Source organism: Procambarus clarkii, chromosome 11, assembly GCF_040958095.1.
Source record: "Procambarus clarkii isolate CNS0578487 chromosome 11, FALCON_Pclarkii_2.0, whole genome shotgun sequence".
Lineage (NCBI taxonomy): Eukaryota > Metazoa > Arthropoda > Malacostraca > Decapoda > Cambaridae > Procambarus > Procambarus clarkii.
Window position 1 is genome coordinate 18,718,420 of NC_091160.1, and position 72,089 is coordinate 18,790,508.

Sequence of the window (72,089 nt, forward strand, 5' to 3'; positions counted from 1 at the left end):
AACAAAGGTAACTGCAGAAGGCCTATTGGCCCATACAAGGCAGCTCCTATTCTATAACCACCCAATCCCACTCATATACTTGTCCAACCCGTGCTTGAAACAATCGAGGGACCCCACCTCCACAATGTTACGCGGCAATTGGTTCCACAAATCAACAACCCTGTTACTGAACCAGTATTTACCCAAGTCTTTCCTAAATCTAAACTTATCCAATTTATATCCATTGTTTCGTGTTCTGTCCTGTGTTGATACTTTTAATACCCTATTAATATCCCCCCGGAAACTAAGACTAGGGAAAGGATAGGTCCATTAAAAACTGAGACAGGTCAAATAACAGATAGTGATGAAGAGATGAGTAGTATTTTTAATAAATATTTTGTATCTGTATTTACTAAAGAGGAACTTAACAATATGCCTTCAGCCGAACAAGTCTATGTGGGTGGGGACGAGGACAGGTTGACGAGTTTAGCAGTTACCAGGGAGGATGTTCTTAAACAAATAGTAAAACTCAAACCAAACAAATCCCCAGGGCCGGATGAAGTGTTTGCTAGGGTGCTTAAAGAATGCAAAGAGGAGCTTTGTGACCCACTGTCAACCATATTTAATAAATCAATAGAGTCAGGCAGAGTGCCAGAGTTTTGGAAAGTTGCTAATGTGATACCAGTTTTTAAAAAAGGAGATAGATCACTTGCGTCTAACTATCGACCAATTAGCCTAACGTCTATTGTGGGAAAGTTACTCGAATCTATAATAGCAAATAAAATTCGTCTTCATCTTGAAAAACATAAATTAATAATTGAGTCGCAACATGGTTTTATAAATGGCCGTTCATGTTTAACAAATTTGTTATCTTTTTATTCTAGCATTGTTGAGGCAGTTGATAGTGGTAAGGATTGCGATGTTGTATACCTTGACTTTAGCAAAGCTTTTGATACAGTGCCACATGAAAGACTGATTAAAAAAATAGAGTCTCATGGTATTGGGGGTGCTATATTAAGCTGGATTAGGGCATGGCTATACCAAAGGAAACAGAGAGTTAGTATAAATGGAATCAAGTCAGAGTGGGAAAATGTTGTAAGTGGAGTGCCTCAAGGCTCTGTCCTGGGACCTCTGTTGTTTATAATATATATAAATGATTTAGATTCAGGTTTGAGTAGCAACATTTGCAAATTTGCCGATGATACGAAAATCGGTAGGGAAATTAATTCGGAGGAGGACTCACTATCACTTCAAGTTGATCTAGATAGGGTTTTGAAATGGTCAAAGGATTGGCAGATGCAGTTTAATGCTGATAAATGTAAAGTTCTGAGGTTAGGTAATGATGATAGAGTTACAAGATACGAGCTAGATGGTGTTGTGATTGCGAAGTCGGATTGCGAAAGGGATCTGGGAGTTATGATTAGTAAGAATTTAAAACAAAAGGATCAATGCATAAATGTTCGTAATAAGGCAAATCGGACACTTGGATTTATTAATCGCAGCGTTAGTAACAAGACACCTGGTGTGGTTCTCAAGCTATATCTTGCTCTAGTTAGGCCCCATTTAGATTATGCAGTTCAGTTTTGGTCGCCATATTATAGAATGGATATAAATTCACTTGAACGTGTCCAGCGTAGGATGACTAAGTTAATTCCCCAAATTAGAAATCTTTCATATGAAGAAAGATTAACAAAGCTTAAGTTGCATTCACTGGAAAGGCGAAGAGTTAGGGGTGACATGATAGAGGTTTACAAGTGGATGAATGGACATAACCGGGGGGATATTAATAGGGTATTAAAAGTATCAACACAGGACAGAACACGAAACAATGGATATAAATTGGATAAGTTTAGATTTAGGAAAGACTTGGGTAAATACTGGTTCAGTAACAGGGTTGTTGATTTGTGGAACCAATTGCCGCGTAACATTGTGGAGGTGGGGTCCCTCGATTGTTTCAAGCACGGGTTGGACAAGTATATGAGTGGGATTGGGTGGTTATAGAATAGGAGCTGCCTCGTATGGGCCAATAGGCCTTCTGCAGTTACCTTTGTTCTTATGTTCTTATGTTCTTTCCTAAATCTAAACTTATCCAATTTATACCCATTGTTTCGTGTTCTGTCTTGTGTTGATACTTTTAATACCCTATTAATATCCCCTTTGTTATGTCCATTCACCCACTTGTAAACCTCTATCATGTCACCCCTAACTCTTCGCCTTTCCAGTGAATGCAACTTAAGCTTTGTTAATCTTTCTTCATATGAAAGATTTCTAATTTGGGGAATTAACTTAGTCATCCTACGCTGGACCATTTATATCCATTCTATATTATGGCGACCAAAACTGAACTGCATAATCTAAATGGGGCCTAACTAGAGCAAGATATAGCTTGAGAACCACACCAGGTGTCTTGTTACTAACGCTGCGATTAATAAATCCAAGTGTCCGATTTGCCTTATTACGAACATTTATGCATTGATCCTTTTGTTTTAAATTCTTACTAATCATAACTCCCAGATCATAACAGTTTGGCAGAAGATGCACTCTCTCTGTCGGGGTTCACCAATCTCCCAGTTGCATCTGTAACCTAGACGTAGTCTATATAACCTAACTGCTATTTCCCTGTGGATTCCTTTTGGGATATTTAACCTTTCTAATTTGATTGCCTGAAGATACCATGTTACAGATGGCGAACCTTCAGCTATTCTCTGGTGTAGGTAGGCTTTGTTGAGATGTGAGAGTTTTTTGGTGATGATGTTTTTTATGTTCTCTAGGCTGGGTTGAATTGTTTTATGTATCACTGGATGACGAGTTGCCAATTTAGCAATTTCATCAGCTTTTTCATTTAATGGGATTCCAATATGGGATGGGATCCAGTTTAAAGTTATGTTGTGTCCTTTGCCTTTAGCGACTGCTCCAAGATACAAAATGGTGGTAATTATTTCCACATTATCTTTCCACTGTTTTTGTCCTAGTATTAGAAGTGCAGCTTTTGAGTCTGTGTGTATGATTGCATTTTGAGTGTTTTGTGCAATCACATATGCGAATGCCTGTTGTATGGCAAACAGCTCAGTTTGGGTTGGTGATACTAGTCCTCCCAGTCTCCAATGTGCCTGTACGCTGGTCGTGCAAAGAGCAGCGCCAGCACTCTCATATTCTATGTCCACCGATCCGTCTGTGAAGATGTGGGTGGCTCCTGCTACTGCTGTGTACGGACACTTCGTTCTGAGTAGCTAAATCTGAAACAACAACAACATAGAGGGTTCCACCTCACCCAAACTTCAGGTGAACAGCAGGTAATATATGCATGAAAGGCGGATGTTGGTACCATATGATTGCCGTCTTCAGTACAAGCAGCAAGGATGAAGGTCCTCCTACTCTTGGTCCTGGTGGATGTCTGCTTCGCCTTCCCAGTTCACCAGGGAATCCAGAATTCCAGAATGTCTTCACTCCCTGACACCGCAGAGGCAGGGAGTGGGCTGCACATTTCGTCACAACCAATTGAACTAGAGCCTTACATGTCATGGCACCCAGCAGACCCAGAGTTCCAACTGACATCCCAACCATTCGTCTCAAAACTCAAGGAAAAGCATCAAGCAAAATTAGAGTACCTGAAGACGCCTCCAGCGCTCTTGATAAAGCTCCTTCGATTCACAAGGAGAATCCAGGATTCCGGAATGTCTCCACTCCTTCACGCCGCAGAGTCATTACAGACAAAAGTTCCAGAGCTGCACATTTCGTCGCAGCCTATTGCACTTGAGCCTTACATGTCGTGGCACCCAGCAGACCCCGAGTTCCAACTGACATCCCAACCAGTCGTCTCAAAACTCAAGGAAAAGCATCAAGCAATATTAGAGTACCTGAAGTCGCCTCTAGTGTTCTTGAAGTTCCTTCGACTCACAAAGAAATCTACCGAGGACAATGGGAATTCTAGGGATCTAGATATGGACACTGTCCAGCCAAGGAATTCGTGGAATCTCTTTGAGGTATCAGTCTCCAGCACTGAGCTCTAAGATAAATGCCTTAATATCATCCAGCGGACTTTAAATCTTGTATTTTGTATCTATTTTCTGAAAACAACAATAAATTTATTATATAATAAAGTTTATCTTGCATTATTATTATTATTTTGTGATCTGTCAGATTGCCAAATTCGAATCTTCGAATTTCCTAACCCGCTCCAACCATACGGTCTATGCAAGGAGGTTTTAAATCCCTGCCATGTAGGACGGTTCATATTACATGAAAACATTACAAACAGAAATCACAATAACATGATAATAGAACTTCGGTTTTAACTCTTTTGACCATGTCGTAGCTCAGTCGATTAAGGCTGCGTCTGGGATGCTTTTGGACGCAGGTTCGAATCCTCGTCACGGGCCTTGTGGATTTGTTTTACATGAAAACATAATCGTTAATCCTGCATTTTCCTAATGTTCTTTTGTATCTATATATGTTGTTTCGAGCGTTATAGTTTTAGATTTAGCTACTCATGAAGAGTTGCCCATATAGCCCGTAACTGAGTTAGGTTATTCACCTAGATAATCTTGTTACTGTGATATTAAGGTCAAAGTTTTAAATGGACGGGGTGTTTTCATCTTTTTCCCAGTTTCGTTTCCGCTTCTGTTTGAGCGGAAACAGAAGTCTTGTATTAAGAGCATTTTCGGAAATAGATGCACAATGTTTACAAGTGTCCTCAATCTTCTACTGTTGTTCTAATCATTGTAATCACTGTGGATTTGCATCTTATGCAGATGATCTCGTTAGATTGATGTTGAGTTTGATACGCAGGGTTTATTCACATTCCAGCATGTAATGCAATAGTTGCGCCTCTGCATCTGTTCCAATGATATGACACTCTACTACTATTTATTACCCTTTTACTACCCAGCAGCACTTGAAACCAAGTCTGTATGACTGCTACAATCTCTCTGGATATCTTTTTGCCAGGCTTGGAAGAGAAGTACCCAGTTTATACACTATTGCAGTGGATCATCCTTCCGCTACTTTGACACTGTGGTAAGTTTTGATTGTTGGGAGTATTTTCTTTTTTTATTATTCCTTAATCTGAAAAAATGTGGAGGTATTTGAACCTGTACAATAGGTAGGGCAGTGGCAGGTTTTGATTGTGAGTCTGCCTTTTCATCACCATCTAAGCCAATGTGACTTTGTATAAAATTTAATTTTATTGACAGACCTTGACTATTTTGCTTCTTTTCCTAAAGGTAGGATTTCTGTGATGAGTTGTATATTATCTTTGTGCACATTGTTTGCATGTAGGTCCCTCCTAACCACTCCACATACTTCGGTTATCTATAAGATTTTCTAGAATTAATTAACGATTGCTTTCTTACGCAACACATTAAGGAACCAACGCGGGAAAATAATATTTTAGATTTAGTGTTAACTAACAGCGAAACACAAATTAATGACATCGAAATAGGGAGTGAGTTAGGGAACAGTAATCACAAAGAAATCAGATTTAGCATAGAATGGAATAGACCTGTAGGAGAAAATTCTGTTAAAGTGCAAAATTTTCGAAAAGCTGATTTTAATAGCCTAAGAAATTTTTTGGGTCAAATAGATTGGAAAGTCTTGGGTATGGGGTGTGGGCCGGTCTTGGAGCAAGACAGGAACCCAGCGATGGGTGACGTAATAGGGGATTTCGATGTGGATTTAATATATAACTTATTTAAGAATATTATAAACAAAGCACAGGAACGAAGTATACCATATAAATTGAATAGATCGAATACTAATGACCCAAAGTGGGTAACAAAGAATTTGAAGAACCTTATAGGTAAAAAAAGAGCTTGGTACAAAAGGATTAAGAATGAGGAAGTCACTTTAGAACAGGAATTCATACAACTGGTTAGAAATGTTAAAACAGAGATTAGGAAAGCAAAAAGAAACTATGAAGTTCGCATAGCAGAGCAAGCAAAGTCAAATCCTAAAGGTTTTTTTCAGTTATATCGAAAGGATAGGTCCATTAAAAACTGAGACAGGTCAAATAACAGATAATAACAAGGAGATGAGTAGTAAGAACATAAGAACAAAGGCAACTGCAGAAGGCCTATTGGCCCATACGAGGCAGCTCATATTTATAACCACCCAATCCCACTCATATACATGTCCAACCCATGCTTGAAACAATCGAGGGACCCCACCTCCACAATGTTACGCGGCAATTGGTTCCACAAATCAACAACCCTGTTACTGAACCAGTATTTACCCAAGTCTTTCCTAAATCTAAACTTATCCAATTTATACCCATTGTTTCGTGTTCTGTCTTGTGTTGATACTTTTAATACCCTATTAATATCCCCTTTGTTATGTCCATTCACCCACTTGTAAACCTCTATCATGTCACCCCTAACTCTTCGCCTTTCCAGTGAATGCAACTTAAGCTTTGTTAATCTTTCTTCATATGAAAGATTTCTAATTTGGGGAATTAACTTAGTCATCCTACGCTGGACCATTTATATCCATTCTATATTATGGCGACCAAAACTGAACTGCATAATCTAAATGGGGCCTAACTAGAGCAAGATATAGCTTGAGAACCACACCAGGTGTCTTGTTACTAACGCTGCGATTAATAAATCCAAGTGTCCGATTTGCCTTATTACGAACATTTATGCATTGATCCTTTTGTTTTAAATTCTTACTAATCATAACTCCCAGATCATAACAGTTTGGCAGAAGATGCACTCTCTCTGTCGGGGTTCATCAATCTCCCAGTTGCATCTGTAACCTAGACGTAGTCTATATAACCTAACTGCTATTTCCCTGTGGATTCCTTTTGGGATATTTAACCTTTCTAATTTGATTGCCTGAAGATACCATGTTACAGATGGCGAACCTTCAGCTATTCTCTGGTGTAGGTAGGCTTTGTTGAGATGTGAGAGTTTTTTGGTGATGATGTTTTTTATGTTCTCTAGGCTGGGTTGAATTGTTTTATGTATCACTGGATGACGAGTTGCCAATTTAGCAATTTCATCAGCTTTTTCATTTAATGGGATTCCATTATGGGATGGGATCCAGTTTAAAGTTATGTTGAGTCTTTGCCTTTAGCGACTGCTCCAAGATACAAAATGGTGGTAATTATTTCCACATTATCTTTCCACTGTTTTTGTCCTAGTATTAGAAGTGCAGCTTTTGAGTCTGTGTGTATGATTGCATTTTGAGTGTTTTGTGCAATCACATATGCGAATGCCTGTTGTATGGCAAACAGCTCAGTTTGGGTTGGTGATACTAGTCCTCCCAGTCTCCAATGTGCCTGTACGCTGGTCGTGCAAAGAGCAGCGCCAGCACTCTCATATTCTATGTCCACCGATCCGTCTGTGAAGATGTGGGTGGCTCCTGCTACTGCTGTGTACGGACACTTCGTTCTGAGTAGCTAAATCTGAAACAACAACAACATAGAGGGTTCCACCTCACCCAAACTTCAGGTGAACAGCGGGTAATATATGCATGAAAGGCGGATGTTGGTACCATATGATTGCCGTCTTCAGTACAAGCAGCGAGGATGAAGGTCCTCCTACTCTTGGTCCTGGTGGATGTCTGCTTCGCCTTCCCAGTTCACCAGGGAATCCAGAATTCCAGAATGTCTTCACTCCCTGACACCGCAGAGGCAGGGAGTGGGCTGCACATTTCGTCACAACCAATTGAACTAGAGCCTTACATGTCGTGGCACCCAGCAGACCCAGAGTTCCAACTGACATCCCAACCATTCGTCTCAAAACTCAAGGAAAAGCATCAAGCAAAATTAGAGTACCTGAAGACGCCTCCAGCGCTCTTGATAAAGCTCCTTCGATTCACAAGGAGAATCCAGGATTCCGGAATGTCTTCACTCCTTCACGCCGCAGAGTCATTACAGACAAAAGTTCCAGAGCTGCACATTTCGTCGCAGCCTATTGCACTTGAGCCTTACATGTCGTGGCACCCAGCAGACCCCGAGTTCCAACTGACATCCCAACCAGTCGTCTCAAAACTCAAGGAAAAGCATCAAGCAATATTAGAGTACCTGAAGTCGCCTCTAGTGTTCTTGAAGTTCCTTCGACTCACAAAGAAATCTACCGAGGACAATGGGAATTCTAGGGATCTAGATATGGACACTGTCCAGCCAAGGAATTCGTGGAATCTCTTTGAGGTATCAGTCTCCAGCACTGAGCTCTAAGATAAATGCCTTAATATCATCCAGCGGACTTTAAATCTTGTATTTTGTATCTATTTTCTGAAAACAACAATAAATTTATTATATAATAAAGTTTATCTTGCATTATTATTATTATTTTGTGATCTGTCAGATTGCCAAATTCGAAGATTGTTTCGAATTTCCTAACCCGCTCCAACCATACGGTCTATGCAAGGAGGTTTTAAATCCCTGCCATGTAGGACGGTTCATATTACATGAAAACATTACAAACAGAAATCACAATAACATGATAATAGAACTTCGGTTTTAACTCTTTTGACCATGTCGTAGCTCAGTCGATTAAGGCTGCGTCTGGGATGCTTTTGGACGCAGGTTCGAATCCTCGTCACGGGCCTTGTGGATTTGTTTTACATGAAAACATAATCGTTAATCCTGCATTTTCCTAATGTTCTTTTGTATCTATATATGTTGTTTCGAGCGTTATAGTTTTAAATTTAGCTACTCATGACGAGTTGCCCATGTAGCCCGTAACTGAGTTAGGTTATTCACCTAGATAATCTTGTTACTGTGATATTAAGGTCAAAGTTTTAAATGGACGGGGTGTTTTCAACTTTTTCCCAGTTTCGTTTCCGCTTCTGTTTGAGCGGAAACAGAAGTCTTGTATTAAGAGCATTTTCGGAAATAGATGCACAATGTTTACAAGTGTCCTCAATCTTCTACTGTTGTTCTAATCATTGTAATCACTGTGGATTTGCATCTTATGCAGATGATCTCGTTAGATTGATGTTGAGTTTGATACGCAGGGTTTATTCACATTCCAGCATGTAATGCAATAGTTGCGCCTCTGCATCTGTTCCAGTGATATGACACTCTACTACTATTTATTACCCTTTTACTACCCAGCAGCACTTGAAACCAAGTCTGTATGACTACTACAATCTCTCTGGATATCTTTTTGCCAGGCTTGGAAGAGAAGTACCCAGTTTATACAATATTGCAGTGGATCATCCTTCCGCTACTTTGACACTGTGGTAAGTTTTGATTGTTGGGAGTATTTTTTTTTTATTTATTCCTTAATCTGAAAAAAATGTGGAGGTATTTGAACCTGTACAATAGGTAGAGCAGTGGGAGGTTTTGATAGTGAGTCTGCCTTTTCATCACCATCTAAGCCAATGTGACTTTGTATAAAATTTAATTTTATTGACAGACCTTGACTATTTTGCTTCTTTTCCTATAGGTAGGATTTCTGTGATGAGTTGTATATTATCTTTGTGCACATTGTTTGCATGTAGGTCCCTCCTAACCACTCCACATACTTCGGTTATCTATAAGATTTTCTAGAATTAATTAACGATTGCTTTCTTACGCAACACATTAAGGAACCAACACGGGAAAATAATATTTTAGATTTAGTGTTAACTAACAGCGAAACACAAATTAATGACATCGAAATAGGGAGTGAGTTAGGGAACAGTAGTCACAAAGAAATCAGATTTAGCATAGAATGGAATAGACCTGTAGGAGAAAATTCTGTTAAAGTGCAAAATTTTCGAAAAGCTGATTTTAATAGCCTAAGAAATTTTTTGGGTCAAATAGATTGGAAAGTCTTGGGTATGGGGTGTGGGCCGGTCTTGGAGCAAGACAGGAACCCAGCGATGGGTGACGTAATAGGGGATTTCGATGTGGATTTAATATATAACTTATTTAAGAATATTATAAACAAAGCACAGGAACGAAGTATACCATATAAATTGAATAGATCGAATGCTAATGACCCAAAGTGGGTAACAAAGAATTTGAAGAACCTTATAGGTAAAAAAAGAGCTTGGTACAAAAGGATTAAGAATGAGGAAGTCACTTTAGAACAGGAATTCATACAACTGGTTAGAAATGTTAAAACAGAGATTAGGAAAGCAAAAAGAAACTATGAAGTTCGCATAGCAGAGCAAGCAAAGTCAAATCCTAAAGGTTTTTTTCAGTTATATCGAAAGGATAGGTCCATTAAAAACTGAGACAGGTCAAATAACAGATAATAACAAGGAGATGAGTAGTAAGAACATAAGAACAAAGGCAACTGCAGAAGGCCTATTGGCCCATACGAGGCAGCTCCTATTTATAACCACCCAATCCCACTCATATACATGTCCAACCCATGCTTGAAACAATCGAGGGACCCCACCTCCACAATGTTACGCGGCAATTGGTTCCACAAATCAACAACCCTGTTACTGAACCAGTATTTACCCTAGTCTTGTTATATTATCATAGCAATATGGAAGTTGTAGTTAAGGACCTTGTGACTCTAGTGGGAGCCCTGAGGACAGAGTTGGACTCTCTGCGGGAGGAGGTGCGTCAGCTTAAAAAACAACGAGAAGTAACGAAGGAGGAGACCAGCAGTAAAGGGACCTCGTCTTGGAGAGTTGCGAAAGACAGGGGCCTTAAGAAGACTTTGATAAAGCCGCCTTCAAACGCCATAGCAACTTCAAATTCATTTGACGTTTTGGAGGACGAGTGCTGTGGAGAGACTGTGGATCGCGCAAAAGGGAAAGCAACGAAGAGAAAGGAAGCGCAGGCCCCTCAGAAAGTAAAGGAAGTACCTAAGCAAACATTAGTTGTGGGAGATTCCCAGATAAGGTATTTGGATAGAACGTTTTGTGCTAGAGATAGGGGGAACAGGTTAAGGGTTTGCTATCCCGGAGCTGGCATTGGTGATATTATAAACAACATGAATGATATTATGGCTGGTAATGGGAACAACCCCATTATTTGCATTAGCGTGGGAGGAAATGATGTTGGTCGAGTCAGGAGTGAGGAACTGATTCAGAGGTATAAAACAGCCATAGAGTTAGTTAGGAGCAAGGGAGGAATCCCGATCATATGTGGCATTCTTCCAAGAAAGGGAGTGGGAAATGAATGGATATCGAGGGCACTTGGTGTCAATTGCCGGCTGGAAAGATATTGCAAATCAAATGCAATATCTTTCATAGACAACTGGGAACACTTCTATGGAAGAAATGAAATGTATGCTCGTGATGGGGTGCATCTATCGAGAGCTGGGGTTGTTGCTGTTGTGAACTCGCTAGAAGAAGTGGTTAGAGGTGTTTGTTTGGGTTTAAACTGTTAGTAGATAGAGGTATGGGAATTGATTTGGAGGAAGGAGGTAATAAAAGTATGTGTTTGTGGGAGAAAGGAATTGGCAAAACGATCAGGGAAAGAGAAGGTCCGCAAAATAACAATTCACTTAGGGTATATTACACTAACAGTAGAAGTCTAAGAAATAAAATTAACGAATTAAATGCTCTTGTCTGCACAGAAAAAATAGATATTATTGCACTTACCGAAACGTGGATGAATGTAGAAAATAGAGAACTATTAGCTGAATATCAAATATATGGATTTAAACTATTTCACACAGATAGATATATTAGACGAGGAGGTGGAGTAGCCATATATGTTAGGGACAATTTGAAATGTAGTCTCAAAGAGGAAATCAAAACTGAGCCACACACAGAAACTATTTGGATTGAATTAAACGAAAAAGCTAATAATATTATAATAGGAGTAATATATAGGCCACCAAATTTAGACAGAATGGAAGCAAAGCATCTATGGGATGAAATATCTAGAGCATCTAGATCTAACAGTATTTATGTCATGGGTGACTTTAATTTTAGCGGAATAAACTGGTTGAACAAAACAGGGAATAGTGAAGCAGAAGATTTTCTAGAATTAATTGACGATTGCTTTCTTACGCAACACATTAAGGAACCAACACGGGAAAATAATATTTTAGATTTAGTGTTAACTAACAGGGAAACGCAAATTAATGACATCGAAATAGGGAGTGAGCTAGGGAGCAGTGATCACAAAGAAATCAGATTTAGCATAGAATGGAATAGACCAGTAGGAGAAAATTCTGTTAAAGTGCCAGATTTTCGAAAAGCTGATTTTAATAGCCTAAGAAATTTTTTGGGTCAAATTGATTGGAAAGGCTTGGGTATGGGGTGTGGGCCGGTCTTGGAGCGAGACATGAACCCAGCGATAGGTGACTTAAATGGGGATTTCGATGTGGATTCAATATATAACTTATTTAAGAATATTCTAAACAAAGCACAGGAACGTAGTATACCATACAAATTGAATAATTCGTATACTAATGACCCAAAGTGGATAACAAAGAATTTGAAGAACCTTATAGGTAAAAAGAGAGCTTGGTACAAAAGGATTAAAAATGGGGAGGTCACTTTAGAACAGGAATTCGTACAACTGGTTAGAAATGTTAAAAAAGAGATAAGGAAAGCAAAAAGAAACTATGAAGTTCGCATAGCAGGGCAAGCAAACACAAATCCTAAAGGGTTTTTTCAGTTATATCATAAGAAGAACATAAGAACATAAGAACAAAGGTAACTGCAGAAGGCCTATTGGCCCATACGAGGCAGCTCCTATTCTATAACCACCCAATCCCACTCATATACTTGTCCAACCCGTGCTTGAAACAATCGAGGGACCCCACCTCCACAATGTTACGCGGCAATTGGTTCCACAAATCAACAACCCTGTTACTGAACCAGTATTTACCCAAGTCTTTCCTAAATCTAAACTTATCCAATTTATATCCATTGTTTCGTGTTCTGTCCTGTGTTGATACTTTTAATACCCTATTAATATCCCCCCGGAAACTAAGACTAGGGAAAGGATAGGTCCATTAAAAACTGAGACAGGTCAAATAACAGATAGTGATGAAGAGATGAGTAGTATTTTTAATAAATATTTTGTATCTGTATTTACTAAAGAGGAACTTAACAATATGCCTTCAGCCGAACAAGTCTATGTGGGTGGGGACGAGGACAGGTTGACGAGTTTAGCAGTTACCAGGGAGGATGTTCTTAAACAAATAGTAAAACTCAAACCAAACAAATCCCCAGGGCCGGATGAAGTGTTTGCTAGGGTGCTTAAAGAATGCAAAGAGGAGCTTTGTGACCCACTGTCAACCATATTTAATAAATCAATAGAGTCAGGCAGAGTGCCAGAGTTTTGGAAAGTTGCTAATGTGATACCAGTTTTTAAAAAAGGAGATAGATCACTTGCGTCTAACTATCGACCAATTAGCCTAACGTCTATTGTGGGAAAGTTACTCGAATCTATAATAGCAAATAAAATTCGTCTTCATCTTGAAAAACATAAATTAATAATTGAGTCGCAACATGGTTTTATAAATGGCCGTTCATGTTTAACAAATTTGTTATCTTTTTATTCTAGCATTGTTGAGGCAGTTGATAGTGGTAAGGATTGCGATGTTGTATACCTTGACTTTAGCAAAGCTTTTGATACAGTGCCACATGAAAGACTGATTAAAAAAATAGAGTCTCATGGTATTGGGGGTGCTATATTAAGCTGGATTAGGGCATGGCTATACCAAAGGAAACAGAGAGTTAGTATAAATGGAATCAAGTCAGAGTGGGAAAATGTTGTAAGTGGAGTGCCTCAAGGCTCTGTCCTGGGACCTCTGTTGTTTATAATATATATAAATGATTTAGATTCAGGTTTGAGTAGCAACATTTGCAAATTTGCCGATGATACGAAAATCGGTAGGGAAATTAATTCGGAGGAGGACTCACTATCACTTCAAGTTGATCTAGATAGGGTTTTGAAATGGTCAAAGGATTGGCAGATGCAGTTTAATGCTGATAAATGTAAAGTTCTGAGGTTAGGTAATGATGATAGAGTTACAAGATACGAGCTAGATGGTGTTGTGATTGCGAAGTCGGATTGCGAAAGGGATCTGGGAGTTATGATTAGTAAGAATTTAAAACAAAAGGATCAATGCATAAATGTTCGTAATAAGGCAAATCGGACACTTGGATTTATTAATCGCAGCGTTAGTAACAAGACACCTGGTGTGGTTCTCAAGCTATATCTTGCTCTAGTTAGGCCCCATTTAGATTATGCAGTTCAGTTTTGGTCGCCATATTATAGAATGGATATAAATTCACTTGAACGTGTCCAGCGTAGGATGACTAAGTTAATTCCCCAAATTAGAAATCTTTCATATGAAGAAAGATTAACAAAGCTTAAGTTGCATTCACTGGAAAGGCGAAGAGTTAGGGGTGACATGATAGAGGTTTACAAGTGGATGAATGGACATAACCGGGGGGATATTAATAGGGTATTAAAAGTATCAACACAGGACAGAACACGAAACAATGGATATAAATTGGATAAGTTTAGATTTAGGAAAGACTTGGGTAAATACTGGTTCAGTAACAGGGTTGTTGATTTGTGGAACCAATTGCCGCGTAACATTGTGGAGGTGGGGTCCCTCGATTGTTTCAAGCACGGGTTGGACAAGTATATGAGTGGGATTGGGTGGTTATAGAATAGGAGCTGCCTCGTATGGGCCAATAGGCCTTCTGCAGTTACCTTTGTTCTTATGTTCTTATGTTCTTTCCTAAATCTAAACTTATCCAATTTATACCCATTGTTTCGTGTTCTGTCTTGTGTTGATACTTTTAATACCCTATTAATATCCCCTTTGTTATGTCCATTCACCCACTTGTAAACCTCTATCATGTCACCCCTAACTCTTCGCCTTTCCAGTGAATGCAACTTAAGCTTTGTTAATCTTTCTTCATATGAAAGATTTCTAATTTGGGGAATTAACTTAGTCATCCTACGCTGGACCATTTATATCCATTCTATATTATGGCGACCAAAACTGAACTGCATAATCTAAATGGGGCCTAACTAGAGCAAGATATAGCTTGAGAACCACACCAGGTGTCTTGTTACTAACGCTGCGATTAATAAATCCAAGTGTCCGATTTGCCTTATTACGAACATTTATGCATTGATCCTTTTGTTTTAAATTCTTACTAATCATAACTCCCAGATCTCAGAAGATGCACTCTCTCTGTCGGGGTTCACCAATCTCCCAGTTGCATCTGTAACCTAGACGTAGTCTATATAACCTAACTGCTATTTCCCTGTGGATTCCTTTTGGGATATTTAACCTTTCTAATTTGATTGCCTGAAGATACCATGTTACAGATGGCGAACCTTCAGCTATTCTCTGGTGTAGGAAGGCTTTGTTGAGATGTGAGAGTTTTTTGGTGATGATGTTTTTTATGTTCTCTAGGCTGGGTTGAATTGTTTTATGTATCACTGGATGACGAGTTGCCAATTTAGCAATTTCATCAGCTTTTTCATTTAATGGGATTCCAATATGGGATGGGATCCAGTTTAAAGTTATGTTGTGTCCTTTGCCTTTAGCGACTGCTCCAAGATACAAAATGGTGGTAATTATTTCCACATTATCTTTCCACTGTTTTTGTCCTAGTATTAGAAGTGCAGCTTTTGAGTCTGTGTGTATGATTGCATTTTGAGTGTTTTGTGCAATCACATATGCGAATGCCTGTTGTATGGCAAACAGCTCAGTTTGGGTTGGTGATACTAGTCCTCCCAGTCTCCAATGTGCCTGTACGCTGGTCGTGCAAAGAGCAGCGCCAGCACTCTCATATTCTATGTCCACCGATCCGTCTGTGAAGATGTGGGTGGCTCCTGCTACTGCTGTGTACGGACACTTCGTTCTGAGTAGCTAAATCTGAAACAACAACAACATAGAGGGTTCCACCTCACCCAAACTTCAGGTGAACAGCAGGTAATATATGCATGAAAGGCGGATGTTGGTACCATATGATTGCCGTCTTCAGTACAAGCAGCAAGGATGAAGGTCCTCCTACTCTTGGTCCTGGTGGATGTCTGCTTCGCCTTCCCAGTTCACCAGGGAATCCAGAATTCCAGAATGTCTTCACTCCCTGACACCGCAGAGGCAGGGAGTGGGCTGCACATTTCGTCACAACCAATTGAACTAGAGCCTTACATGTCATGGCACCCAGCAGACCCAGAGTTCCAACTGACATCCCAACCATTCGTCTCAAAACTCAAGGAAAAGCATCAAGCAAAATCAGAGTACCTGAAGACGCCTCCAGCGCTCTTGATAAAGCTCCTTCGATTCACAAGGAGAATCCAGGATTCCGGAATGTCTCCACTCCTTCACGCCGCAGAGTCATTACAGACAAAAGTTCCAGAGCTGCACATTTCGTCGCAGCCTATTGCACTTGAGCCTTACATGTCGTGGCACCCAGCAGACCCCGAGTTCCAACTGACATCCCAACCAGTCGTCTCAAAACTCAAGGAAAAGCATCAAGCAATATTAGAGTACCTGAAGTCGCCTCTAGTGTTCTTGAAGTTCCTTCGACTCACAAAGAAATCTACCGAGGACAATGGGAATTCTAGGGATCTAGATATGGACACTGTCCAGCCAAGGAATTCGTGGAATCTCTTTGAGGTATCAGTCTCCAGCACTGAGCTCTAAGATAAATGCCTTAATATCATCCAGCGGACTTTAAATCTTGTATTTTGTATCTATTTTCTGAAAACAACAATAAATTTATTATATAATAAAGTTTATCTTGCATTATTATTATTATTTTGTGATCTGTCAGATTGCCAAATTCGAAGATTGTTTCGAATTTCCTAACCCGCTCCAACCATACGGTCTATGCAAGGAGGTTTTAAATCCCTGCCATGTAGGACGGTTCATATTACATGAAAACATTACAAACAGAAATCACAATAACATGATAATAGAACTTCGGTTTTAACTCTTTTGACCATGTCGTAGCTCAGTCGATTAAGGCTGCGTCTGGGATGCTTTTGGACGCAGGTTCGAATCCTCGTCACGGGCCTTGTGGATTTGTTTTACATGAAAACATAATCGTTAATCCTGCATTTTCCTAATGTTCTTTTGTATCTATATATGTTGTTTCGAGCGTTATAGTTTTAGATTTAGCTACTCATGAAGAGTTGCCCATATAGCCCGTAACTGAGTTAGGTTATTCACCTAGATAATCTTGTTACTGTGATATTAAGGTCAAAGTTTTAAATGGACGGGGTGTTTTCATCTTTTTCCCAGTTTCGTTTCCGCTTCTGTTTGAGCGGAAACAGAAGTCTTGTATTAAGAGCATTTTCGGAAATAGATGCACAATGTTTACAAGTGTCCTCAATCTTCTACTGTTGTTCTAATCATTGTAATCACTGTGGATTTGCATCTTATGCAGATGATCTCGTTAGATTGATGTTGAGTTTGATACGCAGGGTTTATTCACATTCCAGCATGTAATGCAATAGTTGCGCCTCTGCATCTGTTCCAATGATATGACACTCTACTACTATTTATTACCCTTTTACTACCCAGCAGCACTTGAAACCAAGTCTGTATGACTGCTACAATCTCTCTGGATATCTTTTTGCCAGGCTTGGAAGAGAAGTACCCAGTTTATACACTATTGCAGTGGATCATCCTTCCGCTACTTTGACACTGTGGTAAGTTTTGATTGTTGGGAGTATTTTCTTTTTGATTATTCCTTAATCTGAAAAAATGTGGAGGTATTTGAACCTGTACAATAGGTAGGGCAGTGGCAGGTTTTGATTGTGAGTCTGCCTTTTCATCACCATCTAAGCCAATGTGACTTTGTATAAAATTTAATTTTATTGACAGACCTTGACTATTTTGCTTCTTTTCCTAAAGGTAGGATTTCTGTGATGAGTTGTATATTATCTTTGTGCACATTGTTTGCATGTAGGTCCCTCCTAACCACTCCACATACTTCGGTTTTCTATAAGATTTTCTAGAATTAATTAACGATTGCTTTCTTACGCAACACATTAAGGAACCAACGCGGGAAAATAATATTTTAGATTTAGTGTTAACTAACAGCGAAACACAAATTAATGACATCGAAATAGGGAGTGAGTTAGGGAACAGTAATCACAAAGAAATCAGATTTAGCATAGAATGGAATAGACCTGTAGGAGAAAATTCTGTTAAAGTGCAAAATTTTCGAAAAGCTGATTTTAATAGCCTAAGAAATTTTTTGGGTCAAATAGATTGGAAAGTCTTGGGTATGGGGTGTGGGCCGGTCTTGGAGCAAGACAGGAACCCAGCGATGGGTGACGTAATAGGGGATTTCGATGTGGATTTAATATATAACTTATTTAAGAATATTATAAACAAAGCACAGGAACGAAGTATACCATATAAATTGAATAGATCGAATACTAATGACCCAAAGTGGGTAACAAAGAATTTGAAGAACCTTATAGGTAAAAAAAGAGCTTGGTACAAAAGGATTAAGAATGAGGAAGTCACTTTAGAACAGGAATTCATACAACTGGTTAGAAATGTTAAAACAGAGATTAGGAAAGCAAAAAGAAACTATGAAGTTCGCATAGCAGAGCAAGCAAAGTCAAATCCTAAAGTTTTTTTTCAGTTATATCGAAAGGATAGGTCCATTAAAAACTGAGACAGGTCAAATAACAGATAATAACAAGGAGATGAGTAGTAAGAACATAAGAACAAAGACAACTGCAGAAGGCCTATTGGCCCATACGAGGCAGCTCCTATTTATAACATAAGAACAAAGGTAACTGCAGAAGACCTATTGGCCCATACGAGGCAGCTCCTATTCTATAACCACCCAATCCCACTCATATACTTGTCCAACCCGTGCTTGAAACAATCGAGGGACCCCACCTCCACAATGTTACGCGGCAATTGGTTCCACAAATCAACAACCCTGTTACTGAACCAGTATTTACCCAAGTCTTTCCTAAATCTAAACTTATCCAATTTATACCCATTGTTTCGTGTTCTGTCTTGTGTTGATACTTTGAATACCCTATTAATATCCCCTTTGTTATGTCCATTCACCCACTTGTAAACCTCTATCATGTCACTCCTAACTCTTCGCCTTTCCAGTGAATGCAACTTAAGCTTAAGAACATAAGAACAAAGGCAACTGCAGAAGGCCTGTTGGCCCATACGAGGCAGCTCCTATTCTATAACCACCCAATCCCACTCATATACTTGTCCAACCCGTGCTTGAAACAATCGAGGGACCCCACCTCCACAATGTTACGCGGCAATTGGTTCCACAAATCAACAACCCTGTTACTGAACCAGTATTTACCCAAGTCTTTCCTAAATCTAAACTTATCCAATTTATATCCATTGTTTCGTGTTCTGTCCTGTGTTGATACTTTTAATACCCTATTAATATCCCCCCGGTTATGTCCATTCATCCACTTGTAAACCTCTATCATGTCACCCCTAACTCTTCGCCTTTCCAGTGAATGCAACTTAAGCTTTGTTAATCTTTCTTCATATGAAAGATTTCTAATTTGGGGAATTAACTTAGTCATCCTACGCTGGACACGTTCAAGTGAATTTATATCCATTCTATAATATGGCGACCAAAACTGAACTGCATAATCTAAATGGGGCCTAACTAGAGCAAGATATAGCTTGAGAACCACACCAGGTGTCTTGTTACTAACGCTGCGATTAATAAATCCAAGTGTCCGATTTGCCTTATTACGAACATTTATGCATTGATCCTTTTGTTTTAAATTCTTACTAATCATAACTCCCAGATCCCTTTCGCAATCACAACACCATCTAGCTCGTATCTTGTAACTCTATCATCATTACCTAACCTCAGAACTTTACATTTATCAGCATTAAACTGCATCTGCCAATCCTTTGACCATTTCAAAACCCTATCTAGATCAACTTGAAGTGATAGTGAGTCCTCCTCCGAATTAATTTCCCTACCGATTTTCGTATCATCGGCAAATTTGCAAATGTTGCTACTCAAACCTGAATCTAAATCATTTATATATATTATAAACAACAGAGGTCCCAGGACAGAGCCTTGAGGCACTCCACTTACAACATTTTCCAACCACCCAATCCCACTCATATACATGTCCAACCCATGCTTGAAACAATCGAGGGACCCCGCCTCCACAATGTTACGCGGCAATTGGTTCCACAAATCAACAACCCTGTTACTGAACCAGTATTTACCCAAGTCTTTCCTAAATCTAAACTTATTCAATTTATACCCATTGTTTCGTGTTCTGTCTTGTGTTGATACTTTTAATACCCTATTAATATCCCCTTTGTTATGTCCATTCACCCACTTGTAAACCTCTATCATGTCACCCCTAACTCTTCGCCTTTCCAGTGAATGCAACTTAAGCTTTGTTAATCTTTCTTCATATGAAAGATTTCTAATTTGGGGAATTAACTTAGTCATCCTACGCTGGACCATTTATATCCATTCTATAATATGGCGACCAAACCTGAACTGCATAATCTAAATGGGGCCTAACTAGAGCAAGATATAGCTTGAGAACCACACCAGGTGTCTTGTTACTAACGCTGCGATTAATAAATCCAAGTGTCCGATTTGCCTTATTACGAACATTTATGCATTGATCCTTTTGTTTTAAATTCTTACTAATCATAACTCCCAGATCATAACAGTTTGGCAGAAGATGCACTCTCTCTGTCGGGGTTCACCAATCTCCCAGTTGCATCTGTAACCTAGACGTAGTCTATATAACCTAACTGCTATTTCCCTGTGGATTCCTTTTGGGATATTTAACCTTTCTAATTTGATTGCCTGAAGATACCATGTTACAGATGGCGAACCTTCAGCTATTCTCTGGTGTAGGTAGGCTTTGTTGAGATGTGAGAGTTTTTTGGTGATGATGTTTTTTATGTTCTCTAGGCTGGGTTGAATTGTTTTATGTATCACTGGATGACGAGTTGCCAATTTAGCAATTTCATCAGCTTTTTCATTTAATGGGATTCCAATATGGGATGGGATCCAGTTTAAAGTTATGTTGTGTCCTTTGCCTTTAGCGACTGCTCCAAGATACAAAATGGTGGTAATTATTTCCACATTATCTTTCCACTGTTTTTGTCCTAGTATTAGAAGTGCAGCTTTTGAGTCTGTGTGTATGATTGCATTTTGAGTGTTTTGTGCAATCACATATGCGAATGCCTGTTGTATGGCAAACAGCTCAGTTTGGGTTGGTGATACTAGTCCTCCCAGTCTCCAATGTGCCTGTACGCTGGTCGTGCAAAGAGCAGCGCCAGCACTCTCATATTCTATGTCCACCGATCCGTCTGTGAAGATGTGGGTGGCTCCTGCTACTGCTGTGTACGGACACTTCGTTCTGAGTAGCTAAATCTGAAACAACAACAACATAGAGGGTTCCACCTCACCCAAACTTCAGGTGAACAGCAGGTAATATATGCATGAAAGGCGGATGTTGGTACCATATGATTGCCGTCTTCAGTACAAGCAGCAAGGATGAAGGTCCTCCTACTCTTGGTCCTGGTGGATGTCTGCTTCGCCTTCCCAGTTCACCAGGGAATCCAGAATTCCAGAATGTCTTCACTCCCTGACACCGCAGAGGCAGGGAGTGGGCTGCACATTTCGTCACAACCAATTGAACTAGAGCCTTACATGTCATGGCACCCAGCAGACCCAGAGTTCCAACTGACATCCCAACCATTCGTCTCAAAACTCAAGGAAAAGCATCAAGCAAAATTAGAGTACCTGAAGACGCCTCCAGCGCTCTTGATAAAGCTCCTTCGATTCACAAGGAGAATCCAGGATTCCGGAATGTCTCCACTCCTTCACGCCGCAGAGTCATTACAGACAAAAGTTCCAGAGCTGCACATTTCGTCGCAGCCTATTGCACTTGAGCCTTACATGTCGTGGCACCCAGCAGACCCCGAGTTCCAACTGACATCCCAACCAGTCGTCTCAAAACTCAAGGAAAAGCATCAAGCAATATTAGAGTACCTGAAGTCGCCTCTAGTGTTCTTGAAGTTCCTTCGACTCACAAAGAAATCTACCGAGGACAATGGGAATTCTAGGGATCTAGATATGGACACTGTCCAGCCAAGGAATTCGTGGAATCTCTTTGAGGTATCAGTCTCCAGCACTGAGCTCTAAGATAAATGCCTTAATATCATCCAGCGGACTTTAAATCTTGTATTTTGTATCTATTTTCTGAAAACAACAATAAATTTATTATATAATAAAGTTTATCTTGCATTATTATTATTATTTTGTGATCTGTCAGATGGCCAAATTCGAAGATTGTTTCGAATTTCCTAACCCGCTCCAACCATACGGTCTATGCAAGGAGGTTTTAAATCCCTGCCATGTAGGACGGTTCATATTACATGAAAACATTACAAACAGAAATCACAATAACATGATAATAGAACTTCGGTTTTAACTCTTTTGACCATGTCGTAGCTCAGTCGATTAAGGCTGCGTCTGGGATGCTTTTGGACGCAGGTTCGAATCCTCGTCACGGGCCTTGTGGATTTGTTTTACATGAAAACATAATCGTTAATCCTGCATTTTCCTAATGTTCTTTTGTATCTATATATGTTGTTTCGAGCGTTATAGTTTTAGATTTAGCTACTCATGAAGAGTTGCCCATATAGCCCGTAACTGAGTTATGTTATTCACCTAGATAATCTTGTTACTGTGATATTAAGGTCAAAGTTTTAAATGGACGGGGTGTTTTCATCTTTTTCCCAGTTTCGTTTCCGCTTCTGTTTGAGCGGAAACAGAAGTCTTGTATTAAGAGCATTTTCGGAAATAGATGCACAATGTTTACAAGTGTCCTCAATCTTCTACTGTTGTTCTAATCATTGTAATCACTGTGGATTTGCATCTTATGCAGATGATCTCGTTAGATTGATGTTGAGTTTGATACGCAGGGTTTATTCACATTCCAGCATGTAATGCAATAGTTGCGCCTCTGCATCTGTTCCAATGATATGACACTCTACTACTATTTATTACCCTTTTACTACCCAGCAGCACTTGAAACCAAGTCTGTATGACTGCTACAATCTCTCTGGATATCTTTTTGCCAGGCTTGGAAGAGAAGTACCCAGTTTATACACTATTGCAGTGGATCATCCTTCCGCTACTTTGACACTGTGGTAAGTTTTGATTGTTGGGAGTATTTTCTTTTTGATTATTCCTTAATCTGAAAAAATGTGGAGGTATTTGAACCTGTACAATAGGTAGGGCAGTGGCAGGTTTTGATTGTGAGTCTGCCTTTTCATCACCATCTAAGCCAATGTGACTTTGTATAAAATTTAATTTTATTGACAGACCTTGACTATTTTGCTTCTTTTCCTAAAGGTAGGATTTCTGTGATGAGTTGTATATTATCTTTGTGCACATTGTTTGCATGTAGGTCCCTCCTAACCACTCCACATACTTCGGTTATCTATAAGATTTTCTAGAATTAATTAACGATTGCTTTCTTACGCAACACATTAAGGAACCAACGCGGGAAAATAATATTTTAGATTTAGTGTTAACTAACAGCGAAACACAAATTAATGACATCGAAATAGGGAGTGAGTTAGGGAACAGTAATCACAAAGAAATCAGATTTAGCATAGAATGGAATAGACCTGTAGGAGAAAATTCTGTTAAAGTGCAAAATTTTCGAAAAGCTGATTTTAATAGCCTAAGAAATTTTTTGGGTCAAATAGATTGGAAAGTCTTGGGTATGGGGTGTGGGCCGGTCTTGGAGCAAGACAGGAACCCAGCGATGGGTGACGTAATAGGGGATTTCGATGTGGATTTAATATATAACTTATTTAAGAATATTATAAACAAAGCACAGGAACGAAGTATACCATATAAATTGAATAGATCGAATACTAATGACCCAAAGTGGGTAACAAAGAATTTGAAGAACCTTATAGGTAAAAAAAGAGCTTGGTACAAAAGGATTAAGAATGAGGAAGTCACTTTAGAACAGGAATTCATACAACTGGTTAGAAATGTTAAAACAGAGATTAGGAAAGCAAAAAGAAACTATGAAGTTCGCATAGCAGAGCAAGCAAAGTCAAATCCTAAAGTTTTTTTTCAGTTATATCGAAAGGATAGGTCCATTAAAAACTGAGACAGGTCAAATAACAGATAATAACAAGGAGATGAGTAGTAAGAACATAAGAACAAAGACAACTGCAGAAGGCCTATTGGCCCATACGAGGCAGCTCCTATTTATAACCACCCAATCCCACTCATATACATGTCCAACCCATGCTTGAAACAATCGAGGGACCCCGCCTCCACAATGTTACGCGGCAATTGGTTCCACAAATCAACAACCCTGTTACTGAACCAGTATTTACCCAAGTCTTTCCTAAATCTAAACTTATCCAATTTATACCCATTGTTTCGTGTTCTGTCTTGTGTTGATACTTTTAATACCCTATTAATATCCCCTTTGTTATGTCCATTCACCCACTTGTAAACCTCTATCATGTCACCCCTAACTCTTCGCCTTTCCAGTGAATGCAACTTAAGCTTTGTTAATCTTTCTTCATATGAAAGATTTCTAATTTGGGGAATTAACTTAGTCATCCTACGCTGGACCATTTATATCCATTCTATAATATGGCGACCAAACCTGAACTGCATAATCTAAATGGGGCCTAACTAGAGCAAGATATAGCTTGAGAACCACACCAGGTGTCTTGTTACTAACGCTGCGATTAATAAATCCAAGTGTCCGATTTGCCTTATTACGAACATTTATGCATTGATCCTTTTGTTTTAAATTCTTACTAATCATAACTCCCAGATCATAACAGTTTGGCAGAAGATGCACTCTCTCTGTCGGGGTTCACCAATCTCCCAGTTGCATCTGTAACCTAGACGTAGTCTATATAACCTAACTGCTATTTCCCTGTGGATTCCTTTTGGGATATTTAACCTTTCTAATTTGATTGCCTGAAGATACCATGTTACAGATGGCGAACCTTCAGCTATTCTCTGGTGTAGGTAGGCTTTGTTGAGATGTGAGAGTTTTTTGGTGATGATGTTTTTTATGTTCTCTAGGCTGGGTTGAATTGTTTTATGTATCACTGGATGACGAGTTGCCAATTTAGCAATTTCATCAGCTTTTTCATTTAATGGGATTCCAATATGGGATGGGATCCAGTTTAAAGTTATGTTGATGTCCTTTGCCTTTAGCGACTGCTCCAAGATACAAAATGGTGGTAATTATTTCCACATTATCTTTCCACTGTTTTTGTCCTAGTATTAGAAGTGCAGCTTTTGAGTCTGTGTGTATGATTGCATTTTGAGTGTTTTGTGCAATCACATATGCGAATGCCTGTTGTATGGCAAACAGCTCAGTTTGGGTTGGTGATACTAGTCCTCCCAGTCTCCAATGTGCCTGTACGCTGGTCGTGCAAAGAGCAGCGCCAGCACTCTCATATTCTATGTCCACCGATCCGTCTGTGAAGATGTGGGTGGCTCCTGCTAACTGCTGTGTACGGACACTTCGTTCTGAGTAGCTAAATCTGAAACAACAACAACATAGAGGGTTCCACCTCACCCAAACTTCAGGTGAACAGCGGGTAATATATGCATGAAAGGCGGATGTTGGTATCATATGATTGCCGTCTTCACTACAAGCAGCAAGGATGAAGGTCCTCCTACTCTTGGTCCTGGTGGATGTCTGCTTCGCCTTCCCAGTTCACCAGGGAATCCAGAATTCCAGAATGTCTTCACTCCCTGACACCGCAGAGGCAGGGAGTGGGCTGCACATTTCGTCACAACCAATTGAACTAGAGCCTTACATGTCGTGGCACCCAGCAGAACCAGAGTTCCAACTGACATCCCAACCATTCGTCTCAAAACTCAAGGAAAAGCATCAAGCAAAATTAGAGTACCTGAAGACGCCTCCAGCGCTCTTTATAAAGCTCCTTCGATTCACAAGGAGAATCCAGGATTCCGGAATGTCTTCACTCCTTCACGCCGCAGAGTCATTACAGACAAAAGTTCCAGAGCTGCACATTTCGTCGCAGCCTATTGCACTTGAGCCTTACATGTCGTGGCACCCAGCAGACCCCGAGTTCCAACTGACATCCCAACCAGTCGTCTCAAAACTCAAGGAAAAGCATCAAGCAATATTAGAGTACCTGAAGTCGCCTCTAGTGTTCTTGAAGTTCCTTCGACTCACAAAGAAATCTACCGAGGACAATGGGAATTCTAGGGATCTAGATATGGACACTGTCCAGCCAAGGAATTCGTGGAATCTCTTTGAGGTATCAGTCTCCAGCACTGAGCTCTAAGATAAATACCTTAATATCATCCAGCGGACTTTAAATCTTGTATTTTGTATCTATTTTCTGAAAACAACAATAAATTTATTATATAATAAAGTTTATCTTGCATTATTATTATTATTTTGTGATCTGTCAGATGGCCAAATTCGAAGATTGTTTCGAATTTCCTAACCCGCTCCAACCATACGGTCTATGCAAGGAGGTTTTAAATCCCTGCCATGTAGGACGGTTCATATTACATGAAAACATTACAAACAGAAATCACAATAACATGATAATAGAACTTCGGTTTTAACTCTTTTGACCATGTCGTAGCTCAGTCGATTAAGGCTGCGTCTGGGATGCTTTTGGACGCAGGTTCGAATCCTTGTCACGGGCCTTGTGGATTTGTTTTACATGAAAACATAATCGTTAATCCTGCATTTTCCTAATGTTCTTTTGTATCTATATATGTTGTTTCGAGCGTTATAGTTTTAGATTTAGCTACTCATGACGAGTTGCCCATATAGCCCGTAACTGAGTTAGGTTATTCACCTAGATAATCTTGTTACTGTGATATTAAGGTCAAAGTTTTAAATGGACGGGGTGTTTTCATCTTTTTCCCAGTTTCGTTTCCGCTTCTGTTTGAGCGGAAACAGAAGTCTTGTATTAAGAGCATTTTCGGAAATAGATGCACAATGTTTACAAGTGTCCTCAATCTTCTACTGTTGTTCTAATCATTGTAATCACTGTGGATTTGCATCTTATGCAGATGATCTCGTTAGATTGATGTTGAGTTTGATACGCAGGGTTTATTCACATTCCAGCATGTAATGCAATAGTTGCGCCTCTGCATCTGTTCCAATGATATGACACTCTACTACTATTTATTACCCTTTTACTACCCAGCAGCACTTGAAACCAAGTCTGTATGACTGCTACAATCTCTCTGGATATCTTTTTGCCAGGCTTGGAAGAGAAGTACCCAGTTTATACACTATTGCAGTGGATCATCCTTCCGCTACTTTGACACTGTGGTAAGTTTTGATTGTTGGGAGTATTTTCTTTTTGATTATTCCTTAATCTGAAAAAATGTGGAGGTATTTGAACCTGTACAATAGGTAGGGCAGTGGCAGGTTTTGATTGTGAGTCTGCCTTTTCATCACCATCTAAGCCAATGTGACTTTGTATAAAATTTAATTTTATTGACAGACCTTGACTATTTTGCTTCTTTTCCTAAAGGTAGGATTTCTGTGATGAGTTGTATATTATCTTTGTGCACATTGTTTGCATGTAGGTCCCTCCTAACCACTCCACATACTTCGGTTATCTATAAGATTTTCTAGAATTAATTAACGATTGCTTTCTTACGCAACACATTAAGGAACCAACGCGGGAAAATAATATTTTAGATTTAGTGTTAACTAACAGCGAAACACAAATTAATGACATCGAAATAGGGAGTGAGTTAGGGAACAGTAATCACAAAGAAATCAGATTTAGCATAGAATGGAATAGACCTGTAGGAGAAAATTCTGTTAAAGTGCAAAATTTTCGAAAAGCTGATTTTAATAGCCTAAGAAATTTTTTGGGTCAAATAGATTGGAAAGTCTTGGGTATGGGGTGTGGGCCGGTCTTGGAGCAAGACAGGAACCCAGCGATGGGTGACGTAATAGGGGATTTCGATGTGGATTTAATATATAACTTATTTAAGAATATTATAAACAAAGCACAGGAACGAAGTATACCATATAAATTGAATAGATCGAATACTAATGACCCAAAGTGGGTAACAAAGAATTTGAAGAACCTTATAGGTAAAAAAAGAGCTTGGTACAAAAGGATTAAGAATGAGGAAGTCACTTTAGAACAGGAATTCATACAACTGGTTAGAAATGTTAAAACAGAGATTAGGAAAGCAAAAAGAAACTATGAAGTTCGCATAGCAGAGCAAGCAAAGTCAAATCCTAAAGTTTTTTTTCAGTTATATCGAAAGGATAGGTCCATTAAAAACTGAGACAGGTCAAATAACAGATAATAACAAGGAGATGAGTAGTAAGAACATAAGAACAAAGACAACTGCAGAAGGCCTATTGGCCCATACGAGGCAGCTCCTATTTATAACCACCCAATCCCACTCATATACATGTCCAACCCATGCTTGAAACAATCGAGGGACCCCGCCTCCACAATGTTACGCGGCAATTGGTTCCACAAATCAACAACCCTGTTACTGAACCAGTATTTACCCAAGTCTTTCCTAAATCTAAACTTATCCAATTTATACCCATTGTTTCGTGTTCTGTCTTGTGTTGATACTTTTAATACCCTATTAATATCCCCTTTGTTATGTCCATTCACCCACTTGTAAACCTCTATCATGTCACCCCTAACTCTTCGCCTTTCCAGTGAATGCAACTTAAGCTTTGTTAATCTTTCTTCATATGAAAGATTTCTAATTTGGGGAATTAACTTAGTCATCCTACGCTGGACCATTTATATCCATTCTATAATATGGCGACCAAACCTGAACTGCATAATCTAAATGGGGCCTAACTAGAGCAAGATATAGCTTGAGAACCACACCAGGTGTCTTGTTACTAACGCTGCGATTAATAAATCCAAGTGTCCGATTTGCCTTATTACGAACATTTATGCATTGATCCTTTTGTTTTAAATTCTTACTAATCATAACTCCCAGATCATAACAGTTTGGCAGAAGATGCACTCTCTCTGTCGGGGTTCACCAATCTCCCAGTTGCATCTGTAACCTAGACGTAGTCTATATAACCTAACTGCTATTTCCCTGTGGATTCCTTTTGGGATATTTAACCTTTCTAATTTGATTGCCTGAAGATACCATGTTACAGATGGCGAACCTTCAGCTATTCTCTGGTGTAGGTAGGCTTTGTTGAGATGTGAGAGTTTTTTGGTGATGATGTTTTTTATGTTCTCTAGGCTGGGTTGAATTGTTTTATGTATCACTGGATGACGAGTTGCCAATTTAGCAATTTCATCAGCTTTTTCATTTAATGGGATTCCAATATGGGATGGGATCCAGTTTAAAGTTATGTTGTGTCCTTTGCCTTTAGCGACTGCTCCAAGATACAAAATGGTGGTAATTATTTCCACATTATCTTTCCACTGTTTTTGTCCTAGTATTAGAAGTGCAGCTTTTGAGTCTGTGTGTATGATTGCATTTTGAGTGTTTTGTGCAATCACATATGCGAATGCCTGTTGTATGGCAAACAGCTCAGTTTGGGTTGGTGATACTAGTCCTCCCAGTCTCCAATGTGCCTGTACGCTGGTCGTGCAAAGAGCAGCGCCAGCACTCTCATATTCTATGTCCACCGATCCGTCTGTGAAGATGTGGGTGGCTCCTGCAACTGCTGTGTACGGACACTTCGTTCTGAGTAGCTAAATCTGAAACAACAACAACATAGAGGGTTCCACCTCACCCAAACTTCAGGTGAACAGCGGGTAATATATGCATGAAAGGCGGATGTTGGTATCATATGATTGCCGTCTTCACTACAAGCAGCAAGGATGAAGGTCCTCCTACTCTTGGTCCTGGTGGATGTCTGCTTCGCCTTCCCAGTTCACCAGGGAATCCAGAATTCCAGAATGTCTTCACTCCCTGACACCGCAGAGGCAGGGAGTGGGCTGCACATTTCGTCACAACCAATTGAACTAGAGCCTTACATGTCGTGGCACCCAGCAGAACCAGAGTTCCAACTGACATCCCAACCATTCGTCTCAAAACTCAAGGAAAAGCATCAAGCAAAATTAGAGTACCTGAAGACGCCTCCAGCGCTCTTTATAAAGCTCCTTCGATTCACAAGGAGAATCCAGGATTCCGGAATGTCTTCACTCCTTCACGCCGCAGAGTCATTACAGACAAAAGTTCCAGAGCTGCACATTTCGTCGCAGCCTATTGCACTTGAGCCTTACATGTCGTGGCACCCAGCAGACCCCGAGTTCCAACTGACATCCCAACCAGTCGTCTCAAAACTCAAGGAAAAGCATCAAGCAATATTAGAGTACCTGAAGTCGCCTCTAGTGTTCTTGAAGTTCCTTCGACTCACAAAGAAATCTACCGAGGACAATGGGAATTCTAGGGATCTAGATATGGACACTGTCCAGCCAAGGAATTCGTGGAATCTCTTTGAGGTATCAGTCTCCAGCACTGAGCTCTAAGATAAATACCTTAATATCATCCAGCGGACTTTAAATCTTGTATTTTGTATCTATTTTCTGAAAACAACAATAAATTTATTATATAATAAAGTTTATCTTGCATTATTATTATTATTTTGTGATCTGTCAGATGGCCAAATTCGAAGATTGTTTCGAATTTCCTAACCCGCTCCAACCATACGGTCTATGCAAGGAGGTTTTAAATCCCTGCCATGTAGGACGGTTCATATTACATGAAAACATTACAAACAGAAATCACAATAACATGATAATAGAACTTCGGTTTTAACTCTTTTGACCATGTCGTAGCTCAGTCGATTAAGGCTGCGTCTGGGATGCTTTTGGACGCAGGTTCGAATCCTTGTCACGGGCCTTGTGGATTTGTTTTACATGAAAACATAATCGTTAATCCTGCATTTTCCTAATGTTCTTTTGTATCTATATATGTTGTTTCGAGCGTTATAGTTTTAGATTTAGCTACTCATGACGAGTTGCCCATATAGCCCGTAACTGAGTTAGGTTATTCACCTAGATAATCTTGTTACTGTGATATTAAGGTCAAAGTTTTAAATGGACGGGGTGTTTTCATCTTTTTCCCAGTTTCGTTTCCGCTTCTGTTTGAGCGGAAACAGAAGTCTTGAATTAAGAGCATTTTCGGAAATAGATGCACAATGTTTACAAGTGTCCTCAATCTTCTACTGTTGTTCTAATCATTGTAATCACTGTGGATTTGCATCTTATGCAGATGATCTCGTTAGATTGATGTTGAGTTTGATACGCAGGGTTTTTTCACATTCCAGCATGTAATGCAATAGTTGCGCCTCTGCATCTGTTCCAATGATATGACACTCTACTACTATTTATTACCCTTTTACTACCCAGCAGCACTTGAAACCAAGTCTGTATGACTACTACAATCTCTCTGGATATCTTTTTGCCAGGCTTGGAAGAGAAGTACCCAGTTTATACAATATTGCAGTGGATCATCCTTCCGCTACTTTGACACTGTGGTAAGTTTTGATTGTTGGGAGTATTTTCTTTTTGATTTATTCCTTAATCTGAAAAAATGTGGAGGTATTTGAACCTGTACAATAGGTAGAGCAGTGGCAGGTTTTGATAGTGAGTCTGCCTTTTCATCACCATCTAAGCCAATGTGACTTTGTATAAAATTTAATTTTATTGACAGACCTTGACTATTTTGCTTCTTTTCCTATAGGTAGGATTTCTGTGATGAGTTGTATATTATCTTTGTGCACATTGTTTGCATGTAGGTCCCTCCTAACCACTCCACATACTTCGGTTATCTATAAGATTTTCTAGAATTAATTAACGATTGCTTTCTTACGCAACACATTAAGGAACCAACACGGGAAAATAATATTTTAGATTTAGTGTTAACTAACAGCGAAACACAAATTAATGACATCGAAATAGGGAGTGAGTTAGGGAACAGTAATCACAAAGAAATCAGATTTAGCATAGAATGGAATAGACCTGTAGGAGAAAATTCTGTTAAAGTGCAAAATTTTCGAAAAGCTGATTTTAATAGCCTAAGAAATTTTTGGGGTCAAATAGATTGGAAAGTCTTGGGTATGGGGTGTGGGCCGGTCTTGGAGCAAGACAGGAACCCAGCGATGGGTGACGTAATAGGGGATTTCGATGTGGATTTAATATATAACATAAGAACATAAGAACAAAGGTAACTGCAGAAGGCCTATTGGCCCATACGAGGCAGCTCCTATTCTATAACCACCCAATCCCACTCATATACTTGTCCAACCCGTGCTTGAAACAATCGAGGGACCCCACCTCCACAATGTTACGCGGCAATTGGTTCCACAAATCAACAACCCTGTTACTGAACCAGTATTTACCCAAGTCTTTCCTAAATCTAAACTTATCCAATTTATATCCATTGTTTCGTGTTCTGTCCTGTGTTGATACTTTTAATACCCTATTAATATCCCCCCGGTTATGTCCATTCATCCACTTGTAAACCTCTATCATGTCACCCCTAACTCTTCGCCTTTCCAGTGAATGCAACTTAAGCTTTGTTAATCTTTCTTCATATGAAAGATTTCTAATTTGGGGAATTAACTTAGTCATCCTACGCTGGACACGTTCAAGTGAATTTATATCCATTCTATAATATGGCGACCAAAACTGAACTGCATAATCTAAATGGGGCCTAACTAGAGCAAGATATAGCTTGAGAACCACACCAGGTGTCTTGTTACTAACGCTGCGATTAATAAATCCAAGTGTCCGATTTGCCTTATTACGAACATTTATGCATTGATCCTTTTGTTTTAAATTCTTACTAATCATAACTCCCAGATCCCTTTCGCAATCCGACTTCGCAATCACAACACCATCTAGCTCGTATCTTGTAACTCTATCATCATAACTTATTTAAGAATATTATAAACAAAGCACAGGAACGAAGTATACCATATAAATTGAATAGATCGAATACTAATGACCCAAAGTGGGTAACAAAGAATTTGAAGAACCTTATAGGTAAAAAAAGAGCTTGGTACAAAAGGATTAAGAATGAGGAAGTCACTTTAGAACAGGAATTCATACAACTGGTTAGAAATGTTAAAACAGAGATTAGGAAAGCAAAAAGAAACTATGAAGTTCGCATAGCAGAGCAAGCAAAGTCAAATCCTAAAGGTTTTTTTCAGTTATATCGAAAGGATAGGTCCATTAAAAACTGAGACAGGTCAAATAACAGATAATAACAAGGAGATGAGTAGTAAGAACAAAGGCAACTGCAGAAGGCCTATTGGCCCATACGAGGCAGCTCCTATTTATAACCACCCAATCCCACTCATATACATGTCCAACACATGCTTGAAACAATCGAGGGACCCCGCCTCCACAATGTTACGCGGCAATTGGTTCCACAAATCAACAACCCTGTTACTGAACCAGTATTTACCCAAGTCTTTCCTAAATCTAAACTTATCCAATTTATACCCATTGTTTCGTGTTCTGTCTTGTGTTGATACTTTGAATACCCTATTAATATCCCCTTTGTTATGTCCATTCACCCACTTGTAAACCTCTATCATGTCACTCCTAACTCTTCGCCTTTCCAGTGAATGCAACTTAAGCTTAAGAACATAAGAACAAAGGCAACTGCAGAAGGCCTGTTGGCCCATACGAGGCAGCTCCTATTCTATAACCACCCAATCCCACTCATATACTTGTCCAACCCGTGCTTGAAACAATCGAGGGACCCCACCTCCACAATGTTACGCGGCAATTGGTTCCACAAATCAACAACCCTGTTACTGATCCAGTATTTACCCAAGTCTTTCCTAAATCTAAACTTATCCAATTTATACCCATTGTTTCGTGTTCTGTCCTGTGTTGATACTTTTAATACCCTATTAATATCCCCCCGGGTATGTCCATTCATCCACTTGTAAACCTCTATCATGTCACCCCTAACTCTTCGCCTTTCCAGTGAATGCAACTTAAGCTTTGTTAATCTTTCTTCATATGAAAGATTTCTAATTTGGGGAATTAACTTAGTCATCCTACGCTGGACACGTTCAAGTGAATTTATATCCATTCTATAATATGGCGACCAAAACTGAACTGCATAATCTAAATGGGGCCTAACTAGAGCAAGATATAGCTTGAGAACCACACCAGGTGTCTTGTTACTAACGCTGCGATTAATAAATCCAAGTGTCCGATTTGCCTTATTACGAACATTTATGCATTGATCCTTTTGTTTTAAATTCTTACTAATCATAACTCCCAGATCCCTTTCGCAATCACAACACCATCTAGCTCGTATCTTGTAACTCTATCATCATTACCTAACCTCAGAACTTTACATTTATCAGCATTAAACTGCATCTGCCAATCCTTCGACCACCTCAAAACCCTATCTAGATCAACTTGAAGTGATAGTGAGTCCTCCTCCGAATTAATTTCCCTACCGATTTTCGTATCATCGGCAAATTTGCAAATGTTGCTACTCAAACCTGAATCTAAATCATTTATATATATTATTAACAACAGAGGTCCCAGGACAGAGCCTTGAGGCACTCCACTTACAACATTTTCCCACTCTGACTTGATTCCATTTATACTAACTCTCTGTTTCCTTTGGTATAGCCATGCCCTAATCCAGCTTAATATAGCACCCCCAATACCATGAGACTCTATCTTTTTAATCAGTCTTTCATGTGGCACTGTATCAAAAGCTTTGCTAAAGTCAAGGTATACAACATCGCAATCCTTACCACTATCAACTGCCTCAACAATGCTAGAATAAAAAGATAACAAATTTGTTAAACATGAACGGCCATTTATAAAACCATGTTGCGACTCAATTATTAATATATGTTTTTCAAGATGAAGATGAATTTTATTTGCTATTATAGATTCGAGTAACTTTCCCACAATAGACGTTAGGCTAATTGGTCGATAGTTAGACGCAAGTGATCTATCTCCTTTCTTAAAAACTGGTATCACATTAGCAACTTTCCAAAACTCTGGCACTCTGCCTGTCTCTATTGATTTATTAAATATGGTTGACAGTGGGTCACAAAGCTCCTCTTTGCATTCTTTAAGCACCCTGGCAAACACTTCATCCGGCCCTGGGGATTTGTTTGGTTTGAGTTTTACTATTTGTTTAAGAACATCCTCCCTGGTAACTGCTAAACTCGTCAACCTGTCCTCGTCCCCACCCACATAGACTTGTTCGGCTGAAGGCATATTGTTAAGTTCCTCTTTAGTAAATACAGATACAAAATATTTATTAAAAATACTACTCATCTCTTCATCACTATCTGTTATTTGACCTGTCTCAGTTTTTAATGGACCTATCCTTTCCCTAGTCTTGGTACGATATAACTGAAAAAACCCTTTAGGATTTGTCTTTGCTTGCCCTGCTATGCGAACTTCATAGTTTCTTTTTGCTTTCCTTATCTCTTTTTTAACATTTCTAACCAGTTGTACGAATTCCTGTTCTAAAGTGACCTCCCCATTTTTAATCCTTTTGTACCAAGCTCTCTTTTTACCTATAAGGTTCTTCAAATTCTTTGTTATCCACTTTGGGTCATTAGTATTCGATCTATTCAATTTGTATGGTATACTACGTTCCTGTGCTTTGTTTAGAATATTCTTAAATAAGTTATATATTGAATCCACATCGAAATCCCCATTTAAGTCACCTATCGCTGGGTTCATGTCTCGCTCCAAGACCGGCCCCCACCCCATACCCAAGACTTTCCAATCAATTTGACCCAAAAAATTTCTTAGGCTATTAAAATCAGCTTTTCGAAAATCTGGCACTTTAACAGAATTTTCTCCTACTGGTCTATTCCATTCTATGCTAAATCTGATTTCTTTGTGATCACTGCTCCCTAGCTCACTCCCTATTTCGATGTCATTAATTTGCGTTTCCCTGTTAGTTAACACTAAATCTAAAATATTATTTTCCCGTGTTGGTTCCTTAATGTGTTGCGTAAGAAAGCAATCGTCAATTAATTCTAGAAAATCTTCTGCTTCACTATTCCCTGTTTTGTTCAACCAGTTTATTCCGCTAAAATTAAAGTCACCCATGACATAAATACTGTTAGATCTAGATGCTCTAGATATTTCATCCCATAGATGCTTTGCTTCCATTCTGTCTAAATTTGGTGGCCTATATATTACTCCTATTATAATATTATTAGCTTTTTCGTTTAATTCAATCCAAATAGTTTCTGTGTGTGGCTCTGTTTTGATTCCCTCTTTGAGACTACATTTCAAATTGTCCCTAACATATATGGCTACTCCACCTCCTCGTCTAATATATCTATCTGTGTGAAATAGTTTAAATCCATATATTTGATATTCAGCTAATAGTTCTCTATTTTCTACATTCATCCACGTTTCGGTAAGTGCAATAATATCTATTCTTTCTGTGCAGACAAGAGCATTTAATTCGTTAATTTTATTTCTTAGACTTCTACTGTTAGTGTAATATACCCTAAGTGAATTGTTATTTTGCGGACCTTCTCTTTCCCTGATCGTTTTGCTAATTCCTTTCTCCCACAAACACATACTTTTATTACCTCCTTCCTCCAAATCAATTCCCATACCTCTATCTACTAACAGTTTAAACCCAAACAAACACCTCTAACCACTTCTTCTAACGAGTTCGCAACAGCAACAACCCCAGCTCTCGATAGATGCACCCCATCACGAGCATACATTTCATTTCTTCCATAGAAGTGTTCCCAGTTGTCTATGAAAGATATTGCATTTGATTTGCAATATCTTTCCAGCCGGCAATTGACACCAAGTGCCCTCGATATCCATTCATTTCCCACTCCCTTTCTTGGAAGAATGCCACATATGATCGGGATTCCTCCCTTGCTCCTAACTAACTCTATGGCTGTTTTATACCTCTGAATCAGTTCCTCACTCCTAACTCGACCAACATCATTTCCTCCCACGCTAATGCAAATAATGGGATTGTTCCCATTACCAGCCATAATATCATTCATGTTGTTTATAATATCACCAATGCCAGCTCCGGGATAGCAAACCCTTAACCTGTTCCCCCTATCTCTAGCACAAAACGTTCTATCCAAATACCTTATCTGGGAATCTCCCACAACTAATGTTTGCTTAGGTACTTCCTTTACTTTCTGAGGGGCCTGCGCTTCCTTTCTCTTCGTTGCTTTCCCTTTTGCGCGATCCACAGTCTCTCCACAGCACTCGTCCTTCAAAACGTCAAATGAATTAGAAGTTGCTATGGCGTTTGAAGGCGGCTTTATCAAAGTCTTCTTAAGGCCCCTATCTTTCACAACTCTCCAAGACGAGGTCCCTTTACTACTGGTCTCCTCCTTCGTTACTTCTCGTTGTTCTTTCAGCTGACGCACCTCCTCCCGCAGAAAGTCCAACTCTGTCCTCAGGGCTCCCACTAGAGTCACCAGGTCCTTAACTACAACTTCCATATTGCCTTTGTTAATCTTTCTTCATATGAAAGATTTCTAATTTGGGGAATTAACTTAGTCATCCTACGCTGGACCATTTATATCCATTCTATAATATGGCGACCAAAACTGAACTGCATAATCTAAATGGGGCCTAACTAGAGCAAGATATAGCTTGAGAACCACACCAGGTGTCTTGTTACTTACGCCGCGATTAATAAATCCAAGTGTCCGATTTGCCTTATTACGAACATTTATGCATTGATCCTTTTGTTTTAAATTCTTACTAATCATAACTCCCAGATCATAACAGTTTGGCAGAAGATGCACTCTCTCTGTCGGGGTTCACCAATCTCCCAGTTGCATCTGTAACCTAGACGTAGTCTATATAACCTAACTGCTATTTCCCTGTGGATTCCTTTTGGGATATTTAACCTTTCTAATTTGATTGCCTGAAGATACCATGTTACAGATGGCGAACCTTCAGCTATTCTCTGGTGTAGGTAGGCTTTGTTGAGATGTGAGAGTTTTTTGGTGATGATGTTTTTTATGTTCTCTAGGCTGGGTTGAATTGTTTTATGTATCACTGGAGGACGAGTTGCCAATTTAGCAATTTCATCAGCTTTTTCATTTAATGGGATTCCAATATGGGATGGGATCCAGTTTAAAGTTATGTTGAGTCCTTTGCCTTTAGCGACTGCTCCAAGATACAAAATGGTGGTAATTATTTCCACATTATCTTTCCACTGTTTTTGTCCTAGTATTAGAAGTGCAGCTTTTGAGTCTGTGTATATGATTGCATTTTGAGTGTTTTGTGCAATCACATATGCGAATGCCTGTTGTATGGCAAACAGCTCAGTTTGGGTTGGTGATACTAGTCCTCCCAGTCTCCAATGTGCCTGTACGCTGGTCGTGCAAAGAGCAGCGCCAGCACTCTCATATTCTATATCCACCGATCCGTCTGTGAAGATGTGGGTGGCTCCTGCTACTGCTGTGTACGGACACTTCGTTCTGAGTAGCTAAATCTGAAACAACAACAACATAGAGGGTTCCACCTCACCCAAACGTCAGGTGAACAGCGGGTAATATATGCATGAAAGGCGGATGTTGGTACCATATGATTGCCGTCTTCACTACAAGCAGCAAGGATGAAGGTCCTTCTACTCTTGGTCCTGGTGGATGTCTGCTTCGCCTTCCCAGTTCACCAGGGAATCCAGAATTCCAGAATGTCTTCACTCCCTGACACCGCAGAGGCAGGGAGTGGGCTGCACATTTCGTCACAACCAATTGAACTAGAGCCTTACATGTCGTGGCACCCAGCAGACCCAGAGTTCCAACTGACATCCCAACCATTCGTCTCAAAACTCAAGGAAAAGCATCAAGCAAAATTAGAGTACCTGAAGACGCCTCCAGCGCTCTTGATAAAGCTCCTTCGATTCACAAGGAGAATCCAGGATTCCGGAATGTCTTCACTCCTTCACGCCGCAGTCATTACAGACAAAAGTTCCAGAGCTGCACATTTCGTCGCAGCCTATTGCACTTGAGCCTTACATGTCGTGGCACCCAGCAGACCCCGAGTTCCAACTGACATCCCAACCAGTCGTCTCAAAACTCAAGGAAAAGCATCAAGCAAAATTAGAGTACCTGAAGTCGCCTCTAGTGTTCTTGAAGTTCCTTCGACTCACAAAGAAATCTACCGAGGACAATGGGAATTCTAGGGATCTAGATATGGACACTGTCCAGCCAAGGAATTCGTGGAATTTCTTTGAGGTATCAGTCCCCAGCACTGAGCTCTAAGATAAATGCCTTAATATCATCCAGCGGACTTTAAATCTTGTATTTTGTATCTATTTTCTGAAAACAACAATAAATTTATTATATAATAAAGTTTATCTTGCATATTATTATTATTTTGTGATCTGTCAGATTGCCAAATTCGAAGATTGTTTCGAATTTCCTAACCCGCTCCAACCATACGGTCTATGCAAGGAGGTTTTAAATCCCTGCCATGTAGGACGGTTCATATTACATGAAAACATTACAAACAGAAATCACAATAACATGATAATAGAACTTCGGTTTTAACTCTTTTGACCATGTCGTAGCTCAGTCGATTAAGGCAGCGTCTGGGATGCTTTTGTATGCAGGTTCGAATCCTCGTCACGGGCCTTGTGGATTTGTTTTACATGAAAACATAATCGTTAATCCTGCATTTTCCTAATGTTCTTTTGTATCTATATATGTTGTTTCGAGCGTTATAGTTTTAGATTTAGCTACTCATGACGAGTTGCCCATATAGCCCGTAACTGAGTTAGGTTATTCACCTAGATAATCTTGTTACTGTGATATTAAGGTCAAAGTTTTAAATGGACGGGGTGTTTTCATCTTTTTCCCAGTTTCGTTTTCGCTTCTGTTTGAGCGGAAACAGAAGTCTTGTATTAAGAGCATTTTCGGAAATAGATGCACAATGTTTACAAGTGTCCTCAATCTTCTACTGTTGTTCTAATCATTGTAATCACTGTGGATTTACATCTTATGCAGATGATCTCGTTAGATTGATGTTGAGTTTGATACGCAGGGTTTATTCACATTCCAGCATGTAATGCAATAGTTGCGCCTCTGCATCTGTTCCAATGATATGACACGCTACTACTATTTATTACCCTTTTACTACCCAGCAGCACTTGAAACCAAGTCTGTATGACTACTACAATCTCTCTGGATATCTTTTTGCCAGGCTTGGAAGAGTAGTACCCAGTTTATACAATATTGCAGTGGATCATCCTTCCGCTACTTTGACACTGTGGTAAGTTTTGATTGTTGGGAGTATTTTTTTTATTTATTCCTTAATCTGAAAAAATGTGGAGGTATTTGAACCTGTACAATAGGTAGAGCACTGGCAGGTTTTGATAGGGAGTCTGCCTTTTTATCACCATCTAAGCCAATGTGACTTTATATAAAATTTAATTTTATTGACAGACCTTGACTATTTTGCTTCTTTTCCTATAGGTAGGATTTCTGTGATGAGTTGTATATTATCTTTGTGCACATTGTTTGCATGTAGGTCCCTCCTAACCACTCCACATACTTCGGTTATCTATAAGATTTTCTAGAATTAATTAACGATTGCTTTCTTACGCAACACTTTAAGGAACCAACACGGGAAAATAATATTTTAGATTTAGTGTTAACTAACAGCGAAACACAAATTAATGACATCGAAATAGGGAGTGAGTTAGGGAACAGTAATCACAAAGAAATCAGATTTAGCATAGAATGGAATAGACCTGTAGGAGAAAATTCTGTTAAAGTGCAAAATTTTCGAAAAGCTGATTTTAATAGCCTAAGAAATTTTTTGGGTCAAATAGATTGGAAAGTCTTGGGTATGGGGTGTGGGCCGGTCTTGGAGCAAGACAGGAACCCAGTGATGGGTGACGTAATAGGGGATTTCGATGTGGATTTAATATATAACTTATTTAAGAATATTATAAACAAAGTACAGGAACGAAGTATACCATATAAATTGAATAGATCGAATACTAATGACCCAAAGTGGGTAACAAAGAATTTGAAGAACCTTATAGGTAAAAAAAGAGCTTGGCACAAAAGGATTAAGAATGAGGAAGTCACTTTAGAACAGGAATTCATACAACTGGTTAGAAATGTTAAAACAGAGATTAGGAAAGCAAAAAGAAACTATGAAGTTCGCATAGCAGAGCAAGCAAAGTCAAATCCTAAAAGTTTTTTTCAGTTATATCGAAAGGATAGGTCCATTAAAAACTGAGACAGGTCAAATAACAGATAATAACAAGGAGATGAGTAGTAAGAACATAAGAACAAAGACAACTGCAGAAGGCCTATTGGCCCATACGAGGCAGCTCCTATTTATAACCACCCAATCCCACTCATATACATGTCCAACCCATGCTTGAAACAATCGAGGGACCCCACCTCCACAATGTTATGCGGCAATTGGTTCCACAAATCAACAACCCTGTTACTGAACCAGTATTTACCCAAGTCTTTCCTAAATCTAAACTTATCCAATTTATACACATTGTTTCGTGTTCTGTCTTGTGTTGATACTTTTAATACCCTATTAATATCCCCTTTGTTATGTCCATTCACCCACTTGTAAACCTCTATCATGTCACCCCTAACTCTTCGCCTTTCCAGTGAATGCAACTTAAGCTTTGTTAATCTTTCTTCATATGAAAGATTTCTAATTTGGGGAATTAACTTAATCATCCTACGCTGGATGCCATTCTATAATATGGCGACCAAAACTGAACTGCATAATCTAAATGGGGCCTAACTAGAACAAGAAATAGCTTGAGAACCACACCAGGTGTCTTGTTACTAACGCTGCGATTAATAAATCCAAGTGTCCGATTTGCCTTATTACGAACATTTATGCATTGATCCTGTGGGAACCGACCTGTGAGATTTATATTTATTTAATTTATATGAATTTATATTTACGTTAATTTATATACTTCGATAGCAATTTGTATAATGATAAGTGGACTGTATTTCTGCAATAATCTCATAATCTCACAAATCGATCCTCTACACATTAGGGGGGGTTTATATTCATTAAATATATATGCAGCCAATCAAACTACAGTATTAACTACATACATTGAAAAGGTTCCTTATGTTATAGTACAGCAGGTTAGTCCACCAGGTATAACTAGGGTGTAGACACCAAATTATCCTCTTTGAGGTAGCTTCCATCACCCAGTAACTGGTGCACAAAGTCTTCCTCGTCTTGACCTGTCAAAAGGGCGCTAGCTGTGAAGCCAGGTTCTATATATGACAAGCTATATCAGAGAAAACACTATACATGGAACAATAAAGACCTGGCTTAATTACCTTTAGTTTGAGGCGATTTCGTGATCTAACCGGATCACCCTACCCAATGACATTAATGGCCACTAATGATAGATAATGGGTTTCGGAAAGAACACTTAACTCGATTTGTAGACAGCGTGTTGGAGATGGTACACCTTTGGTTTCCATAACACTATGTCCAAGTAAAATTAACAGGAGCCGAATTTGCTCCCGTGTGAGCCTCTGGTCTAGTATAAACAACAATGGCTGCCCCTTCCTCCCTGACGCCTGGCTTACATTGTCCACATGACAGAAAGTGATAGAAGGGTCACATTTACTCTACTTTAATATTGATAATTAAGTTAATTTATATGAGATGTTTTTATAATGGTAAAGTCCAAAGACTAATGTATTTAAGAATAATTCCCAGCAGAATAGCTGGTGAATTATAATAGTATGTGGTGATGATATCCTGTTTTCTTTAGACGGTAATTCCACTACAAGTTACGTTTTCTATAGGTTACTTGTTGGTAATACAGCAGCAATTATTATCTGTCTGATTATTAAATGGTGTCGGATTTTCCGACATAATTCCCCAGGGGGCTGCTCACGGGTCGAAGTCCTACTTAGAACAGACGAACACCGATACTCCTCCTTCGAATTATTAGATTAATTTGATGTTAGTAGTTAGTAATCACACATTTGTGCGTCTGTTCGTACAGGACGGATGTCCCGTACTAGAGTTGCAGGGGTTAGAAGTCTAATGCGATTTCATTTCCCTGTCAACTCTTGAAAGGCTAATATTCAAGCCTAATTACATATTATTTAACCCAGAAGACTGAATGTGATCAAGTACTACAGTCAAGTATGATTCAGGGACTGCAGTGAGATCAGTGACATTAGATATAACTTGAAGTTTGTTCAGGTAACTGGTCACTGATATATAAACACTGAGGCCCATGGAATACATCTTGATTAAATAATAAATGTATCAAATCAGTCATCAGATTTATTGGGGTTTAATTTAGTTAATTGATTCAGAAGATTGAATAGCTCATCATTAAAGTAAAGTATGGTTCTGAGACTGCAGTGGGTTCAGTGACATTGGTCGCAGTGACTTGTAGCTGTTTTAGGCTACTGTTCACTGATTTGCCACTGAGGCCTCATGAACTCATCTTCAGCTTTAAATGATGATACTAACATCAACCTCTGTTGGTATAGTCAGCTGTAATCTCCTTAGTATAATGCTACTGGAGAAATATAATCAGCTGACAAATTCAGATTTCTATTGGTATTGTTTATCTGCAGTCATAGGTCTCCTCAGGCTTGATACTGGGCCTGAGAGTAATTTACCTCCTGCAGAGTTTAACATGGTTATACCCTGATATTTAGTAAGGCTACCGATGAATCGATGACAATAGTCTGTCCCTACAAGGAGACCGAAGTCGGTGAGGTGATCAGACTTAATATTATCTGCCAATTTTATTTATCAGGAATTTGGCTGTTGCTCTCAGACCATGAACTTGTAGGTCTACTGGTATTTTGTCCACCACAATGGCTTGTACTCGACAGACGTACCTGCCTAAGCGTACTGATGGTTGTACCACCTGGTAGACTTGAGGTCCTGCATCTGTTACAAACCCTGAGATGTTGAATGACATCTGGGCTACAGGCTTTAATTGTAGTTCATCTGCCAGCTTTTTAGTGATATATGTTCTCTGGGATCCTTGGTCAAACAACCCACGGGTATGGACCTTGGCCCTCTTATTCAGGATGGTAATTTGGGCAGTAGGCAAAGTCGTATTACCTTTAGACTTTGCCGATTGGACACACTTTGTTGCACCTTGCAGTACTGTACTGTGGTGGGAATGCTATCTTCCACCTTGGGGTTTGGAGACGTTGTTTTGGTGTCTCTGCACAATGCTGCATGGTGTTGACCTTTGTTACACCTATTACAGGTGTGTAATTGGGTATCACAGTCGTTGATGTTATGTTTCCTGAGGCACCTCGTGCAATGTTGCAAATCTTTGAGTCGCTCAACACGGGCGTCACTATCAGGAAAATTAGGGCAGTGGTACATTGAATGTTTCTCATTGCAGAACAAACATGTTCCATAGCTTCCAGTACCCTTTGGTGTCACGTTCTTGGGTGACACAGTAGCTATAGGCTTGGAGGGTCCCACTGCATATACGCCCACACTGCCACTGTTCCACTTTGGTGTTGAATTATATTGTCTAGATTGATTTGGAGTACCTTTGGTACTCTGTGGTTTACTATTATTGGTTTCTGAGGGTTTACTTGGTTTTAATTTGTCATGTGTTCGTAATTGATGAACTACTGACTTTAAACCTTCAGATATTTAATTCATAGATAAGATGCTTTTATTGTAATGAGCACTCATTTGTCTCAATATGTCCCTAGGTATTTTCTCCTGGACAATTATTTTCAAGACCCACTCAGCCCCGTTTGTATCTGCTGTCAGGCTGAGGGCATTGATCAGTGATTCTACCTCCAGCTTGAAGACTTGGAGTGAATCAGCTGAAGCCTCCGGTGGGGGTAAATGCAACAGCTCATGAACTAAATGTGATGTTCTTACTTCTGGATCAGCATAATTATCCTTGAGGAGTTTTACTGCCAGATCATAGCCGTCATTAGTTAATCTCAGATGGGATACTACTGTTTTAGCCTCACCTGATAATTGGCCTTGCAAATAAGAGAATTTACTACTCTTTGGTAAAGATTGTTTTGAGTCTACAAGGTTAACGAATTTGTTCCAAAATTCGTCCCAATCTTCCTCATATTTTCCTGAGAAAGTGGGTAAATTAACTGGAGGGAGTCGAGCTTCTGCTTGACTCGTATTAGATGCAACTGTTGTTGTTGTTGCTGTTGCCTTGTTCTGGGCAATTAATTTGACATAAGGCTGTAACGTGGCCTGAGTCTGATCTTCATAATTCGCAAGATCAACCATAATGTCGTCTATTTCTGTTTCTGATAAATTAGTGTTGGCAAGTTCAGCCACATATGTTGCTATTTGACATTTGATTTGCTCAAATTTACCTGCAGCTGCTTGATAATAGCTTTCCAGGTCAGCATAATCAACTTGAGATTGTTGTGACAAATCTTCACATTTCTTGATCTGTCTTGTTAAGTGGCCTTTAAGACCTGCAAGGGTTCTTCTCATTCTCCCTGCATTATCCATACTGGCTAGTTGGTGAAGCCTTGTGGGGCTTGTACTTGGGTCGCTCATAATACTGAACAAGCACTGATGGTAGCCTAGGGTAAATTCTGCACTCGCTAGGCTGTAATCCTACCTCTACTAGAGGTTAGCACTCAAAATTAATACACATTATATATATACAATCATACACACTAATGATTTGAGTGATAAACCAGTGTCGCTGGAAGTACCTTTAGGTTAGCTCTTCTATATCACCCTAGGATGGAAGAGACACTAATTAATCACTCAAAGGAATAATGATCATAAGTAAATTATTATATATACAACTCAACTCGAGTTGATAATAATTACACCCAAAATAGGGTCTGGACCATTCATTAATGGTGTTAGGTTATTTAATATAGTACAACTGACTATGGTAATAATGGGACTAGGATGAGCAATAATAGTTCAACTAGTCAATGGTAATATCCTACCCTGTTGTGGGTTGGCAATTAGTAAATATTATACTGTGATCACTAGTGCAATATATATTAAATGATTCTCTATTTTGGAGAAATAATATACACAATTATTGATAATAGCCTCTTAATTAGCCTCTATGAAACTTCTAATATTATCAAGAAGTATTAAATATTATTAGTGACCTCGCGAAATAAACTCCACAAAATTCGTGGATAATCTCTCGCGAAATTTAACACCACGAAATCCGTGAACAATCTTGCGAGGACACAGTCACTAATTTGGCTGGCTTCAATATTAGCGCTGTCATTTCACAGAATAACACGCCACCAAATCTGTAGGTGTACATGAAACCGCTGACGAAGCTGATCTGAACTCAGCGGGGCTCGTGAACTCGCACGAGTCAACGCCGCCATCATTGACTGCTGGCTTTGTTTAAATAACACTGCACTAGTATATTTAATGAATCCACTGGTTAACTGGTTCATCCAGTACTAAGATGACCAAATGTGGGTTCAAAGGATCAAATAATCCGTCATCCGGTTCGAAGATGACCAAATAATGTGGGAACCGACCTGTGAGATTTATATTTATTTAATTTATATGAATTTATATTTACGTTAATTTATATACTTCGATAGCAATTTGTATAATGATAAGTGGACTGTATTTCTGCAATAATCTCATAATCTCACAAATCGATCCTCTACACATTAGGGGGGGTTTATATTAATTAAATATATATGCAGCCAATCAAACTACAGTATTAACTAAATACATTGAAAAGGTTCCTTATCTTATAGTACAGCAGGTTAGTCCACCAGGTATAACTAGGGTGTAGACACCAAATTATCCTCTTTGAGGTAGCTTCCATCACCCAGTAACTGGTGCACAAAGTCTTCCTCGTCTTGACCTGTCAAAAGGGCGCTAGCTGTGAAGCCAGGTTCTATATATGACAAGCTATATCAGAGAAAACACTATACATGGAACAATAAAGACCTGGCTTAATTACCTTTAGTTTGAGGCGATTTCGTGATCTAACCGGATCACCCTACCCAATGACATTAATGGCCACTAATGATAGATAATGGGTTTCGGAAAGAACACTTAACTCGATTTGTAGACAGCGTGTTGGAGATGGTACACCTTTGGTTTCCATAACACTACGTCCAAGTAAAATTAACAGGAGCCGAATTTGCTCCCGTGTGAGCCTCTGGTCTAGTATAAACAACAATAACTGCCCCTTCCTCCCTGACGCCTGGCTTACATTGTCCACATGACAGAAAGTGATAGAAGGGTCACATTTACTCTACTTTAATATTGATAATTAAGTTAATTTATATGAGATGTTTTTATAATGGTAAAGTCCAAAGACTAATGTATTTAAGAATAATTCCCAGCAGAATAGCTGGTGAATTATACTAGTATGTGGTGATGATATCCCGTTTTCTTTAGACGGTAATTCCACTACAAGTTACGTTTTCTATAGGTTACTTGTTGGTAATACAGCAGCAATTATTATCTGTCTGATTATTAAATGGTGTCGGATTTTCCGACAGATCCTTTTGTTTTAAATTCTTACTAATCATAACTCCCAGATCATAACAGTTTGGCAGAAGATGCACTCTCTCTGTCGGGGTTCACCAATCTCCCAGTTGCATCTGTAACCTAGACGTAGTCTATATAACCTAACTGCTATTTCCCTGTGGATTCCTTTTGGGATATTTAACCTTTCTAATTTGATTGCCTGAAGATACCATGTTACAGATGGCGAACCTTCAGCTATTCTCTGGTGTAGGTAGGCTTTGTTGAGATGTGAGAGTTTTTTGGTGATGATGTTTTTTATGTTCTCTAGGCTGGGTTGAATTGTTTTATGTATCACTGGATGACGAGTTGCCAATTTAGCAATTTCATCAGCTTTTTCATTTAATGGGATTCCAATATGGGATGGGATCCAGTTTAAAGTTATGTTGAGTCCTTTGCCTTTAGCGACTGCTCCAAGATACAAAATGGTGGTAATTATTTCCACATTATCTTTCCACTGTTTTTGTCCTAGTATTAGAAGTGCAGCTTTTGAGTCTGTGTGTATGATTGCATTTTGAGTGTTTTGTGCAATCATATATGCGAATGCCTGTTGTATGGCAAACAGCTCAGTTTGGGTTGGTGATACTAGTCCTCCCAGTCTCCAATATGCCTGTACGCTGGTCGTGCAAAGAGCAGCGCCAGCACTCTCATATTCTATGTCCACCGATCCGTCTGTGAAGATGTGGGTGGCTCCTGCTACTGCTGTGTACGGACACTTCGTTCTGAGTAGCTAAATCTGAAACAACAACAACATAGAGGGTTCCACCTCACCCAAACGTCAGGTGAACAGCGGGTAATATATGCATGAAAGGCGGATGTTGGTACCATATGATAATTGATAATTCTGTGGTATCCATGGAGTCTGATGAACACGCCATGGAAGTTGCAATTGGTGTATAGGTTCTTAGTGGACCTGAAATTGACTCATCAATGTCGCTTTCCGACGAGCTGGACTCTATCTGCTTTTTATGGGGGTGTCTCCTGCCCTGCTGTCTTGACGGTGTGGATATTACATCTTCGAATTTTTTGAGCTTGTGCTCAATTGTTTTCCGAGTCTCTGTGGTTTGTTTGATTCCATGTGAAGACAGCAGACTTTCGATCAACTCAGTGACCAAAGTTTTGAGCATTGGCCAGAGAGCGTTCAGTTCAGTGGGAGCACTATTTAATGTTGTGCAGGTTTGGGGCCTAGTAGCTTTTAGACCCTTCTCGGTGGTAACTTTGGCACTGGAATTGCTACTCCTATTGGCCCCAGTGTGCTTGCTGGATGAAATGGGAGGCCGACTACTTTGAACATGATTCTTGTGTCCTCCATCTTTCTTTTTGTCCTGTACTGTCTTCTCACCCTTCACCATGGCCGATGGTGAAGGGCCGTGTGCCCCCTCTTCCTGAATGGGTAGACCCCACGCGGTTTTAGTGGGCATGGGAGCTGGTATTCGTTTTGGTGGGGGTTTCGGCTCCGCTGTGGGCGTGGTGGGGTTCGTTTGAAGCCTTTTGAGCCTTTCAGGGCATTTCAAGTTCCAGGCATGATGTGCCTTGGAACAATTTGGGCATTTTGCCTGAACAGGGTGGTTTGCCTTGAATTTATCAATACATGTTTTTGTATCATGGGGCTGGCTGCAGACTCTGCACCTTACTGGGCGTTGGCAGCCATCTTTGTGATGCCCAAATCTCTGACATCTAAAGCATCTTAGGGGTTCTAGGGTGTAAGGCCTGTGTTGGAACACGCCCCAGATTCCAAGGTCAAGTTTCTCCGGGATCCGTCCTCTTACTGTGAGAAGGGCTTGTCGAGTTTCCTGTTTTGTGGTTCGTACTTGGCATCTCTCTGCTGACACCACATAGTTCAGCTTTTCGAGATGGCCAAGGGCCATATGCAAGGGATAGTGGAGGACAATGATTTTACTTATTTTATCCTCTGGTTTCAGTTCCTCACATTTTGCGTATTTTTTAGAATCGTAGCAGCCGACTCGTCTTTAGGCCTCAGAATGTATTCTCCTTTGAGATTAGGTTTTGCTCTGACCTGGAGCTGGGGGTACTCTTTTTCCAGGTCCACTACAGTAGCGTAGGAAGACTTACCTTCCGTGTGCTGCACTTTGAAGATTGGAAGCGTAGATCTAGTCTGAGGCGCTGGGAGAGCTGGAGAAGCTGGAGAGATTAATGGGCGATGGGACGTCATGGAGTGGCTTGTCCTGTTAGCCTTATTCACGTGATGCCACTCGCCGTCACTTTCGGAACTAGTATCCATTATCGATGGTCTTTTCCTACACTGAGCAGCATTGCTGGATCGATTATAAGTCAATTGGAATTCCATGATGAAATTCAAATGATCACTTGTGGAGTGGTCTGGTGAGTGAAGGATGCTTGTGAAGCGGTTCGTGGCAGGAGTGAGCTGAACTGTGTATGGACAGTTTGATTGATTGATAAAGATTAAGTCACCCAAGAGGTGGCACGGGCATGAATAGCCCGTAAGTGGTGGCCCTTTTGAGCCATTACCAGTATCAAGAGCTGATACTGGAGATCTGTGGAGGTGCGACTGCACCCTGCGTGACGGGATATGTCTCCCTGTGACCAAGTGATTGATTGATAAAGATTAAGCCACCCAAGAGGTGGCACGGGCATGAATAGCCCATAAATGGTACAATTTTTTTCTCAGTATTCTGAGGTTGCATTTAACCATCAAGCTGTTATCGCGGGGGAGGATACTGCTTCACAGTCTTTATGAGGGTGTCCAGCTGCTGGACACCTTTGTTGACCAGGAGAGTGGCTGTGTTGATGGCTTCAGGGTGGCCACTGCATGATTCAGGAACTCTTAAAGCTCTTCTAAGGTCATTGGTTGCTTCACATTCCAGAAGATAGTGAAGTAATGGCTTTTCTGTGACAGTTTGGCAGAAGATGCACTCTCTCTGTCAGGGTTCACCAATCTCCCAGTTGCATCTGTAACGTAGACGTAGTCTATTTAACCAAACTGCTATTTCCCTGTGGATTCCTTTTGGGATATTTAACCTTTCTAATTTGATTGCCTGAAGATACCATGTTGCAGATGGCGAACCTTCAGCTAGTGAAGTAATGATTTAATTAGTAATAAGTAATGATTGAAGTAATCTACCTCTGGTGTAGGTAGGCTTTGTTGAGATGTGAGAGTTTTTTGGTGATGATGTTTTTTATGTTCTCTAGGCTGGGTTGAATTGTTTTATGTATCAATGGATGACGAGTTGCCAATTTAGCAATTTTATCAGCTTTTTCATTTAATGGGATTCCAATATGGGATGGGATCCAGTTTAAAGTTATGTTGAGTCCTTTGCCTTTAGCGACTGCTCCAAGATACAAAATGGTGGTAATTATTTCCACATTATCTTTCCACTGTTTTTGTCCTAGTATTTGAAGTGCAGCTTTTGAGTCTGTGTGTATGATTGCATTTTGAGTGTTTTGTGCAATCACATATGCGAATGCCTGTTGTATGGCAAACAGCTCAGTTTGGGTTGGTGATACTAGTCCTCCCAGTCTCCAATATGCCTGTACGCTGGTCGTGCAAAGAGCAGCGCCAGCACTCTCATATTCTATGTCCACCGATCCGTCTGTGAAGATGTGGGTGGCTCCTGCTACTGCTGTGTACGGACACTTCGTTCTGAGTAGCTAAATCTGAAACAACAACAACATGGAGGGTTCCACCTCACCCAAACGTCAGGTGAACAGCGGGTAATATATGCATGAAAGGCGGATGTTGGTACCATATGATTGCCGTCTTCACTACAAGCAGCAAGGATGAAGGTCCTCCTACTCTTGGTCCTGGTGGATGTATGCTTCGCCTTCCCAGCTCACCAGGGAATCCAGAATTCCAGAATGTCTTCACTCCCTGACACCGCAGAGTCAGGGAGTGGGCTACACATTTCGTCACAACCAATTGAACTAGAGCCTTACATGTCGTGGCACCCAGCAGACCCAGAGTTCCAACTGACATCCCAACCATTCGTCTCAAAACTCAAGGAAAAGCATCAAGCAAAATTAGAGTACCTGAAGTCGCCTCCAGTGTTCTTGAAGTTCCTTCGACTCACAAAGAAATCTACCGAGGACAATGGGAATTCTAGGGATCTAGATATGGACACTGTCCAGCCAAGGAATTCGTGGAATCTCTTTGAGGTATCAGTCCCCAGCACTGAGCTCTAAGATAAATGCCTTAATATCATCCAGCGGACTTTAAATCTTGTATTTTGTATCTATTTTCTGAAAACAACAATAAATTTATTATATAATAAAGTTTATCTTGCATTATTATTATTATTTTGTGATCTGTCAGATGGCCAAATTCGAAGATTGTTTCGAATTTCCTAACCCGCTCCAACCATACGGTCTATGCAAGGAGGTTTTAAATCCCTGCCATGTAGGACGGTTCATATTACATGAAAACATTACAAACAGAAATCACAATAACATGATAATAGAACTTCGGTTTTAACTCTTTTGACCATGTCGTAGCTCAGTCGATTAAGGCAGCGTCTGGGATGCTCTTGGACGCAGGTTCGAATCCTCGTCACGGGCCTTGTGGATTTGTTTTACATGAAAACATAATCGTTAATCCTGCATTTTCCTAATGTTCTTTTGTATCTATATATGTTGTTTCGAGCGTTATAGTTTTAGATTTAGCTACTCATAGCGAGTTGCCCATATAGCCCGTAACTGAGTTAGGTTATTCACCTAGATAATCTTGTTACTGTGATATTAAGGTCAAAGTTTTAAATGGACGGGGTGTTTTCATCTTTTTCCCGGTTTCGTTTCCGCTTCTGTTTGAGCGGAAACAGAAGTCTTGTATTAAGAGCATTTTCGGAAATAGATGCACAATGTTTACAAGTGTCCTCAATCTTCTACTGTTGTTCTAATCATTGTAATCACTGTGGATTTGCATCTTATGCAGATGCTCTCGTTAGATTGATGTTGAGTGTGATACGCAGGGTTTATTCACATTCCAGCATGTAATGCAATAGTTGCGCCTCTGCATCTGTTCCAATGATATGACACTCTACTAGTATTTATTACCTTTTTACTACCCAGCAGCACTTGAAACCAAGTCTGTATGACTACTACAATCTCTCTGGATATCTTTTTGCCAGGCTTGGAAGAGAAGTACCCAGTTTATACAATATTGCAGTGGATCATCCTTCCGCTACTTTGTCACTGTGGTAAGTTTTGATTGTTGGGAGTGATTTCTTTTTGATTTATTCCTTAATCTGAAAAAAATGTGAAGGTATATGAACCTGTACAACAGGTAGAGCAATGGCAGGTTTTGATACTGAGTCTGCCTTTTCATCACCATCTAAGCCAATGTGACTTTGTATAAAATTTGATTTTATTGACAGACGTTGACTGTTTTGCTTCTTTTCCTATAGGTAGGATATCTATGATGAGTTGTATATTATCTTTGTGCACATTGTTTGCATGTAGGCCCCTCCTAACCACTCCACATACTTCGGTTATCTATAAGATTTTCTAGAATTAATTAACGATTGCTTTCTTACGCAACACATTAAGGAACCAACACGGGAAAATAATATTTTAGATTTAGTGTTAACTAACAGCGAAACACAAATTAATGACATCGAAATAGGGAGTGAGCTAGGGAACAGTGATCACAAAGAAATCAGATTTAGCATAGAATGGAATAGACCTGTAGGAGAAAATTCTGTTAAAGTGCCAGATTTTCGAAAAGCTGATTTTAATAGCCAAAGAAATTTTTTGGGTCAAATAGATTGGAAAGTCTTGGGTATGGGGTGTGGGCCGGTCTTGGAGCAAGACAGGAACCCAGCGATAGGTGACGTAATAGGGGATTTCGATGTGGATTTAATATATAACTTATTTAAGAATATTATAAACAAAGCACAGGAACGAAGTATACCATATAAATTGAATAGATCGAATACTAATGACCCAAAGTGGGTAATAAAGAATTTGAAGAACCTTATAGGTAAAAAAAGAGCTTGATACAAAAGGATTAGGAATGGGGAAGTCAGTTTAGAACAGGAATTCATACAACTGGTTAGAAATGTTAAAAAAGAGATTAGGAAAGCAAAAAGAAACTATGAAGTTCGCATAGCAGAGCAAGCAAAGTCAAATCCTAAAGGTTTTTTTCAGTTATATCGAACTAAGACTAGGGAAAGGATAGGTCCATTAAAAACTAAGACAGGTCAAATAACAGATAATAACAAGGAGATGAGTAGTATTTTTAACAAATATTTTATACCTGTATTTACTAAAGAAGAACTTAACAATAAGCCTTCAGCCGAACAAGTCTATGTGGGTGGGGATGAGGACAGGTTGACTAGTTTAGCAGTTACCAGAGAGGATGTAATTAAACAATTAGTAAAACTAAAACCAAACAAATCCCCAGGGCCGGATGAAGTGTTTGCCAGGGTGCTTAAAGAATGCAAAGAGGAGCTTTCCGAGCCACTGTCTACCATATTTAATAAATCAATAGAGTTAGGCAGAGTGCCAGAGTCATGGAAGGTAGCTATTGTGGTACCAATTTTTAAGAAAGGAGATAGATCACTTGCGTCAAACTATCGGCCAATTAGCCTAACGTCTATTGTGGGAAAGTTACTTGAATCAATAATTGCAAATACAATTCGTCTTCATCTTGAAAAACATAAATTAATAAATGAGTCGCAACATGGTTTTACAAATGGCCGTTCATGTTTAACAAATTTGCTAACTTTTTATTCCAGCATAGTTGAGGCAGTTGATAGTGGTAAGGATTGTGATGTTGTGTACCTTGACTTTACCAAAGCTTTTGATACAGTGCCACATGAAAGACTAATTAAAAAAATAGAAGCTCATGGTATTGGGGGTGCTATATTAAGTTGGATTAGGGCATGGCTATTCCAAAGGAAACAGAGAGTTAGTATAAATGAGGTTAAGTCAGAGTGGAATATTGTTGTCAGTGGAGTACCTCAGGGCTCTGTCCTGGGACCTGTGTTGTTTATAATGTATATAAATGATTTAGATTCAGGTTTGAATAGCAACATCTGCAAATTTGCAGATGATACAAAAATCGGTAGGGAAATCAACACGAAAGAAAACTCGCTATCACTTAAAGTTGATCTAAATAGGGTTTTAAAATAATCAAAAGACTGGCAGATGCAGTTTAATGCTAATAAATGTAAAGTTTTGAGGCTAGGTAATGATGATAGAGTTACAAGATACAAGCTAGATGGTGTTGAGATTGCGAAAGGGATCTGGGAGTTATGATTAGTAAAAATTAAAAACAAAAGGATCAATGCATGAATGTTCGTAATAAGGCGAATAGGACACTGGGATTTATTAATCAAAGCATTAGTAACAAGACACCTGGTGTGGTTCTTCAGCTATATCTTGCTCTGGTTAGGCCCCATTTAGATTATGCAGTTCAGTTTTGGTCGCAGTACTATAAAATGAATATAAATTCACTTGAACGTGTCCAGTGTAGGATGACTAAGTTAATTCCCCAAATTAGAAATCTTTCATATGAAGAAAGATTAATAAAGCTTAAGTTGCATTCACTGGAAAGGCGAAGAGTTAGGTGTGACATGATAGAAGTTTACAAGTGGATGAATGGACATAACAAAGGGGATATTAATAGGGTATTAAAAGTATCAACTCAAGACAGAACACGTAACAATGGGTATAAATTGGATAAGTTTAGATTTAGGAATGGCTTGGGTAAATACTGGTTCAGTAACAGGGTTGTTGATTTGTGGAACCAATTGCCGCGTAATGTGGTGGAGATGGGGTCCCTCGATTGTTTCAAGCGCGGGTTGGAGTTGTATAAGAGTGGGATTGGGTGGTTATAGATAGGAGCTGCCTCGTATGGGCCAATAGGCCTTCTGCAGTTACCTTTGTTCTTATCTAATCTAAATGGGGCCTAACCAGAGCAAGATATAGCTGAAGAACCACACCAAGTGTCTTGTTACTAACGCTTCGATTAATAAATCCCAGTGTCCTATTCGCCATATTACGAACATTCATGCATTGATACTTTTGTTTTAAATTCTTACTAATCATAACTCCCAGATCCATTTCGCAATCCGACTTCGCAAACTCAACACCATCTAGCTCGTATCTTGTAACTCTATCATCATTACCTAGCCTCAAAACTTTACATTTATTAGCATTAAAGTGCAACTGCCAGTCTTTTGACCAATTTAAAACCCTATTTAGATCAACTTGAAGTGATAGCGAGTCTTCTTTCGTGTTAATTTCCCTACCGATATTTGTATCATCTGCAAATTTGCAGATTTTGCTACTCAAACCTAAATCTAAATCATTTATATATATATTATAAACAACAGAGGGCCCAGGACAGAGCCGTGAGGTACTCCACTAACAACATTATCTCACTCTGACTTAACCCCATTTATACTAACTCTCTGTTTCCTTTGGAATAGCAATGCCCTAATCCAACTTAATATAGCACCCCCAATACCAAGAGCTTCTATTTTTTTAATTAGTCTTTCATGTGGCACTGTATCAAAAGCTTTGCTAAAGTCAAGGTACACAACATCACAATCCTTACCACTATCAACTGCCACAACTATGCTGGAATAAAAAGTTAGCAAATTTGTTAAACATGAATGGCCATTTGTAAAACCATGTTGCGACTCATTTATTAATTTATGTTTTTCAATTTATTTTTTTCCGTTTTTTATTTATTTTCCGTTTTTTAATTATTTTTCTCCGTGTTAATTTCCCTGCCGATTTTTGTATCATCTGCAAATTTGCAAATGTTGCTACTCAAACCTGAATCTGAATCATTGATATATATTATAAACAACAGAGGTCCCAGGACAGAGCCCTGAGGCACTCCACTTACAACATTTTCCCACTCTGACTTAACCCCATTTTTACTAACTCTGTTTCCTTTGGAATAGCCATGCCCTAATCCAACTTAATATAGCACCCCAATACCATGAGCCTCTATTTTTTCAATCAGTCTTCACACATAGAGATCACACTAACGTGATGCATCAAATGAACAAATCCACAAGGGCCGTGACGAGGATTCGAACCTGCGTCCGGGAGCATCCCAGACACTGCCATAATCGACTGAGCTACGACAGGGCAAATGGGTTGAAACCGAAGTTCTACTGAACATACTGGATCCCGTAGCCTCTCTGAGGCACAAACCAGGCTTTTACACCCCCCCCCCCACCCGAGCTATGTCAATAGGCCGTTCTCCCTCTTCACCCTTACATCATCACACACAGAGATCACACGAACGTGATGCATCAAATGAACTGAACTGAATGTAAAACCGTGTTGCGACTCAATTATTAATTTGTGTTTTTAAAGATGAAGACGAATTTTATTTGCAGTTATAGATTCAAGTAACTTTCCCACAATAGACGTTAGGCTAATTGGTCGATAGTTTGACGCAAGTGATCTATCTCCTTTCTCTAAAATTGGTATCACATTAGCAACTTTCCATAACTCTGGCACTCTGCCTAACTCTATTGATTTATTAAATATGGTAGACAGTGGGTCGCAAAGCTCCTCTTTGCATTCTTTTAGCACCATGGCAAACACTTCTTCCGGCCCTGGCGATTTGTTTGGTTTGACTTTAACTATTTGTTTAATTACATCCTCCCTGGTAACTGCTAAACTAGTCAACCTGTCCTCGTCACCACCCACATAGACTTGTTCGGCTGAAGGCATATTGTTAAGTTCTTCTTTAGTAAATACAGGTATAAAATATTTATTAAAAATACTACTCATCTCTTCATCATTATCTGTTATTTGACCTGTATCAGTTTTTAATGGACCTATCCTTTCCCCAATCTTTGTCCTGTATAACTGGAAAACCCCTTTAGGATTTGTCTTTGCTTGCGCTGCTATGTGAACTTCATAGTTTCTTTTTGCTTTCCTAATCTCTTTTTTAGTATTTCTAACCAGTTGCACGAATTCCTGTTCTAAACTGACTTCCCCATTTTTAATCCTTTTGTACCACGCTCTCTTTTTACCTATAAGGTTCTTCAGATCCTTTGTTATCCACTTTGGATCATTAGTGTTCGATGTATTCAATTTATATGGTATACTACGTTCCTGGGCTTCGCTTCGAATATTTTTAAATAGGTTATATTTTGAGTCCACATCGAAAATCCCTTTACGTCACCTATCGCTGGGTTCACGTCTAGCTCCAAGACCGGCCCACACCCCATACCCAAGACTTTCCAATCTATTTGACCCAATAAATTTCTTAGGGGTTTGAAATTAGCTTTTCGAAAATCAGGCACTTTAACATAATTTTCTCCTACAGATCTATTCCATTCTATGTCACTTGGTGTCAATTGCAGGCTGGAAAGATATTGCAAATCTAATGCAATATCTTTCATAGACAAATGGGAAAACTTCTATGGAAGAAATGAAATGTATGCTCGGGATTGGGTGCATCAATCGAAGGCTGGGGTGGTTGCTGTTGCGATCTCGTTGGAACTAGTGGTTAGAGGTGTTTGTTTGGGTTTAAACTGTTAGTAGATAGTGGTATGGGAATTGATTTGGAGAAAGGAGATAATAAAAGTATGTGTTTGGAGGAGAAAGGAATTGGCAAAATGATCAGGGAAATTGAAGGGCCTCAAAATAACAATTCACTTAGGGTATATTACACTAACAGTAGAAGTCTAAGAAATAAAATAAACGAATTAATTGCTATTGTCTGCACAGAAAAAATAGATATTATCGCGTTTACCGAAACGTGGATGAATGTAGAAAATAGAGAACAATTAGCTGAATATCAAATAAATGGATTTAAACTATTTCACACAGATAGATATATTAGACGAGGAGGGGGAGTAGCCATATATGTTAGGGACAATTGGAAATGTAGTCTCGAAGAGGGAATCAAGTCTGAGTCACACACAGAAACTATTTGGATAGAATTAAACGAAAAAGCAAATAATATTATAATAGGAGTTATATATAGGCCACCAAATTTAGACAGAATGGCATCTATGGGATGAAATATCTAGAGCATCTAGGTCTAACAGTATTTATGTCATGGGTGACTTTAATTTTAGTGGAATAAACTGGTTGAACATAACAGGGAATAATGAAGCAGAAGCTTTTCTAGAATTAATTGACGATTGCTTTCTTACGCAACACATTAAGGAACCAACGCGGGAAAAATTTTTTTTAGATTTAGTGTTAACTAACAGGGAAACACAAATTAAGGACATCGAAATAGGGAGTGACCTAGGGCACAGTGATCACAAAGAAATCAGATTTAGCATAGAATGGAATAGATCTGTAGGAGAAAATTGTGTTCAAGTGCCTGATTTTCGAAAGGCTACTTTCAATAACCTAAGAAAGTTATTGGATCAAATAAATTGGAAAGTCTTGGGTATGGGGTGTGGGCCGGTCTTAGCGCTAGACGTGAACCCAGCGATAGGTGACGTAAAAGAGGTTTTCGATGTGGACTCAAAATATAACCTATTTAAAAATATTCTAAGCGAAGCCCAGGAATGTAGTATACCATATAAATTGAATAGATCGAATACTAATGATCCAAAGTGGATAACAAAGGATCTGAAGAACCTTATTGGTAAAAAGAGAGCGTGGTTCAAAAGGATTAAGAATGGAGAAGTCAGTTTAGAACAGGAATTCGTACAACTGGTTGGAAATACTAAAAAAGAGATAAGGAAAGCAAAAAGAAACTATGAAGTTCGCATAGCAGAGCAAGCAAAGACAAATCCAAAAGGTTTTTTCCAGTTATATCAGACAAAGATTAGGGAGAGGATAGGTCCATTAAAAACTGAGACAGGTCAAATAACAGATAATGATGAAGAGATGAGTAGTATTTTTAATAAATATTTTATATCTGTATTTACTAAAGAGGAACTTAACAATATGCCTTCAGCCGAACAAGTATATGTGGGTGGGGACGAGAACAGGTTGACTAGTTTAGCAGTTACCAGGGAGGATGTAATTAAACAAATCGTTAAACTCAAGCCAAACAAATCCCAAGGGCCGGATGAAGTGTTTGCCAGGGTGCTAAAAGAATGCAAAGAGGAGCTTTGTGAACCACTGTCTACCATATTTAATAAATCAAAAGAGGCAGAGTGCCAGAGTTATGGAAAGTTGCTAATGTGATACCAGTTTTTAAGAAAGGAGATAGATCACTTGCGTCAAACTATCGACCATTTAGTCTAACGTCTATTGTAGGAAAGTTACTTGAATCGATAATTGCAAATAAAATTTGTCTTCATCTGGAAAAACACAAATTAATAAATGAGTCGCAACATAGTTTTACAAATGGCCGTTCATGTTTACCAAATTTGCTATCTTTTTATTCCAGCATAGTTGAGGCAGTTGATAGTGGTAAGGATTGTGATGTCGTGTACCTTGACTTTAGCAAAGCACGGTGCCACACGAAAGACTGATTAAAAAAATAGAGGCTCATGGTATTGGCGGTGCTATATTAAGTTGGATTAGGGCATGGCTATTCCAAAGGAAACAGAGAGTTAGTATATATGGGTTTAAGTCAGGTGGGAAAATGTTGTAAGTGGAGTGACTCCGGGCTCTGTCCTGGGACCTCTGTTGTTTATAATATATATCAATGATTTAGATTCAGGTTTGAGTAGCAACATTTGCAAATTTGCCGATGATACAAAAATCGGCAGGGAAATTAACACGGAAGAAGACTCACTATCACTTCAAGTTGATCTAAATAGGGTTTTGAAATGGCGAAAGGATTGGCAGATGCAGTTTAATGCTGATAAATGTAAAGTTTTGAGGCTAAGTAATGCTGATAGAGTTACAAGATACGAGCTAGATGGCGTTGAGATTGCGAAGTCGAATTGCGAAAGGGATCTGGGAGTTATGATCAGTAAGAATTTAAAACAAAAGGATCAATGCATGAATGTTCGTAATAAGACCAATAGGACACTGGGATTTATTAATCGAAGCGTTAGTAACAAGACACCTGGTGTGGTTCTTCAGCTATATCTTGTTCTGGTTAGGCCCCATTTAGATTATGCAGTTAGGTTTTGGTCGCCGTACTATAGAATGGATATAAGTTCACTTGAACTTGTCCAGAGTAGGATGACTAAGTTAATTCCCCAAATTAGAAATCTTTCATATGAAGAAAGATTAACAAAGCTTAAATTGCATTCACTGGAAAGGCAAAGAGTTAGGAGTGACATGATAGAGGTTTACAAGTGGATGAATGGACATAACAAAGGAGATATTATGTATCTAATAATATTTAATAATAATATTAAAATATTAGATTCATATTAGATTCACGGGAAAATTATATTTTAGATTTAGTGTTAACTAACAGGGAAACACAAATTAATGACATCGAAATAGGGAATGAGCTAGGGAACAGTGATCACAAAGAAATCAGATTTAGCATAGAATGGAATAGACCTGTAGGAGAAAATTCTGTTAAAGTGCCAGATTTTCGAAAAGCTGATTTTAATAGCCAATGAATTTTTTTGGGTCAAATAGATTGGAAAGTCTTGGGTATGGGGTGTGGGACGGTCTTGGAGCGAGACATGAACCCAGCGACAGGTGACGTAAAAATGGATTTCGATATGGATTAATATATAACTTATTTAATTATATTCTAAACAAAGCGCAGGAGCGTGGTATACCATATAAATTGAATAGATCGAATACTAATGACCCAAAGTGGGTAACAAAGAATTTGAAGAACCTTATAGGTAAAAAAAGAGCTTGGTACAAAAGGATTAAGAATGGGGAAGTCACTTTAGAACAGGAATTCATACAACTGGTTAGAAATGTTAAAAAAGAGATTAGGAAAGCAAAAAGAAACTATGAAGTTCGCATTGCAGAGCAAGCAAAGTAAAATCCTAAAGGGTTTTTTCAGTTATATCGAACTAAGACTAGGGAAAGGATAGGTCCATTAAAATCTGAAACAGGTCAAATAACGGATAATGACAAGGAGATGAGTAGTAATTTTAACAAATATTTTATATCTGTATTTACTAAAGAAGTACAACAATATGCCTTCAGCCGAACAAGTCTATGTGGGTGGGGATGAGGACAGGTTGACTAGTTTAGCTGTTGCCAGGGAGGATGTAATTAAATAATTTTTTGAGATATATACAAGAGTTGTTACATTCTTGTACAGCCACTAGTACGCGTAGCGTTTCGGGCAAGTCCTTAATCCTACGGTCCCTGGAATACGATCCCCTGCCGCGAAGAATCGTTTTTTCATCCAAGTACACATTTTACTGTTGCGTTAAACAGAGGCTACAGTTAAGGAATTGCGCATAGTAAATCCTCCCCGGCCAGGATACGAACCCATGACATAGCGCTCGCGGAACGCCAGGCGAGTGTCTTACCACTACACCACGGAGACTGCAAGTCTCAATTAGTAAAACTAAAACCAAACAAATCCCCAGGGCCGGATGAAGTGTTTGCCAGGGTGCCTAAAGAATGCAAAGAGGAGCTTTCCGAGCTACTGACTACCATATTTAATAAATCAATAGAGTTAGGCAGAGTGCCAGAGTCATGGAAGGTAGTTAATGTGGTACTAATTTTTAAGAAAGGAGATAGATCACTTGCGTCAAACTATCGGCCAATTAGCCTAACGTCTATTGTGGGAAAGTTACTTGAATCAACAATTGCAAATACAATTCGTCTCCATCTTGAAAAACATAAATTAATAAATGAGTCGCAACATGGTTTTACATATGACCGTTCATGTTTAACAAATATGCTAACTTTTTATTCCAGCATAGTTGAGGCAGTTGATAGTGGTAAGGATTGTGATGTTGTGTACCTTGACTTTAGCAAAGCTTTTGATACAGTGCCACATGAAAGACTAATTAAAAAAATAGAATCTCATGGTATTGGGGGTGCTATATTAAGTTAGATTAGGGCATGGCTATTCCAAAGGAAACAGAGAGTTAGTATAAATGGGGTCAAGTCAGAGTAGGATAATGTTGTTAGTGGAGTACCTCAGGGCTCTGTCCTGGGACCTCTGTTGTTTATAATATATATATAAATGATTTAGATTCAGGTTTGAGTAGCAACATCTGCAAATTTGCAGATGATACAAAAATCGGTAGGGAAATCAACACGAAAGAAGACTCGCAATCACTTCAAGTTGATCTAAATAGGGTTTTAGAATGGTCAAAAGATTGGCAGATGCAGTTTAATGCTGATAAATGTAGAGTTCTGAGGCTGGGTAATGATGATAGAGTTACAAGATACGAGCTAGATTGAAATAAGCTAATGTGATGGGTGGTGTAGGGTGGTGTAAGGTGGTGCAGGAGGTGTAAGGTGGTGCAGGAGGTGTATGGTGGTGCAGGAGGTGTAAGGTGGTGTAAGGTGGTGCAGGAGGTGTAAGGTGGTGCAGGAGGTGTATGGTGGTGCAGGAGGTGTAAGGTGGTGCAGGAAGTGTAAAATGGTGCAGGAGGTGTAAGGTGGTGCAGGTGGAGAAGGTGGTGTAAGGTGGTGCAGGTGGTGCAGGAGGTGGAAGGTGGTGCAGGTGGTGCATGAGGTGTAAGGTGGTGCAGGTGGTACAGAAGGTGAAAGGTGGTGCAGGTGGTGTAGGAAGTGTAAGGTGGTGCAGGAGGTGTAAGGTGGTGCAGGTGTTGCAGGTGGTGCAGGAGGTGTAAGGAGGTGCAGGTGGAGCAGGAGGTGTAAAGTGGTGCAGCAGGTGTAAGGTTGTACAGGTGGTGCAAGTGGTGCAGGAGGTGTAAGGTGGTGCAGGAGGTGTAAGGAGGTACAGGTGGAGCAGGAGGTGTAAGGTGAAGCAGGTGGTGTAAGGTGGTGCAGGAGATGTAGTGTGGTGCAGATGGTGCAGGTGGTGTAAGGTGGTGCAGGAGATGTAAGGTGGTGCAGGAGGTGCAGGTGGTGTAAGGTGGTGCAGATGGTGTAAGGTGGTGCAGGTGGTGTAAGGTGGTACAGGAAGTGTAAGATGGTGCAGGAGGTGAAATGTGGTGCAGGTGGTGTAAAGTGGTGCAGGTGGTGTAAGGTGGTGCAGGAGGTGTAAGGTGGTGCAGGAGGTGTAAGGTGGTGCAGGTTGTGTAAAGGTGGTGCAGGAGGTGTAGGGTGGTGTAAGGTGGTGCAGGAGGTGTAAGGTGGTGCAGGAGGTGTAAGGTGGTGCAGGAGGTGTAAGGTTGTACAGGTGGTGCAAGTGGTGCAGGAGGTGTAAGGTGGTGCCGGTGGTGTAAGGTGGTGCAGGAGATGTAAGGTGGTGCAGGAGGTGCAGGTGGTGTAAGGTGGTGCAGGTGGTGTAAGGTGGTGCAGGTGGTGTAAGGTGGTACAGGAAGTGTAAGATGGTGCAGGAGGTGAAAGGTGGTGCAGGTGGTGTAAAGTGGTGCAGGTGGTGTAAGGTGGTGCAGGTTGTGTAAAGGTGGTGCAGGAGGTGTAGGGTGGTGTAAGGTGGTGCAGGAGGTGTAAGGTGGTGCAGGAGGTGTAAGGTGGTGCAGGAGGTGTAAGGTGGTGCATCAGATGTAAGGTGGTGCAGGAGGTGTAAGGTGGTGCAGGTTGTGTAAAGGTGGTGCAGGAGATGTAGGGTGGTGTAAGGTGGTGCAGGAGGTGTAAGGGGGTGCAGGAGGTGTAAGGTGGTGCAGGAGGTGTAAGGTGGTGCATGAGGTGTAAGGTAGTGCAAGGAGGTGTAAGGTGGTGCAGGTTGTGTAAAGGTGGTGCAGGAGGTGTAGGGTGGTGTAAGGTGGTGCAGGAGGTGTAAGGTGGTGCAGGAGGTGTAAGGTGGTGCAGGAGGTGTAAGGTGGTGCAGGAGGTGTAAGGTGGTGCAGGTTGTGTAAAGGTGGAGCAGGAGGTGTTGGGTGGTGTAAGGTGGTACAGGAGGTGTAAGGTGGTGCAGGAGGTGTAAGGTGGTGCAGGAGGTGTTAGGTGGTGCAGGAGGTGTACGGTGGTGTAGGAGGTGTAAGGTGGTGCAGGAGGTGTAAGGTGGTGTAAGGTAGTGCAGGTGGTGTAATGTGGTGTAGGTGGTGTAAGGTGGTGCAGGGGGTGTAAGTAGGTGCAGGAGGTGTAAGGTGGTGCAGGTGGTGTAAGGTGGTGCAGGTGGTGTAAGGTGGTTCATTGGGTGAAAGGTGGTGCAGGAGGTGTAAGGTGGTGCAAAAGGTGTAAGGTGATGCAGGGGGTGTAAGGTGGTGCAGGAGGTGTAAGGTGGTGCAGGAGTATAAGGGGAGCAGGTGGTGTAAGGTGGTGCAGGAGGTGTAAGGTAGTGCAGGTGTAAGGTGGTGCAGGTGGTGCTGGTAGTGTAAGGTGGTGCAGGTGGTGTAAGGTGGTGCAGGTGGTGCAGGTGGTGCAGACGGTGCAGGAGGTGTAAGGTGGTGGAGGAGGTGTAATGTGGTGTAAGGTGTTGCAGATGGTGTAAGGTGGTGTAAGGTGGTGTAAGGTGGTGCAGAATTTGTAAGTTGGTGCAGGTGGTGTAAGTTGGTGCAGGTGATGTATGGTGGTGCAGGAGGTGTAAGGTGGTGCAGGTGGTGTATGGTGTGCAGGTGGTGTAAGGTGGTGCAGGTGGTGTAAGGTGGTGCAGGTGGTGTAGGTGGTGCAGGAGGTGTAAGGTGGTGGAGGAGGTATAAGATGGTGAAGGTGGTGTAAGGTGGTGCAGGTGGTTTAAGGTGGTGCAGGATTTGTAAGTTGGGGCAGGTGGTGTAAGGTGGTTCAGGAGGTGTAAGGTGGTGCAGGTGGTATAAGGTGGTGCAGGATTTGTAAGTTGGTGCAGGTGGTGTAAGATGGTGCAGGAGGTGTAAGGTGGTGTAGGTGGTGTAAGGTGTGCAGGTGGTGTAAGGTGGTGCAGGTGGTGTAAGGTGGTGCAGGTGGTATAAGGTGGTGTAAGGTGGTGCAGGAGTTGCAATAGGGTGCAGGAGGTTTAAGATGGTGCAGGTGGTGTAAGGTGGTGCAAGATTTGTAAGTTGGTGCAGGTGGTGTAAGGTGGTGCAGGAGGTGTAGGGTGGTGCAGGTGGTGTAAGGTGGTGCAGGTGGTGTAAGGTGGTGCAGTAGGTGTAAGGTGGTGCAGGTGGTGTAAGGTGGTGCAGGTGGTGTAAGGTAGTGCAGGTGGTGCAGGTGGCGTAAGGTGGTGTAGGTAGTGTAAAGTGGTGCAGGAGGTGTAAGGTGTTGTAAGGTGGTGCAGGTGGTGTGAGGTGGTGCAAGTGGTGCAGGAGGTGTAGGGTGGTGCAGGAGGTGTAAGGTGGTGCAGGAAGTGTAAGGTGGTGCAGGAGGTATAAGGTGGTGCAGGAGGTGTAAGGTAGTGCAGGAGGTGAAAGGTAGTGCAGGAGGTGAAAGGTGGTGCAGTTGGTACAAGGTGGTTCAAGATGTATAAGGTGGTGCAGGAGGTGTAAGGTGGCGCAGGTGGTGTAAGGTGGTGCAGGTGTAAGGTGGTGCAGGAGGTGTAAGTTGGTGCAGGTGGTGTAAAGTGGTGCAGGTGGTGTAAGAAGGTGCAGGAGGTTTAAGGTCGTGCAGGTGGTGTAGGAGGTGTAAGGTAGTGCAGGAGGTGTAAGGTGGTGTAGGGAGTGTAAGGTGGTGCAGGTGGTGCAGGTGGTGTAAGGTAGTGCAGGTGGTGAAGGTGTTGTAAGGTGGTGCAGGTGGTGTAAGGTGGTGCAGGTGGTGCAGGTGGTGTAGGAGGTGTAAGGTGGTGTAGGGAGTGTAATGTGGTGCAGGAAGTGTAAGGTGGTGCAGGAGGTGTAAAGTGGTGCAGGTGGTGTAAAGTGGTGCAGGTGGTGTAAGAAGGTGCAGGAGGTTTAAGGTCGTGCAGGTGGTGCAGGTGGTGCAGGTAGTGTAAGGTGGTGCAGGAGGTGTAAGGTGGTGTAAGGTGGTGCAGGGAGTGTAAGGTGGTGCAGAAGGTGTAAGGTGGTGCAGGTGGTGCAGATGGTGTAAAGTGGTGCAGGAGGTGAAAGGTGGTGCAGGAGGTGTAAAGTGGTGCAGGAGGTGAAAGGTGGTGCAGGAGGTGTAAGGTAGTGCAGGAGTTGTAAGGTGGTGCAGGAGGTGCAAGGTGGTGCAGGTGGTGTAAGGTGGTGCAAGAAGTGTAAGGTGGTGCAGGTGGTGTAAGGTGGAGCAGGTGATGTAAGGTTTGCAGGAGGTTTAAGGTGGTGCAGGTGGTGTAAGGTGGTGCAGGTGGTGTAAGGTGGTGCAGGTGGTGTAAGGTGGTGCAGGAGGTGTAAGGTAGTGCAGGAGTTGTTAGGTGGTGCAGGTGGTGTAAGGTGGTGCAGGTGGTGTAAGGTGGTGCAGGAGGTGTAAGGTGGTGCATGAGGTTTAAGGAGGTACAGGTGGTGTAAGGTGGTGCCGGAGGTGTAAGGTAGTGCAGGTGGTGTAAGGTGATGCAGGTGGTGTAAGGTGGTGCAGGTTGTGTAAGGTTGTTTAGGAAGTGTAAGGTTTGCAGGAGGTTTAAGGTGGTGCAGGTGGTGTAAGGTGGTGCAGGTGGTGTAAGGTGGTGCAGGTGGTGTAAGGTGGTGTAAGGTGGTGCAGGAGGTGTATGGTAGTGCAGGAGTTGTAAAGTGGTGCAGGTGGTGTAAGGTGGTGCAGGTTGTGTAAGGTCGTGCAGGTGGTGTAAGGTGGTGCAGGTGGTGTAAGGTGGTGCAGGTAGTGTAAAGTGGTGCAGGAGGTGTAGGGTGGTGCAGGAGGTGTAAGGTGGTGCAGGTGGTGTAAGGTGGTGCAGGTGGTGTAAGGTGGTGCAGGTGGCGTAAGGTGGTGCAGGTAGTGTAAAGTGGTGCAGGAGGTGTAAGGTGGTGCAGGTGGTGTAAGGTGGTGCAGGAGGAGTAAAGTGGTGCAGGTGGTGAAAGGTGGTGCAGGAGGTGTAAGTTAGTGCAGGAGTTGTAAGGTGGTGCAGGAGGTGTAAGGTGGTGCAGGTGGTGTAAGGTGGTGCAGGAAGTGTAAGGTGGTGCAGGTGGTGTAAGGTGGTGCAGGAGGTGTAAGGTAGTGCAGGAGTTGTAAGGTGGTGCAGGATGTGTAAGGTGGTGCAGGGAGTGTAAGGTGGTGCAGGAGGTGCAAGGTGGTGCAGGGAGTGTAAGGTGGTGCAGGTGGTGTAAGGTGGTGCAGGGAGTGTAAGGTGGTGCAGGTGGTGTAAGTTGCTGCAGGTGGTGTAAGGTAGTGCAGGTGGTGTAAGGTGGTGCAGGTGGCGTAAGGTGGTGCAGGTGGTGTAAGGTGGTGCAGGAGTTGTAAAGTGGTGCAGGTAGTGTAAGGTGGTGCAGGTTGTGTAAGGTGGTGCAGGTTTTGTAGGGTGGTGCAGGTGGTGTAAGGTGGTGCAGGTGGTGTAAGGTGGTGCAGGTAGTGTAAAGTGGTGCAGGAAGTGTAAGGTGGTGCAGGAGGTGTAAGGTGGTGCAGGTGGTGTAAGGTGGTGCAGGTGGTGTAAGGTGGTGCAGGTGACGTAAGGTGGTGCAGGTAGTGTAAAGTGGTGCAGGAGGTGTAAGGTGGTGCAGGTGGTGTAAGGTGGTGCAGGTGGTGTAAAGTGGTGGAGGAGGTGTAAGGTGGTGCAGGTGGTGTAAGGTGGTGCAGTAGGTGTATGGTAGTGCAGGAGATGTAAGGTGGTGCAGGTGGTGTAAGGTGGTGCAGGAGATGTAAGGTGCTGCAGGAGGTGTAAAGTGGTGTCGGATGTGTAAGGTGGTGCAGGAGGTGTAAGGTGGTGCAGGTGGTGTAAGGTGGTGCAGGAGATGTAAGGTGCTGCAGGAGGTGTAAAGTTGTGTCGGATGTGTAAGGTGGTGCAGGTGGTGTAAGGTGGTGCAGGTGGTGTAAGGTGGTGCAGGAGGTATAAGGTGGTGCAGGTGGTGTAAGGTGGTGCAGGAGGTGTAAGGTAGTGCAGGAGGTGTAAGGTGGTGTAGGGAGTGTAAGGTGGTGCAGGTGGTGCAGGTGGTGTAAGGTAGTGCAGGTGGTGAAGGTGTTGTAAGGTGGTGCAGGTGGTGTAAGGTGGTGCAGGTGGTGCAGGTGGTGTAGGAGGTGTAAGGTGGTGTAGGGAGTGTAATGTGGTGCAGAAGGTGTAAGGTGGTGCAGGAGGTGTAAGGTGGTGCAGGAGGTTTAAGGTGGTGCAGGTGGTGCAGGTGGTGTAAGGTGGTGCAGGAGGTGTAAGGTGGTGCAGGGAGTGTAAGGTGGTGCAGAAGGTGTAAGGTGGTGCAGGTGGTGCAGGAGGTGTAAAGTGGTACAGGAGGTGAAAGGTGGTGCAGGAGGTGTAAGGTAGTGCAGAAGTTGTAAGGTGGTGCAGGAGGTATAAGGTGGTGCAGGTGGTGTAAGGTGGTGCAGGAAATGTAAGGTGGTGCAGGTGGTGTAAGGTGGTGCAGGTGGTGTAAGGTGGTGCAGGAGGTGTAGGGTGGTGCAGGGAGTGTAAGGTGGTGCAGGTGGTGTAAGGTGGTGCAGGAAGTGTAAGGTGGTGCAGGTGGTGTAAGGTGGTGCAGGTGGTGTAAGGTGGTGCAGGAGGTGTAGGGTGGTGCAAGGGGTGTAAGGTGGTGCAGGAGGTGTAAGGTGGTGCAGGAGGTGTAGGGTGGTGCAGGGAGTGTAAGGTGGTGCAGGTGGTGTAAGGTGGTGCAGGTGGTGTAAGGTGGTGCAGGTGGTGTAAGGTGGCGCAGGTGGTGTAAGGTGGTGCAGGAGGTTTAAGGTGGTGCAGGAAGTGTAAGGTGGTGCAGGAGGTTTAAGGTGGTACAAGAGGTGTAAGGTGGTGCAGGAGGTTTAAGGTGGTGCAGGAGGTGTAAGGTGGTGCAGGTGGTGTAAGGTGGTGCAGGTGGTGTAAGGTGGTGCAGGGGGTGTAAGGTGGTGCAGAAGGTGTATGGTAGTGCAGGAGTTGTAAGGTGGTGCAGGTGGTGTAAGGTGGTGCAGGAGGTGTAAGTTGCTGCAGGTGGTGTAAGGTGGTGTAGGATGTGTAAGGTGGTGCAGGAGATGTAAGGTGGTGCAGGTGGTGTAAGGTGGTGTCGGATGTGTAAGGTGGGGCAGGTGGTGTAAGGTGGTGCAGGTGGTGTAAGGTGGTGCAGGAGGTGTAAGGTAGTGCAGGAGGTGTAAGGTGGTGTAGGGAGTGTAATGTGGTGCAGGTGGTGTAAGGTGGTGCAGGTGGTGTAAGGTGGTGCAGGAGGTGTAAGGTGGTGCAGGAGGTGTAAGGTGGTGCAGGTGGTGTAAGGTGGTGCAGGAGGTGTAAGGTGGTGCAGGTGGTGTAAGGTGGTGCAGGAGGTGTAATATGGCGCAGGAGGTGTAAGGTGGTGCAGGAGGTTTAAGGAGGTACAGGTGGTGTAAGGTGGTGCAGGAGGTGTAAGATGGTGCAGGAGGTGTAAGATGGTGCAGGAGGTGTAAGGTTGTGCAGGAGGTGTAAGGTGGTGCAGGTGGTGTAAGGTGGTGCAGGAGGTGTAAGATGGTGCAGGAGGTGTAAGATGGTGCAGGAGGTGTAAGGTGGTGCAGGTGGTGTAAGGTGGTGCAGGAGGTGTAAGATGGTGCAGGAGGTGTAAGGGGGTGCAGGAGGTGTAAGGTGGTGCCGGAGGTGTAAAGTGGTGCTGGTGGTGTAAGGTGGTGCAGGTGGTGTAAGGTGGTGGAGGAGGTGTAAGGAAGTGCAGGAGGTGTAAGGTGGTGTAGGGAGTGTAATGTGGTGCAGGTGGTGTAAGGTTGTGCAGGAGGTGTAAGGTGGTGCAGGAGGTGTAAAATGGTGCAGGAGGTGTAAGGTGGTGCAGGTGGTGTAAGGTGGTGCAGGAGGTGTAAAATGGTGCAGGAGGTGTAAGGTGGTGCAGGAGGTTTAAGGAGGTACAGGGGGTGTAAGGTGGTGCAGGAGGTGTAAGGTAGTGCAGGTGGTGTAAGGTGGTGCAAGTGGTGTAAGGTGGTGCAGGTTGTGTAAGGTGGTGCAGGTGGTGTAAGGTGGTGCAGGTGGTGCAGGTGGTGCAGGTGGTGTAGGAGGTGTAAGGTGGTGGAGGAGATGTAAAGTGGTGTAAGGTGGTGCAGGTGGTGTAAGGTGGTGCAGGTGGTGTAAGTTGGTGCAGGAGGTGTAAGGTGGTGCAGGAGAAGTAAGGTGGTGCAGGAGGTGTAAGATGTTGCGGGTGCTGTAAGATTGTGCAGCAGGTGTAAGGTGGTGCAGGTGGTGTAAGGTGGTTCAGGATGTGTAATGTGGTGCAGGAGGTGTACGGTGGTGCAGGTGGTGTAAGGTTGTGAAGGAGGTGTAAGGTGGTGTAGGTGGTGTAAGGTGGTGTAAGGTGGTGAAGGTGGTGTAAAGTGGTGCAGGTGGTGTAAGGTGTTGCAGGTGGTGTAAGGTGGTTCAGGAGGTGTAAGGTGGAGCAGGAGGTGTAAGGTGGTGAGGGAGGTTTGAGGTAGTTCAGGATTTGTAAGGTGGTGCAGGTGGTGTAAGGTGTGCAGGTGGTGTAAGGTGGTGCAGGTGGTGTAAGGTGGTGCAGGTGGTGTAAGGTGGTGCAGGTGGTGCAGGAGGTGTAAGGTGGTGCAGGAGGTGTAAGGTGGTGTAAGGTGGTGTAAGGTGGTGTAAGGTGGTGTAAGGTGGTGTAAGGTGGTGCAGGTGGTGCAGGAGGTGCAAGGTGGTGCAGGAGGTGTAAGGCGGTGCAGGAATTGTAAGGTGGTGCAGGAGGTGTAAGGTGGTGCAAGAGGTGTAAGGTGGTGCAGGATGTGTAAGGTGGTGCAGGAGGTGTAAGGTGGTGCAGGTGGTGTAAGGTGGAGCCGGAGGTGTAAAGTGGTGCAGGTGGTATAAGGTGGTGCAGGATGTGTAAGGTGGTGCAGGAGGTATAAGGTGGTGCAGGAGGTGTAAGGTTGTGAAGGTGGTTTAAAGTGGTGCAGGTGGTGTAAGGTGGTGCAGGTGGTGCGGGAGGTGTGACGTGATGCAGGTGTAAGGTGGTGCAGGAGGGTTAAGGTGGTGCAGGTGGTGTATGGTGGTGTAAGGTGGTGTAAGGTGGTACAGGTGGTGCAGGAGGTGTAAAGTGGTGCAGGAGGTGAAAGGTGGTGCAGGTGGTGTAAGGTGGTGTAAGGTGGTGCAGGTGGTGCAGGAGGTGTATGGAGTGCAGGAGTTGTAAAGTGGTGCAGGTGGTGTAAGGTGGTGCAGGTTGTGTAAGGTCGTGCAGGTGGTGTAAGGTGGTGCAGGTGGTGTAAGGTGGTGCAGGTAGTGTAAAGTGGTGCAGGAGGTGTAGGGTGGTGCAGGAGGTGTAAGGTGGTGCAGGTGGTGTAAGGTGGTGCAGGTGGTGTAAGGTGGTGCAGGTGGCGTAAGGTGGTGCAGGTAGTGTAAAGTGGTGCAGGAGGTGTAAGGTGGTGCAGGTGGTGTAAGGTGGTGCAGGAGGAGTAAAGTGGTGCAGGTGGTGAAAGGTGGTGCAGGAGGTGTAAGGTAGTGCAGGAGTTGTAAGGTGGTGCAGGAGGTGTAAGGTGGTGCAGGTGGTGTAAGGTGGTGCAGGAAGTGTAAGGTGGTGCAGGTGGTGTAAGGTGGTGCAGGAGGTGTAAGGTAGTGCAGGAGTTGTAAGGTGGTGCAGGATGTGTAAGGTGGTGCAGGGAGTGTAAGGTGGTGCAGGAGGTGCAAGGTGGTGCAGGGAGTGTAAGGTGGTGCAGGTGGTGTAAGGTGGTGCAGGGAGTGTAAGGTGGTGCAGGTGGTGTAAGTTGCTGCAGGTGGTGTAAGGTAGTGCAGGTGGTGTAAGGTGGTGCAGGTGGCGTAAGGTGGTGCAGGTGGTGTAAGGTGGTGCAGGAGTTGTAAAGTGGTGCAGGTAGTGTAAGGTGGTGCAGGTGGTGTAAGGTGGTGCAGGTTTTGTAGGGTGGTGCAGGTGGTGTAAGGTGGTGCAGGTGGTGTAAGGTGGTGCAGGTAGTGTAAAGTGGTGCAGGAAGTGTAAG